The sequence below is a fragment of the Aegilops tauschii genome, chromosome 5 (assembly GCF_002575655.3).
Source record: "Aegilops tauschii subsp. strangulata cultivar AL8/78 chromosome 5, Aet v6.0, whole genome shotgun sequence".
Classification (NCBI taxonomy): Eukaryota; Viridiplantae; Streptophyta; class Magnoliopsida; order Poales; family Poaceae; genus Aegilops; species Aegilops tauschii.
This window is the reverse complement of record NC_053039.3, coordinates 18,832,387-18,904,475: the sequence shown is the minus strand read 5'-3', so window position 1 is coordinate 18,904,475 and position 72,089 is coordinate 18,832,387. Positions and strand designations below refer to the sequence as shown.

Genomic DNA, 72,089 nt, shown 5'->3' with positions numbered 1-72,089 from the left:
GCCCGGAGCGCTCCCGGATGGCCCTCGCGGCACACCACACCAAGCAACGGACAGCTCGGAGACTCTACTCACGTGTGGAGAGACAAGTGAGGCGGTTACTACACCATCCTTTATAGGAGTAATAGATTCACCAACGACATTGCGAGGATGGTTTGCATAAAATAAGATAATCTGCAATATTTAGGAACAATCGGAGTAGAAGATGGATTGCAATAAAGACATTGTATTTTCAAGTTCATAGGGTGATGTATGAGATACGAGCAAACTAACTGCTTGAATAGTCTGGTACATTTTGGTGGGAGTATAGGGTGATAAAACCATTAGCATAGATTATTGTGTTGCCAAGTGATAAACTTACAATGGACAACTTATCGTTCCGATTAGTAGCTCGATAGTAGACGTCCCTAGTGTTAGTTCGAATCTTGTTGCATGTTTAGTCAGTGGTTTGTTTAGCCATGTCATGCACATGGTTTTCCGTTTAGCATTGTAGTGAAGTTAGAGCAACTCTAGCAGACCCCACAAAACGCCCGGCCCGTAAAAATTCCGGCGAGTATGCGGGCTCGGGCCAATTTTACGGCCAGAACAGAGCACGCATACTCGCCCGGCCCGCAAAATTTTTTGCCGCAACCCGCAAACCGCACGCCCCGAGCATTATAAGCAAAGTACTAGTAGGCTAGCTACACATGGGGATGGACGTGTGCATGTTGGGTCATACTGCTCCAGTAGTCATGCATGTTTATCTCTAAGGTCTGTTCGCATTTAGCCTGGGACGTGTGAGTTCACGTCGAGGCATCTTTTCCCACTGGTTGTTTTGGTCACCCGCCAGACTCGGATCTTGGGATGGCATGATCAGATCAAGCTGCGCTAGGTGGGTTAGTCATGTGCATGTAACGGTGAGCTTGGCTCCCCAGAAGAATAAGAAGAGAAGAAATCAAGAAAACAGGTGGGCAGTTGTGCCGCGCAAAACTAGTGGTGCCACTATCTTGGTCTTCCTCTAGCTCGTTTGTCTTCACCGTGTTAGAATACAACTTGTAATAGGATTAGGACTCCTACTCGGTTTGTAATAGGGCTAGGTCAGGTGCAGCTTGACTCTTATATATACCTCTTGTACTGGCACAATATTGCATCAACAATTATTCAATACAGTTCTACATGGTATCAGACTTACAATCCTAGGTATGGCTAACCTGCCGGCCCCGCCGCCTAGGCCATGGCGACCTGGGCGGCGACGATGGCTACACCATATGGTGTCTCGCCTGCCTATACCGGTGGCTGGCAGCCCGGTGCTCACCCTCACACCGACGCGCCCATCCTCGCGCCCCGACAGCCGACGGCCGCGTACCACGTTGCTCCCTCCTACGCGCCACCGATCTACAACACCAGTCCTTATGCATCATATGGCGCTCCATCGTCCCCCTACATGCAGCAGTACAATTATGGTGTCTCTCTCTTTACGCCGATGCCAGCCCTACTACCGACGCCACCACACCCGCAAGCGCCCATGACTACACCGGCCTCTACTTCGACTCCGAGCTGGGACCAAGCTGTTTTTCTACAAGCCATGAACAACTTTGCTGCTCAAGGGAACTCAGGTACGGATTGGATTTTCGATTCTGGTGCTTCTCGTCATATGTCTGCATCGAGTAATTTGCTTCCTTCTTGCACACCTTCGTCTTTTCCCTCTATTACTCTCGGTGTCTCGGTGATGGATCTTCTATTCCTATTTACTGTGTTGGTCAGGCTCAAATCCAATCCCCAACTAAGCCTTTGCTTCTTCATGATGTTCTTGTAGCTCCTGCTCTTATTAAAAATCTGATTTCTGTTCGCCAAATCACCACTGATAATCTTGTTTCTGTTGAGTTTGACCCCTTTGGTTTGTCTGTGAAAGACTACCGGACCAAGGCCGAGATCGCTCGATTCAATAGCTCCGGTGATTTATATTCTCTCCATGGTGTTCCGGCCGCTGCTCCTCCAACATCTATGGCAGCCTCTGTTGATCTGTGGCACTAACGTCTCGGCCATCCCAATAAAAATGTGTAATCCACACTTGGTAGTGAATTTTCAATACCTCGTCATAGAGACACTCATAATTCTTCTATGTGTCAATCATGTCAATTGGGCAAACATGTTCGCCTTCCCTTTAGTTCCTCTCAATCCTCTAGTACTTTTCCTTTTGAATTACTCCATTGTGATCTGTGGACATCACCAATAGAAAGTGTATCTGGTTTTAAGTATTATCTTGTGATTCTTGATGATTTTACTCATTATGTTTGGACTTTCCTTTACGCAACAAATCCGACGTTCATAATATATTCCTTAACTTTCAGCACTATGTCTCGGTCCACTTTTTCCTACCTATAAGATTTATACAATGTGATAATGGTCGTGAATTTGACAACTTTAAAAATTGAAATTTCTTTCTACAACATGGAATTCTCTTGCGTTTCTCCTGTCCTTATACCTCCCCTCAAAACGGCAAAGCCGAGCGTTCTCTTCGTACTCTTAATGACATCATTCGCACTTTGCTTGTTCACTCTTCTCTGCCTTCGACGTTATGGGCCGAGGCCCTCCACATGGCCACATATTTGCTCAATATGTGTCCATCTAGGGTTTTCTGACGAGCACAAGGGTTATCGTTGTCTAGAACTTGTTAGTGATCGTGTTCATGTGTCTCGTCATGTAACATTTGCTGAAAATATTTTCCCTTTTCCGAGCGTCAACAATTAGATCCCAACTCACCCACACCGTCCACTAGTCCCTCTCGTCGCAATCATCTTCCCTTCTTTCACCCGCCGACATATCCAGCGAAACCAGCCGCAGTAGCGGATCCTGCCACCACCACTTCTGTCATCATCTCTGTCCCGGCAGAGGAAAACACATTACACTCTGACGCGGCAGACCTCGTGTCGCCGCAGTCTTCACCGCCATCTCCCGCGTCTGCTTCCTACGCTGCGCCAGACGCGTCCACCACATCTTCCCCCACTCCTCCTGCTCATGCTATTCTCGTTCAGCTCCTACTAACGATCATACCATGCACACACGTGCCAAGTCCGGGTTTCGTTTACCTGCAAAAGATCGTCTCAATCTTCATGCATCTATATCTCCTTCCTCTCTACCCAAATCTTACAAATCAGCTCTCCTAGATCCTAATTGGGCCGCAGCTATGAAAGATGAATATGATGCCCTTCTGCAGAATAATACGTGGCAGTTAGTTCTGAAGGAAATATGCCCTAGAGGCAATAATAAAGTTATTATTTATTTCCTTATTCTCATTATAAATGTTTATTATTCATGCTAGAATTGTATTAACCAGAAACATACTACATGTGTGAATACATAGACAAACATAGTGTCACTAGTATGCCTCTACTTGACTAGCTCGTTGATCAAAGATGGTTATGTTTCCTAGCCATTGACATGAGTTGTCATTTGATTAACGGGATCACATCATTAGGAGAATGATGTGATTGACTTGACCCATTCCGTTAGCTTAGCACACGATCGTTGAGTATTCTGCTATTGCTTTCTTCATGACTTGTACATGTTCCTATGACTATGAGATTATGCAACTCCCGTTTACGGAGGAACACTTTGTTTGCTACCAAACGTCACAACGTAACTGGGTGATTATAAAGGTGCTCTACAGGTGTCTCCAAAGGTACTTGTTGGGTTGGCGCATTTCGAGATTAGGATTTGTCACTCCGATTGTCGGAGAGGTATCTCTGGGCCCACTCGGTAATGCACATCACTTAAGCCTTGCAAGAATTGCAACTAATGAGTTAGCTGCGGGATGATGTATTACGGAACGAGTAAAGAGACTTGTCGGTAACGAGATTGAACTAGGTACTGAGATACCAACGATCGAATCTCGGGCAAGTAACATACTGATGACAAAGGGAACAACGTATGTTGTTATGCGGTTTGACCGATAAAGATCTTCGTAGAATATGTAGGAGCCAATATGAGCATCCAGGTTCCGCTATTGGTTATTGACCGGAGATGTGTCTCGGTCATGTCTACATAGTTCTCGAACCCGTAGGGTCCGCACGCTTAACGTTCGGTGACGATTTGTATTATGAGTTATGTGATTTGATGTACCGAAGGTAGTTCGGAGTCCCGGATGAGATCGGGGACATGACGAGGAGTCTCGAAATGGTCGAGACGTAAAGATCGATATATTGGACGACTATATTCGGACATCGGAAAGGTTCCGAGTGATTCGGGTATTTTTCAGAGTACCGGAGAGTTACGGGAATTCGTATTGGGCCTTAATGGGCCATACGGGAAAGGAGAGAAAGGCCTCAAAAGGTGGCCGCACCCCTCCCCATGGTCTGGTCCGAATTGGACTAGGGAAGGGGGGCGCCCCTTTCCTTCCTTCTCCTTTTCCCTTCCCTTTTTCCTATTCCATGTGGGAGGAGGAATCCTACTAGGACTAGGGAGTCCTAGTAGGACTCCACACTTCTGGCGCGCCCTAGGGGCTGGCCGGCCTCCCCTCCTCCATCCTTTATATACGGGGGCAGGGGGGCACCTCTAGACACACAAGTTGATCTGTTGATCTCTCCCAGCCGTGTGCGGTGCCCCCCTCCACCATAATCCACCTCGATCATATCGTAGTGGTGCTTAGGCGAAGCCCTGCGTCGGTAGCATCATCATCACTGTCATCACGCTGTCGTGCTGATGGAACTCTCCCTCGAAGCTCTGCTGGATCGGAGTTCGTGGGACATCATCGAGCTGAATGTGTGCTGAACTCGGAGGTGTCGTGCGTTCGGTACTTGGATCGGTCGGATCATGAAGACATACGACTACATCAACCGCGTTGTCATAACGCTTCCGCTTTCGGTCTACGAGGGTACGTGGACAACACTCTTCCCTCTCGTTGCTATGCATCACCATGATCCTGTGTGTGCGTAGGATTTTTTTTAAATTACTACGTTCCCCAACAGTGGTATCAGAGCCTAGTTTTATGCGTTGTTGTAATATGCACGAGTAGAACACAAGTGAGTTGTGTGCGATATAAGTCATACTGCTTACCAGCATGTCACACTTTGGTCCGGCGGTATTGTTAGATGAAGCAGCCCGGACCGACATTACGCGTACGACTTACGCGAGACTGGTTTTACCGCCGTGCTATGCACACGGGTGACTAGCGGGTGTCAGTTTCTCCAACTTTAGTTGAACCGAGTGTGGCTACGCCCGGTCCTTGAGAAGGTTAAAACAACACCAACTTGACAAACTATCGTTGTGGTTTTGATGCGTAGGTAAGAACGGTTCTTGCTCAGCCCGTAGCAGCCACGTAAAACTTGCAACAACAAAGTAGAGGACGTCTAACTTGTTTTTGCAGGGCATGTTGTGATGTGATATGGTCAAGGCATGATGCTATATTTTATTGTATGAGATGATCATGTTTTGTAACCGAGTTATCAGCAACTGGCAGGAGCCATATGGTTGTCGCTTTATTGTATGCAATGCAATCGCCCTGTAATGCTTTACTTTATCACTAAGCGGTAGCGATAGTCGTAGAAGCATAAGTTGGCGAGACGACAATGATGCTACGATGGAGATTAAGGTGTCGCGCCGGTGACGATGGTGATCATGACGGTGCTTCAGAGATGGAGATCACAAGTACAAAATGATGATGGCCATATCATATCACTTATATTGATTGCATGTGATGTTTATCTTTTATGCATCTTATTCTGCTTAGATCGACGGCAGCATTATAAGATGATCTCTCATTAAATTATCAAGGTATAAGTGTTCTCCCTGAGTATGCACCGTTGCGAAAGTTCTTCGTGCTGAGACACCACGTGATGATCGGGTGTGAAAGGCTCTACGTTCAAATACAACGGGTGCAAAACAGTTGCACACGTGGAATACTCGGGTTAAACTTGACAAGCCTAGCATATAACAGATATGGCCTCGGAACACTGAGACTACTCCATCTCATATGGTCGAGCGTGAATCATATAGTAGATATGATCAACATAGTGATGTTCACCATTGAAACTACTCCATCTCACGTGATGATCGGACATGGTTTAGTTGATTCGGATCACGTGATCACTTAGAGGATTAGAGGGATGTCTATCTAAGTGGGAGTTCTTAAGTAATATGATTAATTGAACTTAAATTTATCATGAACTTAGTCCTGGCAGTATTAGCATATCTATGTTGTAGATCAATAGCTCGCGTTTTGCTCCCCTGTTTTATTTTGATATGTTCCTAGAGAAAACCAAGTTGAAAGATGTTAGTAGCAATGATGCGGACTTGGTCCATGATCTGAGGATTAACCTCATTGCTGCACAGAAGTATTATGTCCTTGATGCACCGCTAGGTGACAGACCTATTGCAGGAGCAGATGCAGACGTTATGAACATTTGACAAAAGCTCGGTATGATGACTACTTGATAGTTTAGTGCACCATGCTTTACGGCTTAGAACCGGGACTTCAAAAATGTTTTGAACGCCACAGAGCATATAAGATGTTCTAAGAGTTGAAATTGGTATTTCATACTCATGCCCGTGTCGAGAGGTATGAGACCTCTGACAGTACTTTGCCTACAAGATGGAGGAGAATTGCTCAGCTAGTGAGCATGTGCTCAGAATGTCTGAGTACTACAATCACTTAAATCAAGTGGGAGTTAATCTTCCAGATAAGATAGTGATTGACAGAGTTCTCCAATCACTATCACCAAGTTACTACAACTTCGTGATGAACTATAATATGCATGGGATAACGGAAATGATTCCCGAGCTCTTCGTGATGCTGAAATCGACGAAGGTAGAAATCAAGAAAAACATCAAGTGTTGATAGTTGACAAGATAACTAGTTTCAAGAAAAGGGCAAAGGGAAGAAGGGGAATTTCAAGAAGAACGGCAAGCGAGTTGCTGCTCAAGTGAAGAAGCCCAAGTCTGGACCTAAGCCTGAGACTGAGTGCTTCTACTGCAAAGGAACTGATCACTGGAAGCGTAATTCCCGTAACTCTCCGGTACTCCGAAAAATACCCGAATCACTCGGAACCTTTCCGATGTCCGAATATAGTCGTCCAATATATCGATCTTTACGTCTCGACCATTTCGAGACTCCTCGTCATGTCCCCGATCTCATCCGGGACTCCGAACTACCTTCGGTACATCAAATCACATAACTCATAATACAAATCGTCACCGAACGTTAAGCGTGCGGACCCTACGGGTTCGAGAACTATATAGACATGACCGAGACACATTTCCGGTCAATAACCAATAGCAGAACCTGGATGCTCATATTGGCTCCTACATATTCTACGAAGATCTTTATCGGTCAAACCGCATAACAATATACGTTGTTCCCTTTGTCATCGGTATGTTACTTGCCCGAGATTCAATCATCGGTATCTCAATACCTAGTTCAATCTCGTTACCAACAAGTCTCTTTACTCGTTCCGTAATACATCATCCCGCAGCTAACACATTAGTTGCAATGCTTGCAAGGCTTAAGTGATGTGCATTACCGAGTGGGCCCAGAGATACCTCTCCAACAATCGGAGTGACAAATCCTAATCTCGAAATACGCCAACCCAACAAGTACCTTTGGAGACACCTGTAGAGCACCTTTATAATCACCCAGTTACGTTGTGACGTTTGGTAGCACACAAAGTGTTCCACCGGTAAAAGGGAGTTGCATTATCTCATAGTCATAGGAACATGTATAAGTCATGAAGAAAGCAATAGCAGAATACTCAACGATCGTGTGCTAAGCTAACGGAATGGGTCAAGTCAATCACATCATTCTCCTAATGATGTGATCCCGTTAATCAAATGACAACTCATGTCAATGGCTAGGAAACATAACCATCTTTGATCAACGAGCTAGTCAAGTAGAGGCATACTAGTGACACTATGTTTGTCTATGTATTCACACATGTATTATGTTTCCGGTTAATACAATTCTAGCATGAATAATAAACATTTATCATGAGAATAAGGAAATAAATAATAACTTTATTATTGCCTCTAGGGCATATTTCCTTCAGTCTCCCACTTGCACTAGAGTCAATAATCTAGTTCACATCGCCATGTGATTTAACACCAATAGTTCACATCACCATGTGATTAAGACCCATAGATCACATCGTCATGTGACCAACACCCAAAGGGTTTACTAGAGTCAATGATCTAGTTCACATCGCTATGTGATTAACACCCAAAGAGTACTAAGGTGTGATCATGTTTTGCTTGTGAGAGAAGTTTAGTCAACGGGTCTGCCACATTCAGATCCTTATGTATTTAGCAAATTTCTATGTCAACAATGCTCTGCATGGAGCTACTCTAGCTAATTGCTCCCACTTTCAATATGTATCCAGATTGAGACTTAGAGTCATCTGGATCAGTGTCAAAACTTGCATCGACGTAACCATTTACGACGAAGCTTTTTGTCACCTCCATAATCGAGAAGCATATACTTATTCCACTAAGGATAATTTTGACCGCTGTCCAGTGATCTACTTATTAGATCACTATTGTACTCCCTTGCCAAACTCAGTGTAGGGTATACAATAGATCTGGTACACAGCATGGCATACTTTATAGAACCTATGGCCAAGGCATAGGGAATGACTTTCATTCTCTTTCTATCTTCTGTCGTGGTTGGGCTTTGAGTCTTACTCAATTTCACACCTTGTAACACAGGCAAGAACTCTTTCTTTGACTGTTCCATTTTGAACTACTTCAAAATCTTGTCAAGGTATGTACTCATTTAAAAACTTATCAAGTGTCTTGATCTATCTCTGTAGATCTTAATGCTCAATATGTAAGCAGCTTCACCGAGGTCTTTCTTTGAAAAACTCCTTTCAATCACTCATTTATGCTTTGCAGAATAATTCTACATTATTTTTTATCAACAATATGTCATTCACATATACTTATCAGAAATGCTGTAGTGCTCCCACTCACTTTCTTGTAAATACAGGCTTCACCGCAAGTCTGTATAAAACTATATCCTTTGATCAACTTATCAAAGCGTATATTCCAACCCCGAGATGCTTGCACCAGTCCATAGATGGATCGCTGGAGCTTGCATATTTTGTTAGCACCTTTAGGATTGACAAAACCTTCTGGTTGCATCATATACAACTCTTCTTTAAAAAATCCATTAAGGAATGCAGTTTTGTTTATCCATTTGCCAGATTTCATAAAGTGCGGAAATTGCTAACATGATTCGGACAGACTTAAGCATAGATACGAGTGAGAAACTCTCATTGTAGTCAACACCTTGAACTTGTCGAAAACCTTTTGCGACAATTCTAGCTTTGTAGATAGTAACACTACTATAAGCGTCCGTCTTCCTCTTGAAGATCCATTTAATCTCAATGCTTGCCGATCATTGGGCAAGACAATCAAAGTCCATACTTTATTCTCATACATGGATCTCATCTCAGATTTCATGGCCTCAAGCCATTTCGCGGAATCTGGGCTCATCATTGCTTCCTCATAGTTCGTAGGTTCGTCATGGTCAAGTAACATGACCTCCAGAACAGGATTACCGTACCACTCTGGTGGGGATCTCACTCTGGTTGACCTACGAGGTTCAGTAGTAACTTGGTCTGAAGTTACATGATCATCATCATTAGCTTCCTCACTAATTGGTGTAGGAGTCACAGGAACAAATTTCTGTGATGAACTACTTTCCAATAAGGGAGCAGGTACAGTTACCCCATCAAGTTCTACTTTCCTCCCACTCACTTCTTTCGAGAGAAACTCCTTCTCTAGAAAGGATCCATTCTTAGCAACGAATATCTTGCCTTCGTATCTATGATAGAAGGTGTACCCAACAATAACTTTTGGGTATCCTACGAAGACGCACTTTTTCGATTTGGGTTTGAGCTTATCAGGATGAAACTTTTTCACATAAGCATCGCACCCCAAACTTTAAGAAACGACAGCTTAGGTTTCATGCCAAACCATAGTTCATACGGTGTCGTCTCAACGGATTAGACGGTGCCCTATTTAATGTGAATGCAGTTGTCTCTAATGCATAAGCCCAGAACGATAGTGGTAAATCGGTAAGAGACATCATAGATTGCACTATATCCAATAAAGTACGGTTTTGACGTTCGGACACACCATTATGCTGTGGTGTTCCAGGTGGCACGAATTTGTGAAACTATTGCACATTGTTTTAATTAACTCGTAACTCAAATATTTGTCTCCGCGATCAGATCGTAGAAATTTTATTTTCTTGTCACGATGGTTTTCCACTTCACTCTGAAATTCTTTGAACTTTTCAAATGTTTCAGACTTATGTTTCATCAAGTAGATATACCCATATCTGCTCAAATCATCTGTGAAGGTCAGAAAATAATGATACCCGCCGCGAGCCTCAACACTCATCGGATCGCATACATCAGTATGTATTATTTCCAATAAGCCAGTTGCTTGCTCCATTGTTCCGGAGAACGGAGTTTTAGTCATCTTTCCCATAAGGCATGGTTCGCAAGCATCAAGTGATTCATAATCAAGTGATTCCAAAATCCCATCAGCACGGAGTTTCTTCATGCGCTTTACACCAATATGACCTAAACGGCAGTGCCACAAATAAGTTGCACTATCATTATTAACTTTGCATCTTTTGGCTTCAATATTATGAATATGTGTATCACTACGATCGAGATCCAACAAACCATTTTCGTTGGTGTGTATGACCATAGAAGGTTTTTATTCATGTAAACAGAACAACAATTGTTCTCTAACTTAAATGAATAACTGTATTGCAATAAACATGATCAAATCATATTCATGCTCAACGCAAACACCAAATAACACTTATTTAGGTTCAATACTAATCCCGAGAGTATAGGGAGTCTGCGATGATGATCATATCAATCTTGGAACCCTCAAAAGGTGGCCGCACCCCTCCCCATGGTCTGGTCCGAATTGGACTAGGGAGGGGGGCGCCCCCTTCCTTCCTTCTCCTTTTCCCTTCCCTTTTTCCTATTCCATGTGGGAGGAGGAATCCTACTAGGACTAGGGAGTCCTAGTAGGACTTCACACTTCTGGCGCGCCCTAGGGGCTGGCCGGCCTCCCCTCCTCCATCCTTTATATACGGGGGCAGGGGGGCACCTCTAGACACACAAGTTGATCTGTTGATCTCTCCCAGCCGTGTGCGGTGCCCCCCTCCACCATAATCCACCTCGATCATATCGTAGCGGTGCTTAGGCGAAGCCCTGCGTCGGTAGCATCATCATCACCATCATCACACCGTCGTGCTGACGGAACTCTCCCTCGAAGCTCTGTTGGATCGGAGTTCGTGGGACGTCATCGAGCTGAACGTGTGCTGAACTCGGAGGTGCCGTGCGTTCGGTACTTGGATCGGTCGGATCGTGAAGACATACGACTACATCAACCGCGTTGTCATAACGCTTCCGCTTTCGGTCTACGAGGGTACGTGGACAACACTCTCCCCACTCGTTGCTATGCATCACCATGATCCTGTGTGTGCGTAGGAATTTTTTTGAAATTACTACGTTCCCCAACAAGTTCCTCATCCTTCCAATACAAATATCGTTTCGGGCAAATGGGTTTTTCGCCATAAATTTAATTCTGATGGGAGTCTTGCACGTTATAAGGATCGACGGGTATGTCGTGGTTACTCTCAGCAACATGGCATCGATTATGATGAGACTTTCTCTCCAGTTGTCAAGCCCAGCACTATTCGCACTGTCCTTAGCATCGCCATCTCTTTTTCCTGGCCAATTCATCAACTAGATGTCAAAAATGCTTTTCTTCATGGCTCTCTTCAAGAAACAATCTATTGACAACAACCTCTTGGCTTCGAACATTCCTCCTATCCTAATCATGTTTGTCTTCTTAACAAATCTCTTTATGGTCTTAAACAAGCACCACGTGCCTGGTTCCAACGCTTTTCTACTTACGCTCAAACCATCAGTTTTACCCCTTCCCGTTCTGACACTTCACTCTTCACCTTTCATCACAACACCAACACTGCTTACCTTCTTTATATGTTGATGATATTATCCTCACAGCTTCCTCACAACAATTTTTAGATCATATTATCTCTCTTCTTCGCCACGAATTCTCTATGACAGATTTAGGTCTTCTTCATCACTTCTTAGGTATTGCTGTTATCCGTGACTCCTCTGGTCTTTTCTTGTCTCAACGTCAGTACACTATGGATCTTCTTTCTCGTGCTGGTATGCTTGATTGTCAAACTTCCCGTACCCCTGTTGATACAAGTTCCAAACTCTCTGCCGACGGTGATCCTTTCTCTGATCCTTCTCTTTATCGTAGTCTTACCGGTGCACTTCAGTATCTCACTCTCACTCGTCCTGAAATTTCTTTTGCTGCCCAACAAGCTTGTTTATACATGCACGATCCTCGTATTCCACACTACAATCATGTCAAACGTATTCTTCGGTATCTCAAAGGCACACTAGACTTAGGTCTTCATATCAACAAATCCTCTCCCACCTCCTTGACACCTTACTCTGATGCAGACTGGGCTGGTTGTCCAGATACTCGTAGGTCCACATCCGGATTTTGTGTTTTTCGTGGTAACAATTTGGTTTCTTGGTCTTCAAAAAGGCAGGTTACGGTCTCCCGCTCGTGCGCTGAAGCTGAGTACCGCGCTGTGGCTCATGCGGTTGCTGAAACGGTTTGGTTGCGCCAGTTGCTGTCGGAGCTGCACCGTCCTATTGAGCAAGCTACCATTGTTTACTGTGATAATATTTCAGCTGTCTACATGTCAGGGAATCCGGTTCAACACCGTCACACCAAGCATATTGAGATCGACATTCATTTTGTTCAAGAGAAGGTGGCTCTCGGTCAAGTTCGCGTTCTCCACGTGCCCACTTCTGCTCAGTTCGCTGATATCTTTACTAAAGGCCTAGCGACTACTCCGTTTCAAGACATTTGTTTCAGTCTCAACGTCGTCGAGCCTACTGTGACACTGCGGGGGGATGTTAGAATACAACTTGTAATAGGATTAGGACTCCTACTCGGTTTGTAATAGGGCTAGGTCAGGTGCGGCTTGGCTCTTATATATACCTCTTGTACTGGCACAATATTACATCAATAATTATTCAATACAATTCTACACACCGTGTTCGCGTACGTAGCCTCACGTTTGTTCCAACACCTAGAAGCGCAAAGCAACATGCCATAGTATGCAAGTAGCTAGTTCTCCGCACCAATCTTGTGTTTACAAAAGGACTCTGCAGGTTGGGTGATACCAGTCAATGGACCGGCTACAAACACATAACTAACAAATCTATCCGATGTCTCATTTGAAACTAGCTTAGATGCAGTGCACTAGATGATGCACATGTTATAATGCCTATACTGGCTAACTTAGAAAATAAACTCATGATTGCATCGTCGTTGTGTTGTCAAGTTTGTGAACTACATATCCCGGGTCATTTACCATGCCACTAGCAATTTCCCGCTAAATCGCATCGCTAAGATTAAACAATATGTTGCTTTGGACGAAAATATGTATCATTGGTACATAAGTAGAATTCTGGTAGAAGTAAAATTTGGTGTGTTTTGTCTATGAGAACGTGTCTGAAGGGAAGGCACATGGGTCGATAACATCAATATCAAAGATTTGGAGGAGCGCTAACAAATACTCCTATATGTTAGTTGAATGTATGATTCATACTACTATCAATGATTATTAGGTGTATAGGTAGTAGATGCTTTATTTATAAGAGCCTATTTGTATCTAGTATCTTATTTGCAAACGAGTTTATATACGTCGATAATGATGCTCCTATTGTAATGCATTTTGTGGCTAGTCAAGAAAATGAACCCCGTGGGATATGATTCTCATTGCGCTGTATTGTATGTCAATTATGTATCTCTCTCCATTTACCGTGCTGCTTGCAATTTCCTAGTGCCTCGCATGCCCACGAGTAGATGATATTCCATTTTGCACAAGAATATGTATCATGTGTTATACATATGGAATCTATGTAAAAGCTTAGCTCCGTGTCTTTTGGCTTGGAGAGTGTGTTTGAGGAAAAGAAAAATGTGTCAAGAAAATCGATACCATATATGAGAAGGAGCACTGAAAAATATTTATATATTAGTGGCATGTATGGTTCGTACTGTGAACGACAATTTGGTGTACGAGGGGAGTAAAACCGCAGCAAGTGATACTAGCTCCACTGCTCAAGTGTATTCTCTTTTGTTAGCAGGCATCAAGGTAATTTATGTGACAGACACATGCATAGCACAAATAAAAGATAGTATAGATAGAAGTTCATTTTGATTGGGCCAGCACACTCTTCTTAAATATGATTTTTTTGGTACCATACTCTTATAACTTGGATACCCCTATTGGATAAAGGCACGTTATGATTTACTCCCTCCGTCCCATAATATAAGAGCGTTTTTGACACTACACTAGTGTCAAAAACGCTCTTATATTATGGGACGGAGGGAGTGTAGTGTCAAAAACGCTCTTATATTATGGGACGGAGGGAGTAGCATGCAACCTGCTAACCCATGCAATTACGAATAAACAAGTCTTCTTCAATATGTACAAGTCCTAGGGGGATATGAATCACAACCGGATAGAATGGATGATGAAGTTTCAGTCTCAAAGAAAGAAGGTCGCCCTTGTTTGCGGGAGCCTCATCTCATACTGCATGGCGTCCATGGCACTGCAGACAACGTTTCTTGTACAGAAATGATACTTGATCGCCATATCAGTCTCGTGTTCACGAGGTTTGATGGTGATGTATACTTCCCAATGCCTTCAATGTCTACAAGCAATGAAACAGCCCAAGGCGAATGGCAATATAGTATACAACGAAATGCTAAGGCTGACGACATAGACCAACAATGCCAGAGGAGGAACTCCGTATAAATATACAGGGAAGATCCAGATCCTCTGCTATCGTGATGCAATAAGTAAGGTAGATGGCAAGGACTCAGTCAGATGTATATATGAAGGCATAGAACAAACTCGTTCGAGTAACAGTACAAATGTTCAATACTTCACGGGTACAATAACAACAAAAAAACAACAACAAAGCAGCTAGTGCTTATTGTAACTTTCTGCCGCAAGCTCGGCATTATGTAAAGCCTCGTTTTGCTAGCTCGGGTTTAAATCAAGCCGCGTTTCGATCATCACGAAGTCGGTCGGTTACAAACTGATGGCAGGGAACTCACATCCAATGCCTAGTTTACAAAGGTACTAGGACCACCTCTTGCTAAGTAGTTTTGATACTGTTAGGTCCGTATCACCGAATCCATCCATGACGGCCTTCGCGGAGTGAAATTCTGCTCTAGCAGTTAGGCTGGGAAGGGCAGACAGAAGTAAGATAACAAGCAACATAATTCAGTACTGACTACTGAAGATGAAATCAGTCACCTGCTTCGGACAACTATGCACGGCATGCCAATGCGCTCAGCTGCGATGACGCTGGGTTGGCTACCCGCTACAAGGATGCAGTTTTGTACATCGCATCCCACATATTCGGCCCCAGCTCGCAGCGTGGCTATTATCTTCGCGGAACTGAGTCGTGATTGAACAGTGAATTCCAGATATATTACTCCAGTGCAAGAAAATAATGCTTAATCCGCGGATAGTATTAACCTTTTAGATGCTGTGTTAATGTCAACGCTGAGTTTTAGAAGTGATGCAACCTCTTCTGCTATCCTCTGTTTCTCTGCAGAAGCTGTCACAACCCAGCATATGGAAATAAGTTTGCATGGCACTAGCGCTGCTAACTAGAAACAAGAATGCAATTGCTCTAATTAGTAAATGCTCACCAGCCTTTTGTACTTCCTTGGTAAGTTGTTCATCCAAACTGGAGGCAACTCCTTCACCAAGAACAAGCTGCCCATAAAGGCTTCTTTCAACCTCCTCTTTTCCAACAATGTTTAGTTTTGACGTTCTCTCAGGGCCTAACTTTTCAACTATTGATCTGCAGTGCGAAAAGAAATCCACAAACAGTGTTTACTGGATATCATTACCATGAACACAGTGCCAAGCTTACTTTGAAACAAATGCAAGTGTTGACATGGAAAACAATTCTCCCCAAAAAAGAGATATAACAAAAGAGCAAGTAAACATTACACCAAACCTTGAAATCTTCTCTCCATTTCTGCCATACGTTGCCAATATGGCTACAGGCACACCCTCACTAAGTGCATCATCGATGAACCTTCAAATTATTTTCATACACAATATCAGACATCAGGTAACTTAACGTCAAGGAAAGAGTCATTCATAGAGCAAACACAAGGCACATAAAAGAGACAATAACTGCACAAATGAATACATAACATAGTAGTAGGGACAGAAATTATTTATTGACATTAAAGCATGCTGAATGGGTAAGAACATGCAGAAACTTTTGAGTATATGTGTTATGACTACGATCCCTTATTGCATATAACAGCAAACCCCTCACACACGATGCAATTTATTTATCCAATGACGGAATTTTGCAAGGCGGAAAAAGAGCTCATGGCTTCTTACAGTTAATTTGTGATATCCTGAAAGTGCTCATCAATCATAACTCAAACTCTCTTGGAACTCTTTCTCTAGAAGGGTTTGCAACAAATATAGATACACAGGAAACAGTAAACATACTTCTCAACTCCAGGACGCAGTGGTAAGTCATCAGAAGCAGAGAGCTTCTCCAAAGCTTTCAACTATGAGAAGAATAAACCGATTAGCCTTTTAGTCTGATGTGTAAAACTAAACTCATAAATTGGTTCAAAATCAAACTGTAAATTAGATCATGAAAGGACAGAAACCCTTTAGCCATTTCGGTCTCGGGTGTAAAATTAAACTCATATATATTCAAGAATCGTAAATTAGAAAGAAAACATAACACGGAGTGCATTGAACAGGAAATAAGTACTTTAACCCTGTTTTAAGGGTATTATATAAATCCAGTGCCTCCTGGAGTCCCAGTTGTAACATGTAAATATCTGTTTGCTACCCACCTTCCTTAGCAGAACTAAGGATAATATTCCCATGACAATGATGATATTGACTGAATACAGTTAGTTCTAAACATGAAACGAGGTGAATCACATTTGCAAATTTTAGTGCGAATCAAGATAGTAGCCTATGATCAAAATTTTAATACCAGGCTGGTGATATTTCTAGATGATAATGCATAGAGTAAAGCTGCTAAAGAATGGTTGGTAAAAGTATATATCTACCTTCTCACGAAGAACACTTTTTGTAAATGACCCTTTCTCACTAGTTGGCAGAGATGTAGGCCAGCCAATCTGCATCAAATTGGGAGAAAGGTGGAGATGAGTATGCATTTATTTCCAATGTTTCCATCCATCAGAAAATGTAATTAGTCAGGTCCACAATACTATGTTACAATATGAACAGTTATGTTGTACAGGAGAAATAAATAAATAAATAGTCCTATTTAACCAAGTAGGGAAGTTGGGAGAAGAAACAGAGGGTACCCTGTCAAAGAACAGCACCAGCATCCTTTCCTCGTCACCACTAGATTTCCTAGAAAACTATGAAGGTTTAGGAAAATAAATAAAAATATGGATAAAATGGGGACAAATTCACATGCAGCCTAGTCCAAACATGTTTATAAAGGAGTGGATAATAATCACTAGAAGCCACAGAATGGAACAAATAGAAGAGGGAAATATTAAAATTAGTGATGTCAATGGTCAACCTGTGATACTCAGGTTCTATGAGGCTGAAGAATTCAATACGCACCTCACTAAATCAGCATATATTGGCTCTGTCCAATTCGCACAATCCAAGCCAAGATTTTGAAATGCTGATGGAAAAAAATGTTGGATAGCGTTAAAACAAGATGGCCAGTAAGAACGACACAAACTTGCCCTTGCAAGATTTCTATTGTGTTAAACTCCTAGTCATACAGGTTTGATTCTACAGAGAACAGTTTTTGAGTAGGCAAATACTGCACGCTAATGCTGCCACATTGTCTACTCATTTCATGTTTTCCACTTAAATGTTGGCATGGCATAGGCTAGAGAAAATGAAGTATCAAACAAATTGAATAGTACTACTTGGTAAGGGCGTAAAGCAAAGATGTATATTTACATTGTCCGCACCTACATTGAAAGCTTGGCGGTAGCCGAAGCGGTAGACATCTGCAAGAACTCTGGAAGAAGATAGAAACACAGTATTCAATCAAAAAGCACAAAAGGGACATACAGATTACCAGTACACGTCAGGTAACAACAAACAAGTTATTACTACATGGCACGATAATAGCAAAAGTCAGTACTGGAATACAGCCAAAGTTAGTACCGGAATACCACAAACTGTTTAGCTGCCATGAATAGGTGAACCCTACAGGCAACACATTTCCTCAGCAGAATAAAGCTAATGCGAAATTGCTAGTATGTGCATAAAGAATGAAACATGGCGCATTTTAAATCGATGTAATACCGCAATCACAGTAACAAGATACGTCGTCGACTTCTAGCCTCAGGAGAACTTGTAACTCCTGCATTTCTCTACATTTACAGAGTAGCTCTACCCCATGATTCCTACTTTATCCCTGTAGCCAGATGACTAGATGGGTAACAGCAACCTCTGCAGCTACAGCAGTACCAGAAACTAGCCATGTGTCCAGAAACTAGTCTTCAATGGGGATAATTCCTGCATTTTTCTACATTTACAGAGCAGTTCTATCCCATAATTCCTGCTCTGTCCCTGTAGCCAGATGACTAGATGAGTAACAGCAATATCTGCAGCTACAGAAACTGAATCAATATGTAGCAAACTGTACTAATCTGTGATACAGAAGCAGAGCAGGTTACACTTTTTGGGGATCCAAGGAGTGTTAGAATCCAAGAGCCAATCAGCAAAAAGGCAGGATTTTGGGGGGTCCTGACCCTTCCACTTCGAGAAGCACGGCGAGCCCCGGCTCGGCGGAGCCTCCCGATGGCGGGGAGGAGCACCGGAGTGGCATCGGCCGGAGACGGCGGGCTGAGCTCGGGGAGGCGGCCGCGCGGAGAGGGAGCCGGGTGGCGCTGGAGGAGGCGTGGAAGGAGGAAGGGGTCTTCCCGGGGTCCGTCGGGGGCGACGCCCGGAGCATGAGGCATCGGGCGGCGGCGGCGGCGGCCATGGCGGCGGAGGTGCGAGGCGAGGCGAGCTACCTGACGTGGAGATATTTGTTCGGTCGGACACTGGACTCGTGGACCCAACGTCAAGTGGAAGATATGCTCCAACTGAATTCCATTTCCTTTTTTTCCTTCTTCTTAGAGATATATGGTCAAATAGTTTGAAATGTGCTCAAATTTCGAATACAAAAGCTAATTTTATTTGTGTTTCCAAATTTTCAGATAACAGGCTCTACATCACAGCTAACCGAAGACAATTAAACACTACAAGAGCGAGTAACCGCGATGTCCACGTTCCTTTTTACTGTGCCAGCGATAGAAAAAAAAACATGAGACGGGTACATAACAGATCGAAAGCACTTGGCAAGACCTAGCCCGGGCTCTCGGCGCGACCCCCATCTCTTGACGCCGCCGCCGCCGCCGCCTCCTCTCCTCGCCCTCGATTCTCCTCGCGCCGCCACCGTCGTTCTGCCTCCGCGTCTGCTCCGAGCCCCTCCTCTTCCCCGTGCCGCCGGCCTCCTCCTTTGCGTATCTCCTCGCCGGTCGTCGCTGCAAGTCTGCGCCTCCCCACGGCCCAGACAGCAAGGCGGGCGGGCGGCGCCGCGAGGTCTCGTCCCGAGGAAGCCGCAGTAGGACGAGCACAATCCGACGAGGTCGATGAGGTCGTCGGCGCCTCCTCCGCTCCGGGATCGAACGGGCTGGTGGACAGCTGCGCGGCTCTACGCCCTCCTCGACCGAGGGCCGCCGCCGTCAACATTGTGCAGGTAGCTCCTTTCCTTTCTCTTCCCTTGTATCTCTCTCCCTTTGTCTCTTCTTCTCTGGCCATGAACATCTCTGAACGTCTGCCTTGCCTTGGTTCTGGCTAGTGCTTAATTTGTTTTTCACGTATTCATGACTGAAGAAGCCTCCGTACTCATGTATCTGATTTTGTGTTCTGGACTCTGGTCCTTTCTCTGTCATTCATTTTGAACATGTATATGAAGTACTAGCTAGATGTATTAATAGATATATGTTGGACCTATGATTTTGTATTACCTGGATGGAAATTCTTCAGCATGTGTCACTCGTCAGATATTGCTAATGCAGCATGTGGATGGCAAACCTTTATCTGATCTTGCCAATCATCAAATATTTCAGAGTTCCCTGGCTAGTTGTTGCAGTCACAGAAAATGCTTTATGTTAGGGCTGAACTGAAGTTCATTCTTTGCTGCCATGTGTCACTGAAACTTAGCAGCAACCATGGAGCAAGCTGCTCAATTGAACTCATTATATGCATTTGCTAGGCCTCATCTTGTAGGACCTGCGTGAAGAAACAGTACCTGAAAGAAACATGCCAATTTGACTATGTATGTGTCCTCTTATTTATTTATTTAGTGTCTCAACTGTTCGTACATCCTTGAAGATGTATGTATTGTTCTTGACTATTGTATGTTCCCTTCCTTAGTTAAACTGAATATCAATGCAAAAAAAAAAAGTTAAAATGAATATATAGGCATGATTTTTGAAAATTCTGTCCTGACCGAACTCTATGCGTGTACAATATTACACAGGTGCGGTTGTAGTGGCCGGGCAAGACGAAGAGAAGCTGCAGCGGCCAGCTGCAGGGTGGCCTCGCCGGAAGAGAGCGCCGATGGCCATGGACGACACGGAGCCCTCTTCTTCGCCAGCACTAGCGGCGTCAGGGGCGGTGAAGGCCAGCAGCTGCGGACGCCGTACGACCATGGCCCGGCACAGGCAGCCATCTCCGGCCATGTCACGCCCAGCCCTGCAACATCACGTCGGCGGGGCATCGAGTTCAATGGCGATGGCAAGACGATCACAACCCTTCCTTCCTCCATTCCTTGCGTTTTAGTTTCTTTAGTTTATTAGTTTGCCTCGGTTTGGGGGAACTCCTATTCCTTTGGGCTCAGTTCACCTGTACTTCACATACGTACATAGATTGAACAGAGGGAGAAAGAGAGCAATTTTGCTAGAGACACACACATTGATATTTCAGCCAATCAATTATACGTGTATTATTGGTGGATTGCACCGTGAATAAAAACCTGATGGTCATGTTCAACATCAATCAAGAATTTAATTGAAGGCAGGGTACACACATTGATGGAAATGGATGCCTTTTTTCCTTTTCTTTCAGCTGTAACATATTCCCATCCGATGGATTTGGTTTTACTTCACTTGCATGCAAAGCCAGTAATTTGGTTTCAGAGAGATACCCAGTGAGTCAATTTTACCTGTGACTACACTAGGGCTCTGTTCTGTTCTACTACTCCCTTCGTACCAAAATATAAGACGTGAAATACAGTTTTAATTCAACTGCAAAAATGTCTTATATTTTGGTACAGAGGTAGTACTATGTTTCAGTTTTATGTTTCCAGTTATCTTATGTTGTTCACTATGAGAGAGGAGATTCAGGACCATGGTCCACCCGCTCTTTAATCCATTTCTTCCTGGATGGTGGAGATTGGGGCTTAATGCTTTGAATTTTTAAGTGCACATTTACACAAGTTACGAGGTGCCTGATGGTGTTGAAGTGTGCGCTAAGCTTTGTTCAGCTAATGAAAATCCAAATTATGGAGGATGTGATGATAGAGGTAGCGAAGAACACGACAAATAAAATAAATTCTTGCCGCCTTTGATACTCACATGATTACTTCCAAAATCCTATCCTAGCAAAGACCCGCCATATTTTACAGTCACCAATAAATGGCCATAGTGTTTCTCAATTCTTTTAGTGCCCGCCATCTGTTTGACGGTTTGCTCACCTCGCTTCCGTTTTGCTTACTGCAGATTGTCTCAAGGTTGAAGCTGGAGTCCAACTCTGAGATCCAGGGGAGCGACTAGCTCGTGGTCGTGGTGTCTAATTGCTGCAGGTATAGTCATCCTCCCCATCTCTCTTCTCATGCACATCTTCCTGATCATCATGTCTCTGAATCCCACATGTATGTTCTCTCTTCATTCACTATTCTTATAGGATTATTCGACAAGGAATCTCTTTTTCTCAAATATCCATAGTTCACAGGGACTGGTGATTGGTTAGCAAAACATTTGAACAATTTAACTGATCCTCATGATTGTAAACTGCATTATACAGAGCACCCTAACAAGTTTATATACGCCATCATTGAAGAGAATGTGATCAGCGAAGGAGTTTCCTTTAATTAAAATAAATTGGAATATAACTTTGATTTAGTAATAATATGCTCTTCATGATTTACTGTCATATGGCTTACAGCCTGAGGGCAGTGAGCACTTTAGGTTTCAAGGCCACTCTTAAGTTATTGCTGCCCTCGCCTAAAAAAATGCCCACATCCCAGATAGGTCAGTATTATTCAATTTCCACATGCTTCAACATGTACAGTGCACAGTTACTTAAAGAAGCAAACCCTTAGCTCAGTCTTACCTTTTGCTGTCAAATGTAGGAACTCCAAGCTAACTCATCTAACTTTCATGTAATTATTTTACGCGCATCTATTTGATTTCTTCTTTTTGTTTAGGGAAAGTTTTAAGGATCACTACTTCTGGATGCTTAATTGATGTTTTTTGTGTGGCAACCAAACGAGAGAGGATCCAATATCTATTACCTACATAGGAGACCAGATGGATCATATTTCACCATCTTCATGTATTTTGCTTCAAGCTCACTGTTATTTTGATTCAAGATATTTTCTCATTGTGATGGAAGATAGAAAAGGATGGTTGTAGAAAGACAATTATGTAACCTGGATAGTCTTTTTTGTCTTTGTTTGCATTGAAGCAATAATGTTCAATAGCAGATAGAGCTTGCAGTCAAGATACCACACAAATAGAATTCAGTTTTACTTAAAGGAGCTTGCCAACCTAATTTCGTTCTAGCCGTAGTTTCACACAGTGCAGATTTTGATTTGGTTTGCTTGAATGAGATTTGTAATTGTGATTTTTGTATTCACTATTCTATAGCATTGTCCTTTATCTTCGATCTAAGGAAAGCTCCATTTTCTGGTTTTTTTGGTTAACATAACTTCTCTGTTCTTATTTCTTCCATTTAGTGACCTGAATGTTTTTAATGAGATGATACATGTTCTTTTAGTCTTCTTGGTTAACTGAACTTCTCTTTTCTTTATGCTTGGCCACAATAATATTTGCCCATACTGACTTATTATTGCAAATGCTTTGTGCATGAACGAGCAGAAGCTGCATTGCATTCTATTGTGGGAGAACAAGAAGGAACTGGAGACAAAATTGGAAGACAACAGGTCTGTCCTCTGAATTTTTTTATTTGTACCAAATCTTAATAATTTGATATGTGTAAATGTTATGTCTTGGTCTAAACGCCAGTTGCATGTTGATATATAGCAGCGTTGTTTATTTTATACATTTGATTTCTCTTGTCATTTCAAATTTTCTATACTGAGTCCACCATCTTCCCAGCGTCAGTGAAAACCTACAGAGCTTTTATAATGTTCTGTGCCAATTTTATTTTAGAATTATACTTCCTTTCATGTTTGATGTTCGATGCTTAATTAGCATCTACTGCTCATGATTTGGACCTAATCGCTCTATTGTTTACCATCTCCTTCATATATGCGCGCATCGCTGTCCTCGCCTGTTTGTCCTTCCACCTCAGTCCAACCACTACTATGCTCTGCTTGTAGGCTACCATGGAGGTAATCCTCCCTCCATTAAGCCAAGGTGTTCTTTTCTTTTCTGGATGTGTTGCTGCCATGCTTACTGCTCGTGTATGTTGTATGTTAGCAAGTGGTTGTTATGTGAGTACCAAATTTCTGGTTGTTCATCGATTGCTGGTCTTGTTCATGTTTCTGTGCTCCGCCCATCATCGTGTGTTTGTGTGTTGTTCTTGGATTCCTACCTATATCGGTTCATTCACACTCATCAGGTGTTTTTATGTCTCCTTCATATGATGACCTGGATTTTTGTTTCTTTTCTCAGAAATTGCACCGGTCAGTTGATCATCGAGTTTGGTTCGCCGTTTCATCTGCTCAGTGTGTTGTCTCTGCAGTCCAGGTACGATTTTCAGCACCATTCTTGGCACTTCAGTTGGTTCTGCTTGCATTTCGTTTCTATGTTTCTGTTGTATGAAGTTTTGAGCAAGATTGTGGTGTGTTCTGGTATGAAGATTAATGTGAAATCAGATATGTTGTGTTGTGCACCATAAACTCAAGTGAACTTAATTGTGCTCCTTGCTGTCATTTGATATGCACTAATCCAGACAGGAACAACAAACACCATGCCAATTTTAGAACTGGTCCAGCAAATAGGCTGTTAGATGGATTGAACACCTACAGTGCTCAGATCAGATGTTCACGGTTATGATGTCGGTGTGAAGATAGGAAAGAGTAGCATAAAAAGGGTATGGATAAGGTTGTTTCTCACAACTAACGGTCTACTCTTCGCCCGAGGAAATCGCACTATTCTAATCCTGCACAAAGGCGATGATGGAAGAATAGTTTGCCACACTTAAACTAGCAGCTGTGTCAGTGCCATGCTTTTATAACAAAAATTTACAGTGTTGACAACTGCGTCAGACTCTGGTGAAAATAAAAATGATGCTTCTTTTGCTGAATGTCTGCAATTTTCTGAACTAAATCTAGGAATTTACCGAAAAAGGCTTTCGCCCCGCTTTATAGATAAATCAAACCACCATAGCCAGATGGTACAACAAGGTTCACCCACACACGCAAACAAAGTCACACAACACACAGTACAAAATGTTTTGCTGAGGGCACAGCTCAACAAGCCCTGGAAATAAACAAATAAGGCGGGTCAACCGCTAGGAATTTGACAATGTACCTTTTGTATTTTTCAGTGAGGAATTGAGTGTTGTCTTCATGACTAATGGTGAAGCAGTGACATTCAAAGTTTCACAGCCATCTGTGAAAGCATCAATGGCAACCACTGAGTGTTCAACTAAATCTGCAAGTTTCAACAGGCTTTACAGGGCATAACCTACAAACATGTGCACTCCCTTCTTCTTTGCCTGAATAATGTCGTACCAAGAGAGAGGCGTTTTGGGGCAGCAGTATTGAAGATTATATTTTTTTATGAACACAGGTGGATTAATTTTTTTATGTGTCATTTCCGTGCCTAAATTATCCGCTGCCACCAAATAGATTGCATAGCAATATATTCTATGTAGTCTTGGTACTGGGTTGTATATATGCTCTATATAGGCAATTATTAATCCAGATACACCCTTGGTCATCTGAAAGCTCACTCTGCCCCCTACGTCTGCTTGTGTTCATATTGTTGTACTTAGTTTTATGCAATAACACAACATAGTACAAACAGGGAAGTGAAAAGGGCGCATCCCACCTGACACTGCTTAGCTTCCTCTCAGGAGGCGCTACCGGGTGGCGCCCCAAGAACTAAAGAACTGGATGCTAAGGGTAAATGGCTTGCAGTAATCTGATTGGTAAAAATAAATAACTTTAATTTAGTAACTGGACCTTGTGCATACTGTATGTTTCATACAAAAAGTAAGTGAGAATTATGCAGTCCTAAGTATAAGAAAGCAAGGTTGGTCTACAAGTCGTATGGAGACAGAGGGTGTACCCTTAACAGTGAGAGAGAAAATAGTAACATTAGAAACAATACAGAGGAGCTAGGCCATACCATAGCCCTCTCCATGATGTATGCATACTCCCCTGAGCATCCAGGAAAAGTAGAACTCAGGTCCTTTTTCTCTGAATATATGAAACTGAAGTCTAAACATTTAGGCTTTCTCAATGTTGGCCTGGGGGTGTTGGGGGTTTGGCATCGTCCTCGAAGTGAAGGCGCAGCGACCTTGACTCCTTGAGTCGATCGCAACCTCAAGTGCTTTGCCATATACTCATCTTGATTAGTTGTTCCCCTACTTGTAATGACATCTTCTGTTCTCAACTAATGGTTCTGAGTCATTAACATATGATAATTTCATATGATTCAGTCAGCAAAATCGATTTTGCCTACTGAACTATGCTAATGATGGCATACATGACCCAGTGTACCAGACACATGCCAATGTGCATAATAACCAAGCTGAGATTAGGGACCCAACCAGTCACCTTAATGTGCATAGAAAAGATTGAAGGGCGCTGCCGTAGGAGGAAATCGACCCGAGGTCAGCCTCCCTCCCCTGTATGTTCTTGCCTGTGCATTTACATGTGACTTCCTTTGGTGGTGCGCAGCTGCTGGTGGGCCGAGCGCGATGTGCTGACTCTGCCCCGATGCTCAGGGACTGGACCAGTAGTGCTTGCATGGCATGGCTAGCATGGAAAATGAGGTGTCATTTTATGTCATCATCTTATTTTATTTTTCTGTCTTGCTCAGTAAAGCTTGCTTTTGTTAATTAGGCCAAAGCTTCCATCCCCTTTATAGAAGAAAACAAATAACTTGAGAATGAATGTGTGTGAACCCGTGTCAAAATGCATAAGACGCATCGAGGCGCTCCAGCAATACAAGTGCGCACACAGGTTCAAAACATGCCTGGAACCTTTATGATATCTTTACTTAACACATTAACTGGACTGTTATTTCACAGATAGCAAACTATTTGTTTTCTTTGTTATTCTTGTAAGATATTATTTTCTTTGCTATGCATTCCTCATGATTATTTTGTCTTCAATAAATCCAGCGCTAGGTTCTTCAAACTACAGCGTTCCTGAATAGTACAGTATGTGCATCACTTCCCTTAGAGTCCTTTGTTCTTAACAAATCTTACATATATTTTCTGATCTCATTTATGAGGAATTTTTAATATACGGACACATTTCTTACCGAGGATGTTCTAAAATCAAATTGTCACGGACGATCATTCTCATACTACTTTGAGGTTCACTACACAGAGAAGTACCTCCAGGAGTGCATTAACCTAGAACATGATGCATTGCCAATCAAGCTTGCAGACGGCAAGGTCTCCGTCATGTCTCGCCATCACAGGAAATGACAAGAGGACCACCATCACAACGAACTGGTCAGTTCCGTCATCACAAACATACATGAGGGTGACATCTGGGCCTTCTACTTCAGACGCAAGATAAGGCGTATCGTCAACGATCGCGCCTATCGCTTATAAATATAATCCATGTATATCGTGCTCTTGTATATTGAACCTTCTACCTCTGTCCCTTGCTTTACTTCTGATCATCTAGACATCAACATGGTACCTATGTGTTCGTATGTGTTCATCACCGTCATTAATATCCTCCCTTTCGCTCCTACAGCCGATACATTATAATTTGTTACTGATGGCCAATCATTACTGTCAAGCTTATGTGTGTAACAGGTACGATGGCCTATTTAGTAGCGCACCATGACACCTCAGGAGGCGCCAGCCGGTGGCGCCCCAGCCACTAGTTTCAATTATTGGGGCTACTTTTTGGCTCTAAACGCTGATACGATGCAAATTTGGCGAGGAAAAAAGGGGCACCGCAACTTCGTATTGGCAGAGAGAGAAACATTATCATCCATGAGAAACATATCCCAAATGCTAGCGCTCCAGCCGTCGATCTGACTGTGAAATCGTGCCAAATGGAGGGTGAGACGATGGTTTTTGTCCTCTTTCGTTTGTATCACATTTCTCCAGCTCGACTGCTTCTCCACAGCGCGCGATCAACCGCCGCCTCTATCAGAATCGGGTGACTTGCCGGCAACCGAGTGGGAGAGCAACAGCGTCGGTGCGACACCATGCAGGGGAGCGACAACGAGAAGGCCGAGCATGGAGGAGTCGAAAAGGTAAGGAGGGCAGGCTTACGCGCACTTGCACGAGGTGGCGGGGCAAGCTACTGGGGGAAGGAAGGGATGGAGACGGGAGGCTTCCGGCGTGCGGAAGGGAGGTGCGGGAGGCTACCGGCGGTCAGGGTAGGCCAAATTTTGTCCTCAATCCGCGCTCGCCTCGGTGCTAGCTCCCCACGATTATTTTCTAGGTTTCTCTAGAACCGGATCGTTGTAGAGGGAGGGAGAGGGGTGAATGTTGTGTGAGGAAGGGAGGTCGGTGTACGCGCAGGCCTGCACGAGGAAAGAGATAGCACGGGTCACCGAATCCCAACACTAGAGGAGAGTGAGGATGAAAGGGGGACGTGGTGCATGAGTACTACTTGTGAGTGCGTTAGGATTTTCTTAAAGAGGAGAGGATGATGCAGTACAGTACAAATAAGTATTTCTCTTAGTTAAGAACTAAGGTTATCAATCTAGTAGGAGAACCACGCGAAACCTCGTTAGCATAACCTACACACACAAAAATACTTGCACCCAACGAGATCAAGGGGTTGTCAATCCCCTCGGCGGTTATTTGCAAGGATCAAATCTCGTAGTGATAGATAGATAAAATAAAATAACAGTAAATAAATTGCAGCAAGGATTTTTTGAATTTTATATATGATAAAAGTAGACCCGGGGCCATGGTTTCACTAGAAGCTTCTCTCTTGAACAAAAAGCATACAGTGGATACACAAATTACTAATGTGCAATTGATAAAAAAGCGCATAGTTATGACCATATTCAAGGCAATAACCATGTGTATAGGAATCACGTCCGAAACAAAGTAGACCGACTCATGTCTGCATCTACTACAATTACTCCACCCATCAACCGATTTCCAGCATGCATCTAGAGTATTTAGTTAATAAAAACGGAGTAATACCTTAAGCAAGATGACATAATGTAGACAAAGTAAATCCAACCAATATAAATAAACTCCGTCGTTTTTCCCTTCATGGCAATATGTGTCTTGTCCCTTACTTTGTCACCGGGATATAGAGCACCGCAAGATTGAACCCATTACAAAGCACCTCTCCCATTGATGTTACCGCCTTATTTTCTTTCTCACGGTTGAGCGGCGTTCCTTTATATTTTTTGGTTGGTTGGACCTTAAGGGGCCGCTGACACATACTAGATGTTGTCTTGCACTCTGATTGCTTTGTTGCGCCTCTAATACATTCTTTTGTTCCTTCTTTCATAAGCCTTGTTTTCTTCTAGGTGATGATTTTCATTCATGTTTAGGTTCTTTTCCCGTGGAAACAAATTAAACAAAGGATTTCATGATCTCTCACATTCATTACTCATTAGTGATAATAGCAGAGTGATTTTCTCAAAAATCCCAAGATTATCTATTTTAAACAACGGTGTCATCACTTTTGCGTGCACCAACGTGGTCGCTCCGCCTAGGTTGCACCAACTTAGGATAAGTAGGCAGTCTCTCTCTCTCTGCGTTGAAGTCCCTAGCCGAATCGGTGCACTCTCACTTTAATAGCACAACCCCGACGCCATGGACCTCTCCCTCAAACGACACCCTCCCCCTACCGGTGTTATGGGGTGTGTTTGGTAGGGTGCATTAAGGGTGTATGAGCGTAAAAGTTCCCAATCTGACCTACTTTTAATTGTTTGGTAGGATGCATGGGCTCACATGAGCTATGCTCAACTGATGCTAAAAAGGGCCCTTAGCTATGTCCATCTCATGCACCCCAGAGAGGGTGCATGGAGGCAGCCATGCTGAAACCAACCCTCATCCCCACCCACCAGACCACGTCCAGATATACTTAATTTTTTAAAAACCGTTCATAATTTCAATTATTGTTTAAATTTTCAAAAAATATTCAGAATTTCAAATTTTTTTTAAATTTTTGAAAAAGTTCAGAATTTCAAATTTTGTTTGAATTTTCGGAAATGTTCAGAATTTAAAATTGTTTAAATTTTCAAAAACTGTTCAGCATTTCAATTTTTTTTTAATTTTCAAAAAATGTTTAGATTTTCAAATTTCATTTAAATTTTAAAAAATGTTCAAAATTTCATTTTTTAATTTAAAAAATGTTCAGAATTACAAATTTGGTTTATTTTTAAAAATTCAAAATTCAATTTATTAAAAAAATTCATAAAATTTCAGAATATGTTTTTCAAAAAAATTCAAATATGTTTAAATTTTCAAAAAATGTTTAGAATTTTAGATTTAATTTAAATTTTCAAATTTTGTTTATATTCTCAATAAAAGTTCAGAATTTCAAAATATGTTTAATTTTTTTCATATTTTTTAGTTTTGTTCACCATTTAAAATAATTATTCGGAATTCAAAATTGTTCAGCATGTCTAAACACATGCAGGCTGCCAAACAACGTCTCAGCTCAGCATGTCTCAGCGCATACACCGCTGCCAAACAACAACAAATGCATGGACTCAGCATGTATGAGAGGAGAACAACTAGGTTAGGTCCATACATGCTACCAAATGTCCCAGTTTATCATCGTAATCCTATCTTTGTGAGAGTGTAGTCATGTCATCCGGGATGTACGTAGAACCACTCTTCTTGTTGTAGCAAAGACCGAGGTGATTGAATGGTTCCCTTGATCGATTATACTCCCTCTGTTCCTGAATATAAGTCCCTTTAGAGATTTCACTATGGACTACATACGAAGCGAAATGAGTGAATCTACACTCTAAAATATTTCTATATACATCCGTATGTTGTTTGTAGTGGAATCTCTAAAAAGACTTATATTTAGGAACGGAGGGAGTACATTTCATTCCTAGTTGGCGGCAAATTGAATTGACCCACCTGAATAAATCTCTGAATCCCGTGAAGGAATTAACAAAGACCAATGATAAATCCGCTTCCAGTGAGATAGAAAGTTTTTACATAAGGGTCACAGTATATTTATTAGACAAAAAATGAACCAAATTACACTTTGACAACAACCGACAGACCAAAAATGAACGTTTCCATATATATACTTATATTTGATAACAATAATAATGGTAAAAATGGGGCCAGCATATCACTACAAACTCTAAATAGTAGAGTTTATGCAACAATGTCTATGTATGTATCCTACTACTTCTACTATACAGATATACACACAAACTATAGATTTGGACGTCTGCATTCCTAACGTTTCTGGAAGTTCAACACCTTGATGGAGTAGGCAAACACCAAGAAGAAGCCGATTACGTATGCGAAATGCGCGAGCACGACATACCCAAGGAAATCGTGCTTAATGCCCATACTGTCCTCCAAGAATTGCTTCACCACCACGGAGCTCCCACCGGTGATCGACACAGGGCTGGTGTTATCGCCAAATTGCGACCCGATGACGCCATATATGGTCCAGGACACCGGGTTTGCCCAGTAGTATCACCTCCACCAAATTGGTATTAATTGCATGCAACAACAACCAACATCACGACCTCACCTCGGTCAATGGATCCAGTTAGTTAATCGACACGTGACACAGGTGGCTCACTTACCGGTCTCGTAACGAGGAACCCAGAGAAAAGGTTCCAAAGGGGGAGTACAAAGGCTATGATTATGTTTGCGAGCATGGCAGATGAGCTCAACGCCACCAGCATCATGCCAAACAATGTGAAGTAGTTGAAGCAGGAAATTATGAAGAAGAGGAAATAGAAGAACTTTGCAGCTTTCCACTCATATCCAATCATCGAATAGATGATCAACGTGTATTCAATCCCCTGCACGATGTTGTACATCACCTCCACGCACGTCTGCACGAATCAAAAATTTGCACAATCTTGAGAATCATACCAACTTTGAAATTTGTGCCCTTTCATCTAGACAAGCTCAATGAATCTAAACAATGAATGAATTTTCAATGAAAATGGGTATGAAATTAAGATCGACAAATTACCTGAGCTAATGCATAGGATAATGGAGAGTACATCCCTGCCGCCTTTTCACGGTAGAAAACTGTTCGCTCAATTGCCACAACAGGCTGAACTGTGATACAGTTGGCAGACCCAAGGAAAAAGACCGCAGCATAAGTGGCTCCAAGTAGATTGGATAAATCTTGTTGCGAGTTTCTGCACACAAGAAAAAAAGCATTAGTGCCTCCACAGAAGCTAATACATAATCATTCAACAATCCCAACTATAGAAAAAGGATAGGGTCATACATTTTTGTCCCCTTCTGCCAAAAAACCGTGCCAAATACAAGGGCATAGATCAACGTCATAAGGAAGCGCATGGCGTTGTGGGCTGGATTCTTCCAATAAGATTTGTATTGCTTCCAGAAGTTTGCAACACATTGGTTGTAGAAATTCTGAGAATACTTTGTAGGAAATGAGAGATCCTCGTAGCCTGGCGGGGGAATGCTTAATTCCTTAATAAGTTCTTGGTTTTTCCTGCTCATATTTGAGAAATAGGAACTCAATGTTGACATAAGAAATGAAAACAACTGCAATTCTGGCACTCCATTTCAAGATAATGCGTACTTGTTTTAAAGGAATCAACAGCCAATGGATAAAATTAGTGAAAGGTTGCGCTCAAGATTCAACAAATGAGGCTACTTACCTATAAAGGTCAGAATCAGCATAAATGTCAGCAAAATTTATGTTCAGGCGAGCCTCGGCTGAAGGGGAGCTAACTTCCAGCATCCATGTTGCAGGATTATATCCTTCTGTGATCTTTTCAACACCTGGAATTGCCTGCAATGCAATGACAACCTTTTCAGTTAGGTTTTTCACTTTTCCAAGTTAAATCTTCAATGACTTCTTCTAAGCCTGTAAAATCTTGCTGCCACACGTCAACATGTAAACTAAGGAAACTAACCTCAAAATATTCAACTATTTTATGAGAGTAGTGACCAAGTTCACCAGCATAAATAACCCGTCCGCCTCTTTTCATAAGCAGAAGCTATAAAAGGAACCAACAGTGAGTTATTTGCATTTCTAAAAGTTGTAAAAATATAATGCATGTGTGTGTGTGTGTGTGTAGAGAGAGAGAGAGAGAGAGTAACTCATCAAAAGAGTCGAATATATCGATGCTGGGTTGATGAATTGTGCAAACCACAGTTCGGCCAGTGTTAACTGTATTTTTCACCGCCCACATTACAATCGCCGCGGCTCTAGCATCAAGACCAGAAGTTGGCTCATCCATGAATATGATTGAAGGATTTGCTACCAGCTCCACGGCAATTGTCAGTCTCTTTCTTTGTTCAGTGGATAACCCGTCCACTCCAGGAAGACCAACCATAGCATTACGCAACACATCAAGCTCTACAAGAGTCATGACTTCCTCCACAAATATCTGCAAGGGCGAAGATTAGTCTGAAACAGTTACTGTTTGAAGTTCAAACATAAAGAACACCGCATCTTTACTTGAATCTAAAACATGGCTGGACTATATATATATATATATATATATACCTTTCTCGTTTTTTCGTCAACATCTGAGGAAAGACGCAGCCAGGCAGAGTAGAGAATGGATTCATAGACAGTAACATTTGGTGAATGGATATCAGTCTGTTCACAATAGCCACTGATGCGGGCAAAAGTTTCTTGTTTTTTAGGGTAACCAGAGAGGGTGATACTTCCTTCAATAGACCCACTAGTTTTCCTTCCTGCCAGGACATCCATTAGAATGGTTTCCCCAGCTCCACTCACACCAACTAATGCTGTCAGAACACCTGGCCTAAAAGCACCACTGATATCGGAGAGCAACTGGAGACGACTTTCGGCAAATCCTTGCTCTCTCATTTCCTGAAACACAAGTTGAGAAATTTTTTGTTAGACCACATCTGCAGATAATGTTATCATACATGATGAGTTTATGCCCTCCTAAAACGATACGTGTGAGTAGAAAGATAGGTAGGCTTACTGCAGGCATGTCCACGTAATAGTTAACATGGTTGAAAGAAAGTGAAAGAGGCTGGAAAGGCAAGGTGATTTGTGACCGAGTTGGTCGATTTGTGGCTTCATCTGCACAAATTGTTAACTAATTAGCATTATTGCTAACAGCTTCAAGTGGCTTGATAAATAGTACAAAGACTTAAGAACTCACCTATAGGCATTGAAGTGTTTGTCTCATTCTCATTCTCCTCGTCTGAAACTGTATTTGAGCTGCTGCCAACTGGATGAGAACAAATCAGTAAGTACCTTGCTCACTAAGGCATCAATCAATAAGTAAACAAACCAGAAGAAAAGAAAAGAATGCTACTCACAGCTCAAATACGTAAGTGCCAGAAGGTACAATATGTTGAACAGAATAGCGAATCCTACAATGGCTCCGATGGAAACCCAAAATCCCGAGTCTCCAGTAAACAATCCTCTGGATTTAAGAATAGCCTCGCCTACTGTTCTTGCAGCGATAGATGTATCATTGTTTGGCTGTAGTAAAAATGAAAAGGTCCAGCATTAGTTGATATGTCGTCACCTTGACACCACTAGGATGTAATGATCCCTTGCCGTCCAGCTTAGAAGAAACTAAAAGAAAGACAGGGTTCTAAGAAAAACTTACGTTGGCCCACCTAAGTAAGCCCAGATCCACCATGGTCGGATATCACCTGTTCACGTTAAAAATCAGGATGGAGAAGGTTTACTTTCATCCATGCAAATGAGATTTATCATGCCAAGCTTTTCATGACAGGGTGCTTACCTCTAGGTATGACAAACCCTCCAAATATAAAAATAACAAGGATCACAAACATCCCCAAGGTATTGGCCACAACCATTGATTTCAAAACAGCACCAAGAAATCGGAATAAACCCATTGCCATTTGGTGAGTAAGGAAGAAAGCTAAAAGGTGACGAAAGAACCTGCAATGAGCACATAGATGAATAATGGACTAACGAAATCAAAGCTTAAATGCAAAAGTTAATATACGGATGTATACCTTCCTGCAGCAGGTGCAAAGCCCATCACGTAGTATGTGAGGATGACCCATACCGAGGACTCCACAAGAGAAACGGGAACTTTCGAGATGATGTTTACCAGTCCAAAGGTCCATGGAGGAAAGAACAAGAAATCTCTCTGTTTGTAGAACGTAGGAAGCATTTTAATAGTAAACTGTAGCTCAGCAAACCCATTGAACAAGACGGTGATTAAACTGAAAGTCAGAGCACCAAAGAATTTGGCGCTGTCAGAAATCTGCCCATATGGCATCTTTGTTCTGAGGAACACAGTCATGGCCACGAGCCCAAGGATGAGCAACTGGGTAACCTTGAAGATGTAGATGAAGGAGTTGCGCTTCATCAACAACAGCTCTCTCGACATCACTGTCTTGAATGACTCCCAGCTGGATTGCCCATACTTACTGGTGGTCAGCGCTGCAGGATGAGTTTTGGACTTGTCGAAAGGAATTTGCAGCTCCTTGAGCATCTGCTGGCCTACGTGGAATGACTTGAATCGTTCGGCAAACTCTGGGACAGACACGTGACGATACTGCTCCTGGTCAAGGTACCAGTACTGTTGCTGGTCTTTCTTGGAAGTGACCTCCTGAAGGAAGTCAGCAACTCCTTTCCTTTCAGGGCACCTAAAACCAGCAGCTTCAAAGAATTCCAAGATGTTGTCGCGTGGCCCATGGTACACTATCTACCCTTCTGATAGCAGAATAATGTCAACAAACAGGTTGTAGGTCTCTGGCGGTGGTTGCAGGAGGGAGATCATCACGGTCTCATTCATCACATGGACCAATTGCCCTATGTATTTCACAATCTGAAATGTGCTAGAGCTGTCCAAACCAGTGGAAATTGTTAGACTATGTAATTGTATTACGTATAGCTTCTGTATACCTAACCGTGTATGGTTAGGATTTGTACTTTGTACCTATGTAACACCAATATATATACAACTCACGCCACCCCTAAAGGGCTGTGCGATTCATCAAAAGAAGTCTACGTCTAATATGGTATCAGCTTAGTTACGATCGTTGCTTCCGCTGCCGCCACGATCGCATCTATGGCCTCGGTGCCGGCCGCCGCAGCTGCGATTCCTCCCGCATCAGCCGCCGCTCCGGCCGTCCCGGCCTCTCCGTTTTTGGCTTCTCCACCGCTGCTTTCCCTGGCTGGCGCCTCCATGGCTGCCACTGCCCAGGGCTCTGCCGTGCCACCGTCGCCAGTCGTCGGCGACTCCGCCGCTCAGCCGCCGGCGGGCTCCTATGGCGCCGCCGTCCCGTCTGCACCGTATGGTGCCGCTCCAGCCGCCAGTCACCAGGGCGCTGTCCTGCATCCGTATGGAGTCCCGCCAGCAGGCTCCTACGGCGCCGCTCCGTATACACATTACCAGGGCGCTGCCCCGTATCTTCATCAGCAATCCGGCTCGGGTGGCGTCCCGCCTCTGCACTCGGACGTGCATCACCAGGGCATCTCGTATGTGCCCTACGGAGCGGCACATCCACATCAGGGTGCTTCGTCCCTGCAACAGCCGCCGGTGGCCGGCTCCTACGGCGTCGCGCTGGCTAGTCAGTGGTCGGCTCCCTCTCCGCTGCAGCAGTCCTATGGCCACGCTGCCCCGTTGGCCTGCGCCTACCCGCCAACCTCGGTGCCTGCGTCTCCTTACGGTGCGCCCGCTTCATACGGAGCGCCCTACGGCGGTGCATCGACGGAGCTGGTGGCTTCGTCCGCCGTGCCGAGTGGTCCTTCACCCCCGGTTTTTTATGCGCCGCCGCCGCCTTCGGATTATGGTGTATCTCATGCACCGTTCTACTTTGCGCATCTCATCCCGGTGAAGTTGACGACGGATAACTATCTGTCATGGCGTGCTCAGGTCTTACCACTTCTCCGCAGTCGTTACTTGGAGGGGTTTGTTGATGGCACTCTGCCGTGCCCGCTGCCATACCATCCAGGGCATCATGCGTGGGTGGCTCAGGATCAGGCCATCCTCTCCGCCATCCAGTCCTCTCTTACGGAGGGGGTCTCGTCACTGGTCATCTTCGCCTCTACATCTCGGGACGCGTGGACGGCTCTTCACACCAGTTTTGCTTCGCAGTCTCAGGCGCGGGCTCATGCCATTCGCACTGCGCTTGGGGAGGTGAAGCTTCATGATCTCACCGTCACTGACTACTTCAACAAGGTGAGGGGTATGGCTGACACACTTGCCTCCATTGGCAAGGAGCTTGGTCCGGAGGAGTTCACTTCCTATGTACTCAACGGACTGAGCGACGACTATGATAATTTGGTGGAGAATATCAATGGTCGTGACACTCCCATCCAGCCACGAGAGTTGTACGCACGTCTCCTTGCTACCGAGCAGCGCATCCAGGCTCGCGCCGGTCTACGTCGAGTTTTCCTTCCGCCAACGCTGCAACACGTGGGAAGGGCAAGCCCTCCAAGCCACCAACGGGTGGTAAGCCTCCGCCGACCGCGACTAATTCGCGGAACACCACTACCTCGACAGGAGGTCGAGTCCGTGCCTGTTGCCCTTCATGTGGTGCTCAGATTCCCTGCCAGCTATGTGGGCTTGATGGTCACCTTGCTTCTCGTTGCCATCGTCGCTTCAAGCAGGATTTCTTGGGGCTTGGGAACAATGGCAAGGGCAATGAGAAGCAGGCTGCCCTCGCGACTCATGAGCAGGGGCATACTCCTTCTTACCCAGTTGATGCATCTTGGTACATGGATACGGGGGCTACCAATCACCTGACGAGTGAGATGGGCAAGCTCTCTACACAGGAGCCGTACCGTGGACACGATCAGGTTCGCACCGCTAATGGGGAAGGTATGCACATCTCACATATTGGTCAGGCATCACTTCTTACACATCGATCCAAACAATTACGTCTTCTTAATGTCCTTCGTGTTCCCTCTGTTTCACGTAGTTTGCTTTCAGTTCCTAAACTTACTCGTGATAATAATGTTCTTGCTGAATTTCATCCTTTTCATTTTTTTGTTAAGGATCGGGACACGAGGGACGTACTTCTTAGAGGTCGACTACGCAATAATGGTCTTTATGCGCTTGATGTGCCACCAGCTCCCAGTGCCTTCAGTGGTGTTCGTGTGTCTCCATCACATTGGCATGCACGCCTTGGTCATCCTGCCACTCCCATCGTTCGCCATGTACTTCATCGTCATGAGCTTCCAGTTGTGTCCATTAAACATGTTGATGCAGTTTGTGATGCCTGTCAGCAAGGCAAGAGTCATCAGCTTCCGTTTTCTGAGTCGAGTCGTGTAGTCCATAAACCGCTTGAACTTGTGTTTTCAGATGTATGGGGCCATGCTCAAACCTCTGTTAGTGGCCATAATTACTATGTTAGTTTTATTGATGCTTACAGTCGGTTCACTTGGCTTTATCTTCTTAAACGCAAATCTGATGTGTTTAATGTTTTCTTGCAATTCCAAGCGCATGTTGAGCGTCTGCTCAATCACAAAATCATTCACGTGCAATCAGATTGGGGGGGGGGGGTGAGTATCACAACCTCAACGCATTCTTTAATAAGCTTGGAATCACACATCGTGTGTCTTGTCCTTATATACATCAGCAAAATGGTGTAGCCGAGCGTAAGCATTGCCATATAGTTGAGACTGGTCTTGCTTTGCTTGCCCATGCCTCCGTTCCTTTCCGGTTTTGGAGTGATGCGTTTTCCACTGCATGCTTTCTTATTAATAGACTTCCTACACGACTCCGTCAGATGAAAACACCACTTGAACTCTTGCTGAATGAAACTCCTGATTATACTTTTCTCAAGGTCTTTGGGTGTGCGTGTTGGCCTCATCTTCGTCCATATAACCAACGCAAGTTGGAGTTTCGGTCTAAACAGTGCGTGTTTCTTGGTTATAGTTCTCTTCATAAAGGGTACAAGTGTCTTCATGTTCCCTCTAACCGCGTCTACATCTCTCGTGATGTGGTGTTTGATGAGAATGTTTTTCCTTTTTCTGCACTTTCGGACACCTCCACCACTCCCACTACACCTAAGAACTCTACTTTACCTTTGCCTGTTCAATTTGTAGATGCTGCATATACTCCCTCGTTGCTACCTAACCATGGTGCAGGTATTGGGCGAGGAGCGCGACTTGAGCTCCTGGATGATTCGTCGCATGTTGTCGCTCGGGAACTCGATGGTGCGTGTTTAGGGGATGTTTCTCCTGTGCATGGCACATGCATCAGCACCCCTTCGCCTCCCTTTGGCCCCTCGTCCGCTGGCTCGCTGGCGCAGGCCCAGCCAGCTGCCGCTGCTTCGTTCGGGCCGCGACCTGGGCTGGCACCCGAGCAGGCTGAGCCAGCTGTCGATGCTTCGTGCGGGCCGCGCCCTGGCCTGGCACCCGAGCCGGCTGAGTTGGCTGCTGCTTTGGCTCCGCGCGGGGCGCGTCCTAGTCCGCTCGAGCTGGCTGAGCCGGCTGCTGCTGCTTCGACCCCAGGCAGGTCAGCCCCGCCAGACCGCATGCCTGGCCAGGTGTTGCCTCGCTCGCCTGGTTCGGCCGCCTCTCCATCGACCCCTGCGTGGTCCTCTGCTCCACATGACGCGCCTGAGACTGGTGATTCGTCTGTGTCGTTGTCACCATCTTCTTCGACTGCATCTCCGACACCACCTCCGCCACCACCTTTGCCACCTACCGCTACTCGACGTGCTCATACACGCAGTCAGAGTGGTATTTTTCGCACAAAAGAGCGCAGAGATGGCACGGTTGCGTGGATTGCGGCGTGTGTGGCGCAGACGGAGGCTGACCCCAGTGCTGAGCCTCGACATTTTCAGGCGGCTCTTCGGATTCCTCACTGGCGTACTGCCATGGAACAGGAGTTTCAGGCTCTTCAGCGGAATGATACTTGGCGCCTTGTTCCTCCCATGTCTGGTGTCAACATTATTGACTCCAAGTGGGTGTTCAAGGTCAAGAAGCATGCGGATGGGTCTATCGAGCGCTACAAGGCGCGACTTGTGGCGAAAGGCTTTAAGCAAAGGTACGGTCTTGATTATGAGGATACGTTCAGTCCAGTTGTCAAACCTACCACTATCCGTCTGCTTCTGTCCTTGGCTGTTACCAAAGGGTGGTCTCTGCGTCAGCTTGATGTTCAGAACGCTTTTCTTCATGGGGTCTTGGAGGAAGAGGTGTATATGCGGCAACCTCCGGGTTTTGTTGATCCTGCTCGTCCACATCATCTGTGCCGTCTCGTTAAGGCACTCTATGGACTTAAATAGGCTCCACGTGCATGGCATGCACGACTTGGCTCAGTGCTTCGATGTCTTGGCTTTGTTCCATCCACTACTGACACGTCTCTGTTTCTGCTACATCGTCCCGAGGTTACTATGTATCTGCTGGTCTATGTTGATGACATTATTCTTATCAGCTCCTCAGAGGCCGCCGCTGATCGTCTGTTGTCTGCTCTGGGTGGTCATTTTGCTGTCAAGGATCTGGGTGCCCTCCATTACTTTCTTGGTCTGGAGGTTTCACGGTCTCCTGCTGGTTTGACTCTCACTCAGCATAAGTACTCCTTGGACCTACTGCGACGTGCTGGTATGTTGCATTGCAAGCATGCTAATACCCCTATGTCTGCGACAGATCGGTTATCAACCTTGGATGGTGCCTTGCTTTCTTCAGATGATGCTACAGAGTACCGCAGTGTGGTTGGTGGTCTGCAGTACTTGACTATCACACGCCCGGATATCTCCTATGCGGTTAACCGTGTGTGCCAGTATCTTCATGCTCCTCGGACATCACACTGGTCAGCTGTGAAGCGTATACTGCGTTATCTCTCTCATACTGTCACCTATGGCTTGCATCTTCGGTCTACCTCCTCGAGTGCTCTCTCTGCGTTCTCTGATGCAGATTGGGCTGGGAGCCTGGATGACCGTCGATCAACGGGGGGCTATGCTGTCTTCTTTGGTCGCAACTTGATCGCCTGGAGTGCGCGCAAGCAGGCCACAGTATCTCGGAGTAGCACTGAAGCAGAGTACAAGGCGGTTGCCAATGCCACGGCTGAGCTCATTTGGGTACAGTCTCTGTTGAGAGAGTTGGGAGTCTCTCAAGGGCAGCCACCAATTCTTTGGTGTGATAATATTGGTGCGACGTACCTTTCATCTAACCCTGTATTTCATGCTCGTACCAAGCACATCGAAGTTGACTATCATTTTGTGAGGGAACGTGTTGCACAGAAGCTTCTTCATATCAAGTTCATCTCCTCCAAAGATCAACTTGCTGACATCTTCACGAAGCCACTTCCACAACCTCAGTTTGAAAGTTGTAGGCGCAATCTTAACTTGCTTTGTACTTCAGGCTACAGTTAAGATTGAGGGAGGGTGTTAGACTATGTAATTGTATTACGTATAGCTTCTGTATACCTAACCGTGTATGGTTAGGATTTGTACTTTGTACCTATGTAACACCAATATATATACAACTCACGCCACCCCTAAAGGGCTGTGCGATTCATCAAAAGAAGTCTACGTCTAATAGAAATTTCATCCATGAACAAAGCTCTTGCAGGTCCTGTGTAACATCCCGGATGTAACTTTTCATATTTGTAACTCTAACTCTTGCCATTTTCGGCTATGGGTTATGATATTCCCTCCGTGGTCGGGTTTTGTCTTTCGTTTTGCATTTTGTTTTTGTCATGCATCTCATATCATGTCATCGTGTGCATTGCATTTGCATACGTTGTTCGTTTCATGCATCCGAGCATTTTCCCCGTTGTCCGTTTTGCAATCCGACACTCCCACCTCCTCCGGCGCACTCCTCTTGTTTTCTTTTCGTGAGCGGGTGTTAAACGTTCTCGGAATGGACCGAATCTTGCCAAGTGGCCTTGGTATACCACCAGTAGACTACCTGTCAAGTTTCGTGCCATTTGGAGGTCGTTTGGTACTCTAACGGTTAACCGGGTAACCGCAAAGTCCGTTTGTGTGTTGCAGCAAAACCCCCCTCCAAACAGCCCAAAACCCCCTGTAAGTCACTTCCATGCTCTAGGTCGTTCGATCACGATCGTGTGGGCGAAAACCGCACTCCATTTGGAGTCTCCTAACTCCCTCTAGCTATATATATGTGAGTCCTCCCGAAATCTTCGCAGATCAAACCTTAACCCTCTCCCTCCGCGCGCCGGACGAAACGCGCCGCCGCCCCCGTCCAACCGGCGCCTGCCACGTCACCCGACCCACCGCCCGTACCCCGCGCCGCCCGCGGCCCGCCGGGCCCGTACGCCGCCCCCGCGGGCCCGTGCCTCCTCCGTCCGCGGCCCGAGCCGCGCGGCTCCGCCCCGCCCGCGCGCGTCGCCGCCGTCTGCGCTCCGCCGCCCTCCGCCGCCATCGCCAGCCCCGCGCACCGCCGCAGTCGCCGGCCGTGCGCCCCGCCGCCGCCGCCGTTCCCGAGGACCCCCGCGCCGTCGCCTCCCTCCGCCGAGCGGCGCCCAAGCCCGCGCCGCCGCCTCCTTCCTCGACGCCGGCGCCTCCTTCCTCTCCGCCCGAGCCCCGACCGGCCCCGTCCCTCCTCCGGTCTCCTCCACCCTCGAGCTCCGGCGACGAGCCCGCTGCCCCGGCGAACCGTGCCTCGATCCGATCTGGAACAGAAGGCTGACCCGAAATCCCTTCGAATATTCTCCGAGTCCCGAAGTTTTCACAGTATATGCTCCTGTTCATCGCATCATAACTCTCTGCATATAGCTTCGTTTCGTGCGTGTAATATATCGAAATGTTCGTCTCTAGATGATCTTCATTTTGTTCCATTGCACCATGTTCATTTGAGTCCATCCTGATGCCCAAATCTCTGGTGCAAGAGTGCTAATTGCTGTTATCTGCTGTTACTTATCAGATCTTGGTGATTTGTTATTTTTGTTGCATTTAATCTGTGCATCTGATGGGCATGAGCTCTACATGTGTTTGGATGTATGCCATGCCATCTTTACATAGGTGTATGCCATGTATTTTTGTGATCTCTGTGGTGACTAGCACAAGCATGCAAACTAGGCTTCGTGATGTTTCTGATTTCAGGGACTTAGTAATTTCTCTAAGTCTGTGACTGCTGTTATTTTGTTGCTATGTATCCATGTGTCTACATAGAGATCCATGCTTAGTTTGGAGATGTTAAGTAAGGATGTTTTGTAGATATGTTGTAGTTGATCCATTCATGCCCTTGTTTGCAATTATGGAGTGCCATAGCATGACTCACTCTTGCTCTACTTTTGCTATAAAATATTTCTGGCAGATTGTTAACATGATATTCAATGTTGCCAAGCTTGTTGTAGTTGTTTCATACATGCTATGTACTTTCTCTTGCCATGGATTGCTTCATAAACATTCCATCTTGCTGTAGGTATGCTTGTTTTGTCATGCATAGCTTTGTGGTAAGTGCATCAAGCTCACCAAGATGCCCTCATAATGTCTGTTTCTGCCATGCTCTGTTTTCTGCTAAGTATGAAACCTGTTAACGAAACTTGCTATGTTTACATGGTTGCCATCATATCTTCTGGCTTTTTTGGCGTATGGTCAGTAAGGGAATTTTGTCATATGCATTTAGTAGATTACTGTCATGCCTTGTTTTGCTATGTTAAGTTCCTGTAGCATGTTGATTTCGTGCTCTGAACATTGCTACCTGATACTGTTTCAGTCATGTCCAGTAATTTCTCCAAGTCTGTGAACCTGTTATCTTTTGCATTTTTTCCATGCCTGTTTGAACCTTCTGTGGTGTGAACTAGCCGTAGCTCAGTGTTCATCTTTTGTCAAGTATCTCCTGTAGACTACTGTCATATGCTTTGTTGCTATGTTGGAGTGCTGTAGCATTGTTACTTGTTGCATTCTAAGTGCTATCATGCTGTTAATCGCAGATTCGTGTCATTCTTGTTTTGCTTGCCATTTACAAACCGTGCATCCGTTTCCAGTGATCTTTATATCGATTTCAACCGAAATCATCTCATCTTTCCAGTGGCATGCTTGGTTTGCCAAGTTACTGCCATGTTCATCATTTTTCGTCCGGAGCACGCATATGCATCGCATACCATATCTCGCATATGATACATGTTTTGCATCATGTTGCTTGTGCATTTCTTGTGATTGATTGTGGTTCCGTTGCTTGTGTTCTTGTTTTGGGTAGAGCCGAGAGACGAGTACGCTTACGAGGATCAAACTTTCGACAACTCTGAGAACCTTGCAGGCAAGATGACCATACCCTCGAAATCACTTCTATCTTTGCTTTGCTAGTTGTTCGTTTTATTGCCATGCCGCGCTACCTACCACTTGCTATATCATGCCTCCCATATTGCCATGTCAAGCCTCTAACCATCCTTTTCTAGCAAACCGTTGTTTGGCTAAGTTACCGCTTTTGCTCAGCCCTTCTTATAGCGTTGCTAGTTGCAGGTGAAGTTGAAGTTTGTTCCATGTTGAAACATGGATATTTTGGAATATCACAATATCTCTTATTTAATTAATGCATCTATATATTTGGTAAAGGGTGGAAGGCTCGGCCTTATGCCTGGTGTTTTGTTCCATTCTTGCCGCCCTAGTTTTCGTCATACCGGTTTTATGTTCCTTGAGTTTGCGTTCCTTACGCGGTTGGGTGATTTATGGGACCCCCTTGACAGTTCGCCTTGAATAAAACTCCTCCAGCAAGGCCCAACCTTGGTTTTACCATTTGCCACCTAAGCATTTTCCCCCGGGTTTTCGCGAGCCCGAGGGTCATCTTTATTTAAACCCCCGGGCCAGTGTTCCTCTGAGTGCTGGTCCAAACTAGAGCCACTTGCAGCGCCACCTTGGGGAAACTCGAGGATTGGTTTTAGTTGTACGTAGTGTTCATCCGGTGTGCCCTAAGAACGAGATATGTGCAGCTCCTATCGGGATTTGTCGGCACATTCGGGCGGCTTTGCTGGTCTTGTTTTACCATTGTCGAAATGTCTTGTAGACTGGGATTCCGAGACTGATCGGGTCTTTCCGGGAGAAGGTTTATCCTTCGTTGACCGTGAGAGCTTATAATGGGCTAAGTTGGGACACCCCTGCAGGGTATTATCTTTCGAAAGCCGTGCCCGCGGTTATGAGGCAGATGGGAATTTGTTAATGCCCGGTTGTAGAGAACTTGTCACTTGACTTAATTAAAATACATCAACCGTGTGTGTAGCCGTGATGGTCTCTTCTCGGCGGAGTCCGGGAAGTGAACACGGTTTCTGGGTTATGTTTGACGTAAGTAGGAGTTCAGGATCACTTCTTGGTCATTACTAGTTGACGACCGTTCCGTTGCTTCTCTTCTCGCTCTCTTTTGCGTATGCTAGCCACCATATATGCTTAGTGTCTGCTGCAGCTCCACCTCATTACATCATCCTTTACTATAAGCTTAAATAGTCTTGATCTCGCGGGTGTGAGATTGCTGAGTCCTCGTGACTCACAGATTCTACCAAAACAGTTGCAGGTGCCGACGATGGCAGTGCAGATGACGCAACCGAGCTCAAGTGGGAGTTCAACGAGGAACGTGGTCGTTACTATGTGTCTTTTCCTGATGATCAGTAGTGGAGCCCAGTTGGAACAATCGGGGATCTAGCATTTGGGGTTATCTTATTTTCATTTGGATTTGACCGTAGTCGGTCTATGTGTGTATTCTGGATGATGTATGATTTATATTTATGTATTGTTTGAAGTGGCGATTGTAAGCCAACTCTCGTTATCCCATTCTTGTTCATTACATGGGATTGTGTGAAGATGACCCTTCTTGCGACAAAACCACAATGCGGTTATGCCTCTAAGTCATGCCTCGACACGTGGGAGATATAGCCGCATCGTGGGCGTTACATCCTGTTAACATCTCCCCTGCAATCGATACAAGTAACAAATCACACAAGCGTAATACGAATTAAGTAAGAAGAACAATGAATGGAAGGGTTGAATCTAGGTATGCAAGCATACCAGCTGTTACTCACTTCTTTTGGCCGCCAGAAATTCCTCTGATCATGTCATCACTAATGGGCATATCGGCACAAATGTCAAGCCCCAGGACCTGAGAGTGCGGTTTTTGTGAGACTTAAATGGGGGAAATTTTGCTACAGAATTGCATGTAATTGACAGAATAGGATAGTCACCTTGAGAGTAAGATCGGTAACAATATTACTCTCCTGTCCTTGCACGGCAGTAGCTTTCATATAAGCATCGATCTCGGGATCTGGCTTTATGCCAGCTTCACGCTCCCTGGCAGCGAGCTCAGAGAGCATGTCATATCTGGCACCGACGCCTAAGCATCGCCTGGAGAAATCAAGCGTCTCTCTTACGGTCATCTCTGCATTGTGGAGATCGTACTGACTAACATACACACTGGTCCTCTCAGGGTAGAACTCCTCAAATGTATGACCACAGTAAGTGATGTTGCCAGATACCTGGGTGTGTTGCAATATCCATATGATGGTGGTTATTTATTTTTGTATGAGGACACAATGCATAAGCAGAATAAATAAATAAAACAAGATGAGTTGAAACCTTGAGGCTTTTGTCAAGCTTGCCAGTGAGGGCACGCATAAGTGTGCTCTTTCCCGAGGATGGAGGTCCGAGAAGAAGGGTCATCCTGAAAAGCAACAAGAATGATGAGCGGATTTTGTTGCTGATTCGGACTAGATACTGCAAAGTGATTTTGAGTATAGTGCTTTTGTGATAGAGAAACAGAGTAGGAGTGCATAGGAAGAGTAATGGCGTGAGGATTAATTATAGTATAATACCTTGATGGTTTGATGATGCCATTGACGTTTTGGAGTATGTGGATGGTCTTCTTGTTGGAGGAAGCAAGGCGGCCGACGAGACCCTGCAGGCATCAATCATATATATCGTGTTTCTGTAAGCACTAAGTAAATGCAAATCACCATTCTACTAGTAGTAGTAATTAAATCCATATCCATCCATGCATGCATGTATGATGCTTATTATAGTAGAGAAGTAGGAGTAGATGAATGAGAACAATTGTGAATGATCGATGATACTGCAAGGCAAGCCATGCTAGATAGGAGTATTAAGGAAGAAACCGCCAACTCCGGTCGCAAGCTCACAGACATTTGGTCGAACACCTCAAGGACGCCATTGGCTTGGCCGCGAGCTCACGGACATTTTGTCGAACACTTTGGGGACACCATTGGAGAAGGCAGCAATTGGAGTCTTGTTGAGACGAGACGAGACTCGGCGCTGTCCTCTGGAGTAGAGCAGAAGCGATTGATGGATGCCAAGGCCATGATTGATCTGTGGCTAGCCAGGCTGAATTTTCGCCTCCCCTGCCGCCGCCGCCGCCGCGCTGGGAGGGCCAGAGTTGGACGCCCCTTGTCACCAGGACAGGACGCCGTCGAGGAGTGGGAGATGATGCTGCCGTACCCACGAGGGAGTTCTCCATGGTCTCTCTCTCTCTCCATGGCCTTCTCTTCTTGGGTAGAGGGGAGGGGAAGAGAGAGAGGGGTAGGAAGAAGAAAACTGACGTGGCAGGTTGAAGCGTGCGAATCTGGGTGACGTGGCAGGATCACTGGCCACGCCAACAAACGTTTCTCTCTCTATTGGCACAAATCCGGTGACGTGGGATGCTATTATGATCACATCCATCCATCGGTGGGTCAAGATCCTCTGTTGTAGTAGCGCATCGTGTAGTACGGTCACTGTCGTGTGGATCCACCCCATTCGTCATCGGCACAACAACACAGTACAATACTTCAAAGGATCGTAACCATCCACGGGTGTCTCGGAGGGGAGGTGAAAACCAAGTGTTTTATTTATTTATTTATTTTTTGATGAAAAGTTTCAAGTTTTTTTTGAGGGCGAAAAAGTTTCAAGTTCAACTCATATGCATGCATGCATTTAAACAAACTTATTGAAAAGAACAAAATAGAAATTCGAAACTATGAAATCAATCAAATTAACATATACATACAATAAAATACTTATATTCTGAATCTCAATAGTTTTTTAGCAGTGGGGGTGGGGTGACAGAAAAAAAAGGAATTCGAAGTTGAAACCTGGAGGAAGTTTGTGGCCGAGTTCCAGAGCGTGGGCAGCGCCCAGCTGCCGACGAAGGCGTCCACCTGGATGGAGAGGCCCTGGTACCGGACCTCGATCGCCGGCAGGTCGATGCCCACCCGGTCCACACGGTCACTCCTGGAGTCTCCTAAGGAAGCGCTCGCTGTCGTCCTGGAAGGCGCGCTCGAGCAGCGCCCTGCCGGCCTCGCCGCTGGCGAGGCGGTTGATGTCCACCAGGCCCTCCGTCTCCGTTTTCTCGTGGCCGCCGACGGCGGCATCACCATGGATGACGGCGCGGCGCATGCGGTCATATGTGGGTAGCTTCTCGAGCGCGGCCCAGCGCAGGTTCTCCTCGTCATCGTCGTGGCCCTGCTGCGAGGCGGCGCGGCCGAAGGGGTCCGCCGGCTGGCTATGCATGGAGCGGCGGGAGCCCCAGGAGGCCGCGCTGGCACTGCGGCGGCTGCCCCTGCCCGAGGCCAGCTCCATGACAACGATGGAGGCCTCGCGCGCTAGCTAGCTAGCTGCTAGATGTGGGCAAACAAAAGGAAGGATATGCTACTGGTAGCAACTCCAGTTTGTTCCTCCTGCCCGCATGCATGCATGCATGCAGATGGGCTATCTGTGTGTCTGTCTGTGACCTTTAATTTTCTAGCAGTAGGAAGCAAAGCAAAGCATATATAGGGAAGGGAAGGGAGGTCATGCGTGCATGTAATGTTGGGCATAAGCCACCGCAGGACGCGTCGGGTGCGAGCCAGGGCGCGCCGGGTCCGTGGCCGTGCGTGTGTGTAGCGTCTGTTGGCGAGAACAGGGGGGGAGCGTTGGAGTCGATCCCAGGCGGGCGCGCATGACCAGGACATGTACGTGCATGTCGCTGGCGTGAACAGCGCGGGCCGGATCGGGCGCTCGGCGTGGTGGACTGGGACGTGGGTTCGTGCCCGGCAAGTCCCAGGGTATAAATAGCCCCCCCATGCGTTGTAACAGATCGCTGCGACGAGTTCGTGCTCGTGCAATATCAGGCCGTTCCCGCGGCGGCAGCGTTCGTGCGCTGGAAATCTGGCTGTGCTCTTCCTTCTTTTTCTTCTGCCGATCGAGTCCAGAAAGAGAGGTGCAGCAGAGAGAGGTAGAGCTACGGGCTCGGCAAGGCCACGGTTCCAACATTTGGTATCAGAGCCACTGGTTCGGGGGGCGGCCGTGGCGCGCGGCGGACATGAAGGTCTCGGCAATGCGCGGCGAGTCCACGGCGGTGTGGCGTGATGCCGGGCGCGCGGCGAGCGCGTGGCGTCGGCAACGCGCGGCGAGTCCACGGCGGTGTGGCGTGATGCCGTGCGCGCGGCGAGCAGCGGCGGTCGCGGAGACGAGGAGGTCGCGGAGGACCTGCGTGGTGTCGCAGAGGCCGCGGCGGCTCGGCGCGACGATCGTGGAGGCGCTGCGCTGCGGTTGACGGCGCAGCGGTGCAGGGCAATAAGCGCGGCGGCGAGCCGGGCGCGACCGATGCGTGTTATGGGTGCGCACCGGACGCGTCGGGACCGCGGGAGTGGACCACGTCGAGGCGCTGGACCTGGTTGCGCAAATCGCGTACGTGTGCGGCGGGAGCGCGGGCCGGGAGCGCGGGGACGTGGGGAGTGCACGCGAAGGGCACAGCAGTACGGTGGCAGGCGTGGCAGCGACGTCAGGGCGGCGGCGGCTACAACGACGTCGACGGCATGGCGGAGGCCGTAGCGGTGCGGTGCGACGGTCATGATGACATCGACGACGATGAACTCACCTGCTGTAGTTCGTGGCTTAGGGGGGGTGAGTGTTGGGCATAAGCCACCATAGGACGCGTCGGGTGCGAGCCAGGGCGCGCCGGGTCCGTGGCCGTGCATGTGTGTAGCGTCTGTTGGCGAGAACAGGGGGGAGCGTTGGAGTCGATCCCAAGCGGGCGTGCATGACCAGGACATGTACGTGCATGTCGCTGGCGTGAACGGCGCGGGCCGGATCGGGCGCTCGGCGTGGTGGACTAGGACGTGGGTTCGTGCCCGGCAAGTCCCAGGGTATAAATAGCCCCCCATGTGTTGTAACAGATCGCTGCGACGAGTTCGTGCTCGTGCAATATCAGGCCGTTCGCGCGGCGGCAGCGTTCGTGCGCTGGAAATCTGGCTGTGCTCTTCCTTCTTTTTCTTCTGCCGATCGAGTCCAGAAAGAGAGGTGCAGCAGAGAGAGGTAGAGGTACGGGTTCGGCAAGGCCACGGTTCCAACATGTAAGGCTGCATCTAGATGTTGCCCGCATCATCAAGCACTGCTTGCTGGTTTCGTTTCGTTCCGTTTCGTTTCCACATGAAATGAGATGAGATGAAATGAAAGAAACTTCTGACGACGACGATGACTAGTCAGAGTGCCAGGTCCACCAAGCACGAGCCACCGAGATCCATCGTGCCTCCATGACCTTAAGGCCACAGAAGACGAGGCAGATCGACGGCTGTGCCGGCGAGAGGCGGGGAAACCCTAAAACGCCTCAAGCTTTTCTTTCTTTTGAGCAAGAGTTTTTCTCTTCTTCCAAAGAAAAGGTATTTCTTTTCTTTCGACACCATCCTAGGTATGTACCCACCAAACTTAGAGCAGCTCACAGAGTCGTCGTATTGACAACCTTCATAACGCACACGCACACTCCATATGCATTTGAAGGCTATAGAGGCAAAAGCGTAAACCCAGATTTAGGAAAAAGAAGCCTCCTTATTTTTGCTGCATGTATGTCTCACTTGTCATTGACTATAACAGTTCTTCTCCAAAAATTAAAAATACAAAACACATTTGATTCAATTAAATTTCATTTCTAATATTTTGGGTGAAAATTTGATCACAATGCAACTTACATCGATCAAACAACTAATAATACTTAGTTAAACTACAAATTAATTATCTGATAGCGGTAGCTAGATTTTTCGGGAGGGCCTAGTCGTGGCCACAACCACCATGGCCGGCGGGGGTGGGTTCAAGGTGGAATGCAGCATTGCGGCCTCAAAGACATGGAAATGTGACCCTCGGCGACCGCATTCTAGCCTAGCCCTACAACGGCAGCGACAACAAGGGCGGGGCTAGGCACGTGGTACACTACAAGAAATACGTCAACTTGTGACCTTCTGTCAGTGACCCTGGAAGAAATGATCGTAAATCTATGACCATTTGAGACCAATTGGTCGTAAGCTGTTCGGAGGGCTCCAAACCCTCAACCATAACGACCATTTTGGTCAGAAAGGTCGTAATTTCCTTACATGAAATGGTCGTAAAGCAGACAACACTGGTCTGCTGCCTTATTTCTAGCTGATCACGACCAATATAGATGGTCATAACCTTGTAAATTGTGGTGGGTTGCGATGACTAGGCGCCACCTCATCAGTTTTGCCTCTGTGTCATGTCCATGTGTCAATTTTTGCCCTATCTTCGTCAAATATGTCATAAACCTTCCTTGCCTAGTTCAAAAATAATTCAACAATATTCATTTTCCTATTTTGTTCAGAACATCACTTTGTGAAGGAAGTGCTATTTATGTATTCTTGATTGCCCTTAAAATTTTTGGGCATTGTTTCCTATCCAAATCATTGCCGCATGAGAAAATTCAGATCCATTTGCCCAGTAAATCTTCCTCGGCAAGTTTCCAAAGTTTTCATTCAGCTAGAAGCTTTGTGAAGGAAGTACTAGCTATGCATATCCTAATGAGTTGAATTTTCGCCACATCCTCTATATGCCCATATCATAGCTCTCCACAAAATTTTAGCTCATTTAATTTAACCATTTTCCCTCAATGTTTTTCCCAATTTTCTGTTCAATGGAGAGCATTGTGAAGGAAGTACCATTTTTTATATATCCAAATGGTATGAAATTTATAAAGTGACTTCATATGCCCAAATTATAACCCTCCTCCAAATTGCAGATCAATCAAATCATCTATGTGAGCCCAGGTTCAATTTATATTTTATGGCCAGATTGGCACATTGCAAAATAAGTGTTATCTAGACCCCTCCTATTACCCTCAAACTTTTTGGGAACTCTTCCATACCCAAATAATTGCCACATGATAATATTCAGGTCCATTTTCTTAGTAAATCTTCCTCGGCAAATTTCCAAAGTTTCTATCCAGAGAGAAGCTTTGTGAAGTAAGTACTAGCTAAGCTTACCCAAATGATTTTATATTTTTCCAAATCTTCCATATGCTCAAATAATCACTCTCCACAAAATTTAAGCTCTATTAAACAAACTATGTGATCTCATCATATAATCTTTTATTCTTGTCATATTTTCAGTTTGTGAAGCAACTATATTATATATTGCTTATTATTTCCGAAAATTTACCAGGGCATGACCATACCTATGTAGCTTACCTACACCAAATTTGAGCTCATTTCATTTATCCAATTTCTCTCACTAATTTTCCCAAGTTTCTGCCCAGAGAAGAGCATTGTGAAGGAAGTACCACTTTGGCATGTCCAAATGGTATCAATTTTCTACAGTGCTTTCCTATGCCCAAATAATCATCATCCACCAAATTTCATCTCAATCCATTCATTATTTTGAGCCCAGCTTCAACATTCATATTTCTGTCCAGTGTGGTACTTTGCAAAGCAAGTACCACCTAGGCTCCTCCTTTTGAACTAAAAATTTGTGAAGACAGTCTTCTTAGTAGATGATCATCCTCAGCCAAAACTCAAGCCCATTGGACATGTGCATTTCCCGTACCGCTAATCAAACACTTGGTTGCTAATTCATATTTGAGCATAGTTCGGTCTCCTCGTGAGAAGCTTATGTTGCAATTTTCTTCCTAGAACCTATCTGGGGAGTACCCAACCCACTAGACATGCCTAGGCAGCCCAGAATGCGTGGCAATGCCACGGTCATGCGGTGACCACGCGGCGGGCATGCGAGTTTACGCGCTCTGGAGTTGGGGCCCCCGTGCATCGTTCGAACCTCGACGTATCGCAACCAAACCATGTATATATGATTAAATAGATACTTATGTACCTAGAAATGATTTTTGGAAAAAATAAAGACCAAACTATAAGGCAGGTGCAGTTCACATTTGACCCGCTTCCTACTAAATCGGCGAAAATTTGTCTTTTTCACAAGAGGTAGATCAAAGCTTTTGACACCCAACCATTTTGCCAATTGTGAATTAAATATGTCCTAGTATTTTAGAAAATTGATTTGGTACAATTTTGCAACAAATATATGGTAGGTCATTCACAAAAAAAACTCATTTTGGGCACTCGAAAAATGAAAAATGAAATTTCCGTTCAAAGAAATTAAAACTTTCTTAGGCAACATTGTTTATCATTCCAACATGCACCCTTATGCACAATATTAGATCAATTGAAAAAACTATGCCATGAATGTGGCCATAAGATTGATCATCTGGCTTGAAAGCCATGAATCTTCACACATAATAGCTCATTTCTGAGAACATTTTTTTAAAATAATTTCCATATTACAAGTTTATTATTTTTCCTGGTAACTTGGTCACATATAATGACAAAATGCGAAGGTTTTCCAATTTTTTGATATTTTTAATTTTTTATGCCCGTTTCAAAATGCAGTCAAAACAGCGGGAATGGCCGCTCCTAGCTAGTGGTTGAATCTTGGAAAACTTTTGATGTTTCTCTGATTAAATAGATACTTATGTACTTAAAAATAATTTAAAAAAAATAAATGGCAAACTATGAGATAGCTGCAGGTCAAATCTGACCCGCTTCCTACTGAATCAACGAAAATTTGTCTTTTTCACGAGAGATGGATAAAAGTTTTTGACACCCAACCGTTTGATCAATTGTACATTAAATATGGCCTAATATTTAAGAGAAATGATTTGGTCCCATTTTGCAACAAATATATGGTAGGTCCTTCACAAAAAAACTCATTTCAGGCACTCAAAAAATGTAAAATGAATCTTTTGTTCAAAGAAAATGAAAACTTCCTTATGTCTTCCATGCTTCTTACTTTTAGTGCAAACTAGATCACATTTGGTGACAGAATGAAAAGGTCTTCCATTTTTTTAATTTCTCAGGTCATAAAATAGCTGACATGATTTAACACAATATTTTCAGTCAACAACGACTAATCTAGATGGTCATAACGTCGTACACATGTACTGCATTCTGATTGGTCCATGGGCATGTCACGCGGATCGTGCATCGGCACCGTAGGATGCTTGCGGATCCAACGGCCCAAACCCACCTGAGCCGAAACCCTAGGTCTGTCCTCATGGACATTTTCCATCCACCCCCCGCCTCCTTTCTTTCTCTCATTCCTCCCTCCATCCTGGCTCTCTTCCTCCACCAGCGAGCCCCTCTGCTCAGATCTGGAGAACTCACTACTGCAGGTTGCTGCTAACGCGACACTACGATCAGAGACCCTTCAATGAAACTGTGTGCGATGCCATAATCGCAAACAGTGGTGTAAAAAAAACCGTAAAAAAGGTGCAAAACGTTTGCGATGGAGGATGCATCAAACACGGTTCAGATTTTAGCTGCGTGTGTGATTCAGGGCATACAATTCAGTTCAATTAACCGTTTTCGATGAGGAGGAACAAAAGAAACGGGCAGCCAGATGAAGGTGTGTGCGATGTACAGCATATGGTTCACTCGGATGAACTATTTGTGATTAGGCAACACAAAAGAAACGATCAGCCAGATGAAGGTGTGTGCGATATACGGCATGCGGTTCACTCGGATGAACTGTTTGCGTTGAGACAAGAGAACATAAACGGTTCAACTTAACAAGACGTGTGTGTTGTGCGATGGGATTGCATATAGAACAACAACATATATATATATGTATATATATACACACACTTATAAGGACATGCTTGCATAACCAAATTGAACATCCACTTACATAGGTGGATACTACAACCATGGCATTTGCACACACCAAAGTAAACTATTACATGCATAATTACATAGGTGGCTACTACACACATGCCATTTCCTCACACCAATAAAGTAAAGATTAACTAGCATAAACGATCATCTGATCATCATCTACTTCTTGTGACGCTTGCTCAGCTTGTGGCTCGATCCGGGCTCGTCGATTTGGGTAAGGAGGCACTTCCTCATGTCAACGATCCACCTGTGCATCTCGTAGCATGTGTACACGCTCTTGGCCGCGAACCTGAGGTGAGGTTCATCCTGTTGCCGCATCCGGGCCCTGTGCCAGGATAAGGGGCTTGTTCTCTAGGCATCCTGCTTCATCTTTTTGTAGTAGGGGTCGATGATGGCCGAGGCGAGTTCGACGAGGGATTCCTTCTTCATGCTGCCCCAGACCCTGTAGTGGTCACAGATTTTTACAAGGTTCTTGCAGGCCAAGCCCGTAACACTGAGCGCTTTTACATCGTCGGTGGTTTCCACCGTGGCGAACTTGTAGTCGGTGCTGTTGACAAACCTGTTGAAACGGTCGCAAGGCTCTGTGGCCATGCAGTAGTGGTAGATGAGGACATGATGGCGCACACACAACTGGGCGACGGCAACCTTCTGATCTATGCCGGGACGACTGGCGGTGTACTAGAGGTCGATGCCGACCACCTTGTACTTGTTTCCAGCAAGCAACTGCTCAACGCTGTTGATGTAGTCGTCCACCACGGCTGGGTCGATGGTGTACACCACCGAGAGATCCGTCTCCCTCGCGTGGGTCTCCACTCTATGCTCGCCGAACTCCATTGGAGCGCTGTTGGACATCCCCTCTCTATGTGTCGTCATGGGTGTGCTTGTTGTGTTGTGGGGCGCGATCGAAAGGTTGAAGAGACTAAGGTTATAATGGCCGCGGGAATTAAAGAGGAAGCTGGACGGCCAGGAATATTGGCAGGCCATGATGGCAGTTCTAATTTGCAGCGCGTAACTCCATCGTGCCGCACGTAACTGCATCGCCTGGCAACGCGCGCGGCGCAACCGCATGCATACGGGGCCCCCGACGTGATTGTGCGCACGCCCAACCGTTGGCAGAGCACGCGTGAAGGGACGCGAGCAGAGCGCTCCGCGGTCGCCTCAACGGCGAGCAACCATATATATATATATGCATATAGTAGTTGAACACGCAAGGAAAAGCTGTCCACAAGCCGAGCGCGCCGACGGGCGCGAGCAGAGCGCGCCAACGGACACGAGCAGAGTGCGCCGCGGTGCCTAACGGCGAGCACAACACGCTGCGGCGCCTAACGGAAGGATAGACCTTCATTCAAGCAAATCAAAATAAGACTGGAACGGACATGTCTGTATTGAGCAAAGGGATCGCACATGTCTTTATTGACTGGAACGAGAATGCAATAGCAAAATAAGAATTAAGGCCACGATGATGCGATCGTAGTGGTGGTTACAGGAGGCAAGAAGAAAGATGCATCCATGAACGCACGACCTCCTCCTCCTCAACTCAGTGCGCCGGCCGGGCCACCGACCGGCGGCTAAGGAGCGGCGGCTTTTGTGGCGAGTCAAGGTGCTTCTCAGCAAAGGCATCCAAGGCTTCCAGCCGGCTAAAGAAGGCCAACGTCGTAGCGTCCTCACTGGCCTTGTAGATACCTATGTACACGATTCGCTCATACACATGGATGTGTAGGTCGACGGTTTCTTGCAGGGCGAGGCGCCTCGTGGCGAGTGCGACCTCCAGGTGGACATTCTTCGTGGCGTCGGCGGGCAGTCGCAGGGCCACCAGTGCTTGAAAGAGGTTCCGACCATGGAGGCCGATTAGGGTGGCAGGCAATGAGGAGCCCGGGCGCGCGGGCTGGAGGAGTACGGCGATGTCGTCCGTGAGCTTCTTGACGACGGTGAACCTATTGGTGGTGTGAACGACCATCTGGTCCAGCTGAGAGTCGCAGCTGGCGTCGACGGCGGCCATCCACCAACCGGTCGCCAACACCGTATGGAGACGATCCACGGTGCCATGCCGCAGGCCGGCGTCGTGGACCATCTGGCACAGCCGCTGGCTGCTCGCGCGCATCACCGCCATGGGTCTGGAGTGGGCACTTTTGCGCTTATTAGTGTAGGTGCTTAGGCAAATGCTTAGGTGCGTACGATGTGGTAGATGCATTGGAATGGAGGGGTGCCTTTATATGAGTGCAAACTGCGTTGCATTCACATCGTGCTGCCTCTTTTCCCGATCCTCCCATTACTTCCCTCATGCATTCACACGATGCTAATTGAAGGAGGATGCATCATTGGCCGTTCAACATTTCGGGAACCGCTGCCCTCTCCCTCGTCTGCATTAAAGCTGTATCGGGAACTGCGGCGCCCGCTGTCAAATCGAATAGTACTGCGCCGCCCGCTGCACGCCTGGCTGAACACACCTCCTCGCCTCCATCTATGCTTAATTACTGAATTTTAGTTGCAAAAATTAGATACTACTAGTGATTTTTAGCTTCATATTTTGACAAATCGCAGTGTTACAAGGTTGGCAAATGGCAATGTTACTAGATCAACAAATGTAAATCTTTCTAGTTTGACAAATGGCAACATTCCCAATATGACAGATGCAAATCGCAGCAAATTATTTGTCAGTGCTTCAAATGGGTCATCCAAAAGAACCGTTTGTGTTCAAGAGATGCACAAATCCTGCTCTCACTTTGCATACGGGTGTTCCATCTAAAACCATCATGCTTGTCCTGAGAAGCTCTCGTTTGTGAGAAGCATACACCCAAACCTGCCCCAAATGGGACAAAAAATTTACCACGGCATGGTGATGTTGCTCCATGATACCATGCCAAGTTTCATGAATTTCAGACGAGTTTTGGATTTGCTAGAACTTAAAAACCAGGTATCTCAATGCTTGCGGCCGAGTGACGGTGGCAGGGTGTTTGACATTCATTCCCATTTCTTGCATGGGACCTAAGCATGCACCCAAGGACAAAGAATTGATTTTTCAACCAATTTATATGCACTGGAGCATGTGCATGTAGTTCAAATTTGAATTATGCACATAAATGCATTGAAAACTCACTTAATGCATAAAAATATCCAAATGAACCCCGAAAAATCACAAAAAATAACACAACACTCCTGAGAAAAATTTTGAAAGCAATAAGAGGCAATGGATATCGTTTCTTCCCCAAAGTTGGGGTGTTCCCTACCAAAACCATCATGCTTGTTGTGAGAAGCTCTGGTTTGTGAGAAGCATATACCCAAACCTGCCCCAAATGGGACAAAAAATTTACCACGCCATGTTGATGCCGCTCCATGATAGCATGCCAAGTTTCATGAATTTCAGACGAGTTTTGGATTTACTAGAATTTAAAAACTAGGTATCTCAATGTTTGCGGCCGAGTGACGGTGGCAGGGTGTTTGACATTCATTCCCATTTCTTGCGTGGGACCTAAGCATGCACCCAAGGACAAAAGATTTGATTTTTCAACCAATTTATATGCACCGGAGCATGTGCATATAGTTCAAATTTGAATTATGCACATAAATGCATTGAAAACTCACTTAATGCATAAAAATGTGCAAACGAACCCCAAAAATCACAAAAAATAGACAACACTCCTGTTGTTCTATGTTGACACGAGAATTTTTTTTGACAGCAATAAGAGGCAATGAATATCGTTTCGTCCCAAAGTTGGGGCATTCCCTACCGAAACCATCATGCTTGTTGTGAGAAGCTCTGGTTTGTGAGAAGCATATACCCAAACCTGCCCCTAATGGGACAAAAAATTTACCACGCCATGTTGATGCCGCTCCATGATAGCATGCGAAGTTTCATGAATTTCAGACGAGTTTTGGATTTACTAGAATTTAAAAACCAGGTATCTCAATGTTTGCGGCCGAGTGACGGTGGCAGGGTGTTTGACATTCATTCCCATTTCTTTTATGGGACCTAAGCATGCACCCAAGGATAAAAGATTTGATTTTTCAACCAATTTATATGCACCGAAGCATGTGCACATAGTTAAAATTTGAATTATGCACATAAATGCATTGAAAACTCACTTAATGCATAAAAATGTCCAGACGAACCCCGAAAAATCATAAAAAAACATAACACTCATGTTATTCTATGTTGACACAGGAAAAAATTTGAAAGCAATAATAGGTAATGGATATCGTTTCGTCATCAAAGTTGGGGCGTTCCCTACCGAAACCATCATGCTTGTTGTGAGAAGCTCTGGTTTGTGAGAAGCATATACCCAAACCTGCCACAAATGGGACAAAACATTTACCACGCCATGTTGATGCCGCTCCATGATAGCATGCACAGTTTCATGAATTTCCGATGAGTTTTCGATTTACTAGAATTTAAAAACTAGGTATCTCAATGTTTGCGGCCGAGTGACGGTGGCTGGGTGTTTGACATTCATTCCAATTGTTGCATGGGACCTAAGCATGCACTCAAGGACAAAAGATTTGATTTTTGAACCAATTTATATGCACCGGAGCATGTGCATGAAGTTCAAATTTGAATTATGCACATAAATGCATTGAAAACTCACTTAATGCATAAAAATGTTTAAACGAACCCCGAAAAATCACAAAAAATAACACAACACTCCTGTTGTTCTATGTTGACATGAGAAAAAAATTTGAAAGCAATTAGAGGCAATGGATATCGTTTCGTCCCCAAAGTTGGGGCGTTCCCTACTGAAACCATCATGCTTGTTGTGAGAGGCTCTGGTTTGTGAGAAGCATATACCCAAAACTGCCCCAAATGGGACAAAAAATTTACCACGCCATGTTGATGCCGCTCCATGATAGCATGCCCAGTTTCATGTATTTCAGACGAGTTTTGGATTTATTAGAAGTTAAAAACCAGGTATCTCAATGTTTGCGGCCGAGTGACGGTGGCAGGGTGTTTGACATTCATTCCCATTTCTTTTATGGGACCTAAGCATGCACCCAAGGACAAAAGATTTGTTTTTTCAACCAATTTATATGCACCGAAGCGTGTGCACATAGTTAAAATTTGAATTATGCACATAAATGCATTGAAAACTCACTTAATGCATAAAAATATCCAAATGAAGCCCGAAAAATCACAAAAATATAAGATAACACTCATGTTGTTCTATGTTGACACAAGAAGAAATTTGAAAGCAATAAGAGGTAATGGATATCGTTTCGTCCCCAAAGTTGGCGCGTTCCCTACCGCAACCATCATGCTTGTAGTGAGAAGCTCTGGTTTGTGAAAAGCATATACCCAAACCTGCCACAAATGGGACAAAAAATTTACCACGCCATGTTGATGCCGCTCCATGATAGCATGCACAGTTTCATGAATTTCAGACGAGTTTTCGATTTACTAGAATTTAAAAACTAGGTATCTCAATGTTTGCGGCCGAGTGACGGTGGCAGGGTGTTTGACATTCATTCCAATTGTTGCATGGGACCTAAGCATGCACTCAAGGACAAAAGATTTGATTTTTGAACCAATTTATATGCACCGGAGCATGTGCATGCAGTTCAAATTTGAATTATGCACATAAATGCATTGAAAACTCACTTAATGCATAAAAATGTTTAAACGAACCCCGAAAAATCACAAAAAATAACACAACACTCCTGTTGTTCTATGTTGACATGAGAAAAAATTTTGAAAGCAATTAGAGGCAATGGATATCGTTTCGTCCCCAAAGTTGGGGCGTTCCCTACTGAAACCATCATGCTTGTTGTGAGAGGCTCTGGTTTGTGAGAAGCATATACCCAAAACTGCCCCAAATGGGACAAAAAATTTACCACGCCATGTTGATGCCGCTCCATGATAGCATGCCCAGTTTCATGTATTTCAGACGAGTTTTGGATTTACTAGAAGTTAAAAACCAGGTATCTCAATGTTTGCGGCCGAGTGACGGTGGCAGGGTGTTTGACATTCATTCCCATTTCTTTTATGGGACCTAAGCATGCACCCAAGGACAAAAGATTTGTTTTTTCAACCAATTTATATGCACCGAAGCGTGTGCTTAGTTAAAATTTGAATTATGCACATAAATGCATTGAAAACTCACTTAATGCATAAAAATGTCCAAACGAACACCGAAAAATCACAAAAAATAACACAACACTCCTGTTATTCTATGTTGACACAAGAAAAAATTTGAAAGCAATAAGAGGCAATGGATATCGTTTCGTCCCCAAAGTTAGGGCGTTCCCTACCGAAACCATCATGCTTGTTGTGAGAAGCTCCGGTTTGTGAGAAGCATATACCCAACCTGCCCCAAATGGGAAAAAATATACCACGGCATGTTGATGCCGCTCCATGATAGCATGCCAAGTTTCATGAATTTCAGACGAGTTTGGATTTACTAGAATTTAAAAACCAGGTATCTCAATGTTTGCGGCCGAGTGACGGTGGCAGGGTGTTTGACATTCAATTCCATTTCTTGCATGTGACCTAAGCATGCACCCTAGGACAAAAGATTTGATTTTTCAACCAATTTATATGCACCGGAGCATGTGCATGTATTTCAAATTTGAATTATGCACATAAATGCATTGAAAACTCACTTAATGCATAAAAATGTCCAAACGAACCCCGAAAAATCACAAAAAATAACACAACACTCCTGTTGTTCTATGTTGACACGAGAAAAAATTTGAAAGAAATTAGTGGCAATGGATTTTGTTTCGTCCCCAAAGTTGGGGCGTTTCCTACCGAAACCATCATGCTTGCTGTGAGAAGCTCTGGTTTGTGAGAAGCATATACCCAAACCTGCCCCAAATGGGACAAAAAATTTACCACGGCATGTTGATGCCGCTCCATGATAGCATGCCAAGTTTCATGAATTTCAGACGAGTTTTGGATTTACTAGAATTTTAAAACCAGGTATCTCAATGTTTGCGGCCGAGTGACGGTGGCAGGGTGTTTGACATTCATTCCCATTTCTTCCATGGGACCTAAGCATGCACCCAAGGACAAAAGATTTGATTTTTCAACCAATTTATATGCACCGGAGCATGTGCATGTAGTTCAAATTTGAATTATGCACATAAATGCATTGAAAACTCACTTAATGCATAAAAATGTCCAAACGAACCCCGAAAAATCACAAAAAATAACACAACACTCCTGTTGCTCTATGTTGACCTGAGAAAAAATTTGAAAGCAATAAGAGGCAATGGATATCGTTTCGTCCCCAAAGTTGGGGCGTTCCCTACCGAAACCATCATGCTTGTTGTGAGAAGCATATACCCAAACCTGCCACAAATGGGAAATTTTTTACCACGCCATGTTGATGCCGCTCCATGATAGCATGCACAGTTTCATGAATTTGAGACGCGTTTTGGATTTACTAGAATTTAAAAACCAGGTATCTCAATGTTTGTGGCCGAGTGACCGTGGTAGGGTGTTTGACATTCATTTCCATTTCTTGCATGGGACCTAAGCATGCACCCAGGGACAAAACATTTTGATTTTTCAACCAATTTATATGCACCGAAGCATGTGCATGTATTTCAAATTTGATTTATGCACATAAATGCATTGAAAACTCACTTAATGCATAAAAATGTCCAAGCGAACCCTGAAAAATCACAAAAATAACACAACACTCCTGTTGTTCTATGGACACGAGAAAAAATTTGAAAGCAATTAGTGGCAATGGATATCGTTTCGTCCCCAAAGTTGGGGCGTTCCCTACCGAAACCATCATGCTTGTTGTGAGAAGCTCTGGTTTGCGAGAAGCATATACCCAAACCTGCCCCAAATGGGACAGAAAATTTACCACGGCATGTTGATGCCGTTCCATGATAGCATGCCAAGTTTCATGAATTTTGGACGAGTTTTGGATTTACTAGAATTTAAAAACCCGGTATCTCAATGTTTGCGGCCGAGTGACGGTGGCAGGGTGTTTGACATTCATTCCCATTTCTTGCATGTGACCTAAGCATGCACCCAAGAACAAAAGATTTGATTTTTGAACCAATTTATATGCACCGGAGCTTGTGCATGTAGTTGAAATTTGAATTATGCACATAAATGCATTGAAAACTCACTTAATGCATAAAATGTGCAAACGAACCCCGAAAAATAAAAAAAAATAACACAACACTCCTATTGTTCTATGTTGAGACGAGAACAAATTTGAAAGCAATTAGAGGCAATGGATATCGTTTCATCACCAAAGTTGGGGCGTTCCCTACTGAAACCATCATGCTTGTTGTTAGAAGTTCTGGTTTGTGAGAAGCATATACCCAAACCTGCCCCAAATGGGACAAAAAATTTACCACGACATGTTGATGCCACTCCATGATAGCATGCCAAGTTTCATCAATTTTAGACTAGTTTTGGATTTACTAGAAGTTAAAAACCAGGTATCTCAATGTTTGCGGCCGAGTGACGGTGGCAGGGTGTTTGACATTCATTTCCATTTCTTGCATGGGACCTAAGCATGCACCTAAGGACAAAAATTTGATTTTTCAACCAATTTATATGCACTGGAGCATGTGCATGTAGTTAAAATTTGAATTATGCACATAAATGTATTGAAAACTCACTTAATGCATAAAAAATGTCCAAACGAACCCCAAAAATCAGAAAAAATAACACAAGACTCCTGTTGTTCTATGTTGACATGAGAAAAAATTTGAAAGCAATAAGAGGCAATGGATATCGTTTCGTCACCAAAGTTGGGGCATTCCCTACCGAAACCATCATGCTTGTTGTGAGAAGCTCCGGTTTGTGAGAAGCATATACCCAAACCTGCCCCAAATGGGAAAAACATTTACCACGCCATGTTGATGCCGCTGTTGGGGAACGTAGCAGAAATTTAAAATTTTCTACGTATCACCAAGATCAATCTATGGAGTCATATAGCAACGAGAGAGAGGGGAGTGCATCTACATACCCTTGTAGATCGCGCGCGGAAGCGTTCAAGAGAACGGGGTTGATGGAGTCGTACTCGTCGTGATCCAAATCACCGATGATCCTAGCGCCGAACGGACGGCACCTCCGCGTTCAACACACGTACGGAGCGGGGACGTCTCCTCCTTCTTGATCCAGCAAGGGGGGAGGAGAAGTTGATCGAGATCCAGCTGCACGACAACATAGTGGTGGAAGTAGCGGGATCCCGGCAGGGCTTCGCCAAGCGCAAGCGGGGAGGAAGAGGTGTCACGGGAGGGAGGGAGGCGCCAGGGCTTGGGGTGCTGCTCCCATGCGCCTCCCCACTATATATAGGGGTGGAGGGGGCTGGTTTCTTGCCCTCGAAGTCCATTGGGGCGTTGGCAAAGGTGGGGGAAGAAATCCCATCATTTCCCTTCCCCACCGATTGTTATCCCCCCTTTTTAGGGATCTTGATCTTATCCCTTCGGGATATGATCTTATTCCTTCTAAGGTGGGATCTTGGTGCGCCTTGACCAGGGGTGTGGGGCCTTGCCCCCACTACCCACGTTCATGTGGGCCCCCCGTTCAGGTGGGCCCCACTTCGGAACCTTCTAGAACCTTCCCGGTACAATACCGAAAAATCCCGAACATTTTCCGGTGGCCAAAATAGGACTTCCCATATATAAATCTTTACCTCCGGACCATTTCGGAACTCCTCGTGACATCCGGGATCTCATCCGGGACTCCGAACAATTTTCGGTTAACCGCATACTAATATCTCTACAACTCTAGCGTCACCGAACCTTAAGTGTGTAGACCCTAAGGGTTCGGGAGACATGCAGACATGACCGAGACGACTCTCCGGTCAATAACCAACAGCGGGATCTGGATACCCATGTTGGCTCCCACATGTTCCACGATGATCTCATCGGATGAACCACGATGTCGAGGATTCAATCAATCCCGTATACAATTCCCTTTGTCAATCGGTACGTTACTTGCCCGAGATTCGATCGTTGGTATCCCAATACCTTGTTCAATCTCGTTACTGGCAAGTCACTTTACTCGTACCGTAACGCATGATCCCGTGGCTAACTCCTTAGTCACATTGAGCTCATTATGATGATGCATTACCGAGTGGACCCAAAGATACCTCTCCGTCATACGGAGTGACAAATCCCAGTCTCGATTCGTGCCAACACAACAGACACTTTCGGAGATACCTGTAGTGCACCTTTATAGCCACCCAATTACGTTGTGACGTTTGGTACACCCAAAGCATTCCTACGGTATCCGGGAGTTGCGCAATCGCATGGTCTAAGGAAATGATACTTGACATTAGAAAAGCTCTAGGAAACGAACTACACCATCTTGTGCTATGCTTAGGATTGGGTCTTGTCCATCACATCATTCTCCTAATGATGTGATCCCGTTATCAATGAAATCCAATGTCCATGGTCAGGAAACCATAACCATCTATTGATCAACGAGCTAGTCAACTAGAGGCTTACTAGGGACATGTTGTGGTCTATGTATTCACACATGTATTACGGTTTCCAGTTAAGACAATTATAGCATGAACAACACACAATTATCATGAACAAGGAAATACAATAATAACCATTTTATTATGGCCTCAAGGGCATATTTCCAACAGTCTCCCACTTGCACTAGAGTCAATACTCTAGTTCACATCACCATGTGATTAACACTCAAAGTTCACATCGCCATGTGACTAATACCCAAGAGTTTACTAGAGTCAATAATCTAGTTCACATCACCATGTGATTAACACTCAATGAGTTCTAGGGTTTGATCATGTTATGCTTACGAGAGAGGTTTTAGTCAACGGGTCTGCAACATTCAGATCCGTGTGTGCTTTACAAATCTCTATGTCATCTTGTAGATGCAGCTACCACGCGCTACTTGGAGCTATTCCAAATAACTGCTCTACTATACGAATCCGATTCACTACCTAGAGTCATCCGGATTAGTGTCAAAGTTTGCATCGACGTAACCCTTTACGACGAACCCCCTTTCCACCTCCATAATCGAGAAAATTCCTTAGTCCACTAGATACTAAGGATAAGTTCGACCGCTGTCATGTGATCCCTTCCTCGATCACTATTGTACCCCTTGACTAACTCATGGCAAGGCACACTTCAGGTGCAGTACACATCATAGCATATTGTAGAGCCTACGTCTAAAGCATAGGGGACGACCTTCGTCCTTTCTCTTTCTTCTGCCGTGGTCAGGTCTTGAGTCTTACTCAATACTCACACCTTGTAACACAGCCAAGAACTCCTTCTTTGCTGATCTATTTTGAACTCCTTCAAAATCTTGTCACGGTATGTATTCATTTGAAAGTACTATTAAGCATTTTTTGATCTATCCTTATAGATCTTGATGCTCAATGTTCAAGTAGCTTAATCCAGGTTTTCCATTAAAAACACTTTTCAAATAACCCTGGATGCTTTCCGGAAATTCTACATCATTTCTGATCAACAATATGTTAACAACATATACTCATCAAAAATTCTATAGTGCTCCCACTCACTTCTTTGGAAATACAAGTTTCTCATGAACTTTGTATAAACCCAAAATCTTTGATCATCTCATCAAAGCGTTCATTCCAACTCCGAGATGCTTACTCCAATCCTTAGAAGGATTGCTGGAGCTTTGCATACTTGTTAGCATCTTTCAGGATTGACAAAACCTTCTGGTTGTATCACATACAACCTTTCCTCAAGAAAATCGTCGAGGAAACAATGTTTTGACATCCTATCTACAAGATTTCATAAATAATGCAGTAACTGCTAATATAATTCTAACAGACTCTTAGCATCGCTACGAGTGAGAAAGTCTCATCACAGTCAACTCCTTGAACTTGCCGGAAAACATCTTAACGACAAGTCGAGCTTTCTTAATGGTGACACTTACCATCATTGTCTGTCTTCCCTTTAAAATCCATCTGTACCCAACAGCCTTACGACCATCAAGTAGTTCTTTCAAAGTCTATACTTTGTTTTCATACATGGATCCTCTCGGATTTTATGGCCTCGAGCCATTCGTCGGAATCCGGGCCCACCATCGCTTCTCCATAGCTCGTAGGTTCATTGTTGTCTAGCAACATGACTTCCAAGACAGGATTACGTACCACTCTGAAGTAGTACGCATCCTTGTCGTCCTATGAGGTTTGGTAGTGACTTGATCTGAAGTTTCATGATCACTATCATAAGCTTCCACTTCAATTGGTGTAGGTGCCACAGGAACAACTTCCTGTGCCCTGCTACACATTAGTTGAAGTGATGGTTCAATGACCTCATCAAGTCTCCACCATCCTCCCACTCAATTCTTTCGAGAGAAACTTTTCCTCGAGAAAGGACCCGTTTCTAGAAACAATCACTTTTGCTTCCAGATCTGAAATAGGAGGTATACCCAACTGTTTTGGGTATTCTATGAAGATGCATTTATCCGCTTTGGGTTCGAGCTTATCAGCCTGAAAATTTTTCACATAAGCGTCGTAGCCTCAAACTTCTAAGAAATGACAGCTTAGTTTTCTCTAAACCATAGTTCATACGGTGTCGTCTCAACGGAATTGCGTGGTGCCCTATTTAAAGTGAATGCGGTTGTCTCTAATGCCTAACACATAAACGATAGTTGTAATTCGATAAGAGACATCATGGTATGCACCATATCCAATAGGGTGCAGTTATGATGTTCGGACACATCATCACAATATGGTGTTCCAGGCGGTATTAGTCGTGAAACAATTTCCACAATTTCTTAATTGTGTGCCAAACTCGTAACTCAGATATTCATCTCTATGATCATATCACAGACATTTTATCCTCTTGTCACGACGATCTTCAACTTCACTCTGAAATTACTTGAACCTTTCAATAATTCAGACTTGTGTTTCATCAAGTAAATATTCTCAGCATCTACTCAAATCATCTGTGAAGTAAGAACATAACGATATCCACTGCGTGCCTCATCACTCATTGGACTGCACACATCAAATGTATTACTTCCAACAAGTTGCTCTCTTGTTCCATCTTACTGAAAACGAGGCCTTTCAGTCATCTTGCCCATGTGGTATGATTTGCATGTCTCAAGTGATTCAAAATCAAGTGAGTCCAAATGATCCATCTATATGGACTTTCTTCATGCATATATACTAATAGACATGGTTCGCATGTCTCAATCTTTTCAAAAACGAGTGAGTCCAAAGATCCATCAACATGGAGCTTCTTCATGCGTTTTATACCAATATGACTCAAGTGGCAGTGCCACAAGTATGTGGTACTATCATTACTATCTTATATCTTTTGGCATGAACATGTGTATCACTACGATCGAGATTCAATAAACCATTCATTTTAGGTGCAAGACCATTGAAGGTATTATTCAAATAGACAGAGTAACAATTATTCTCCTTTAATGAATAACCGTATTGCGATAAACATAATCCAATCATGTCTATGCTCAACGCAAACAACAAATAGTAATTATTCAGGTTTAACCCCAATCTCGATGGTAGAGGGAGCATGTGATGCTTGATCACATCAACCTTGGAAACACTTCCAACACATATCGTCATCTCACCTTTAGCTAGTCTCCGTTTATTCCGCAGCTTTTATTTCGAGTTACTAACACTTAGCAACCGAACCGGTATCTAATACCCTGGTGCTACTAGGAGTACTAGTAAAGTACACATTAATATAATGTATATCCAATATACTTCTGTCGACCTTGCCAGCCTTCTCATCTACGAAGTATCTAGAGTAGTTCTGCTTCAGTGACCGTTCCCCTCATTTCAGAAGCACTTAGTCTCGGGTTTGGGTTCAACCTTGGGTTTCTTCACTAGAGCAGCAACTGATTTGCCGTTTCATGAAGTATCCCTTCTTGCCCTTGCCCTTCTAGAAACTAGTGGTTTTACTAATCATCAACAATTGATGCTCCTTCTTGATTTCTACTTTCGCGGTGTCAAACATCGCGAGTTGCTCAAGGATCATCATGTCTATCCCTGATATGTTATAGTTCATCACGAAGCTCTAATAGCTTGGTGGCAGTGACTATGGAGAATCATCACTATCTCATCTGGAAGATTAACTCCTACTCGATTCAAGTGATTGTAGTACTCAGACAATCTGAGCACATGCTCAACGATTGAGATTTTCTCCCTTAGTTTGCAGGCTTAAGAAACTTGTCAGAGGTCTCATACCTCTTGACGTGGGCATTAGTCTGAAATCCCAATTTCAGTCTTTGGAACATCTCATATGTTCTGCGACGTTTCAAAACCGTCTTTGGTGCCACAATTTTAAACCGTTAGCATCACACACTGAACTATCACGTAGTCATCAAAACGTGTATGTCAGATGTTTCGTAACATCTACAGACAACGCTCGAGGTTCAGCACACCGAGCGGTGCATTAAGGACATAAGCCTTCTGTGCAGCAATGAGGACAATCCTCAGTTTACGGACCCAGTCCGCATAATTGCTACTATCAACTTTCAACTAAATTTTCTCTAGGAACATATCTTAGTAGAACTAAAGCGTAAGCTACGACATTATTTGCAAAGACCTTTTGACTATGTTCATGATAATTAAGTTCATCTGATTATTTAATGAACTCCCACTTAGATAGACATCCCTCTAGTCATCTAAGTGATACATGATCCGAATCGACTAGGCCGTGTCCGATCATCACGTGAGACGGACTAGTCATCATCGGTGAACATCTCCATGTTGATCGTATCTACTATACGACTCATGTTCGACCTTTCGTTCTCTTGTGTTCCGAGGCGATGTCTGTACATGCTAGGCTCGTCAAGTCAACCTAAGTGTTTTGCTTGTGTTCCGAGGCCATGTCTGTACATGCTAGGCTCGTCAACACCCGTTGTATGCGAACGTTAGAATCTATCACACCCGATCATCACGTGGTGCTTCGAAACAACGAACCTTCGCAACGGTGCACAGTTAGGGGGAACACATCTCTTGAAATTTTAGTGAGGGATCATCTTATTTATGCTACCGTCGTTCTAAGCAAATAAGATGTAAACATGACAAACATCACATGCAAATCATAAAGTGACATGATATGGCCAATATCATCTTGCGTATTTTGATCTCCATCTTCGAGGCGCGGCATGATCACCTTCGTCACCGGCATGACACCATGATCTCCATCATTATGATCTCCATCATCGTGTCTTCATGAAGTTGTCTCGCCAACTATTACTTCTACTACTATGGCTAACGGTTAGCAATAAAGTAAAGTAATTACATGACGTTTTTCATTGACACGCAGGTCATACAATAAATTAAGACAACTCCTATGGATCCTGCCGGTTGTCATACTCATCGACATGCAAGTCGTGATTCCTATTACAAGAACATGATCAATCTCATACATCACATATATCATTCATCACATCCTTTTGGCCATATCACATCACATAGCATACCCTGCAAAAACAAGTTAGACGTCCTCTAATTGTTGTTGCATGTTTTACGTGGCTGCTATGGGTTTCTAGCAAGAACGTTTCTTACCTACGCAAAAGCCACAACGGTGATATGCCAATTGCTATTTACCCTCATAAGGACCCTTTTCATCGAATCCGATCTGACTAAAGTGGGAGAGACAGACACCCGCTAGCCACCTTATGCATCAAGTGCATGTCAGTCGGTGGAACCTGTCTCACGTAAGAGTACGTGTAAGGTCGGTCCGGGCCACTTCATCCCACAATGCCGCCGAATCAAGATAAGACTAGTAACGGTAAGCAAATTGAACAAATCATCGCCCACAACTACTTTGTGTTCTACTCGTGCATAGAATCTACGCATAGACCTAGCTCAGGATGCCACTGTTGGGGAACGTAGCAATAATTCAAAATTTTCCTACGTGTCACCAAGATCAATCTATGGAGTCATCTAGCAACGAGAGAGAGGAGTGCATCTACATACCCTTGTAGATCGCGAGCGGAAGCGTTCAAGAGAACGGGGTTGATGGAGTCGTACTCGTCGTGATCCAAATCACCGATGATCCTAGCGCCGAACGGACGGCACCTCCGCGTTCACACGTACGGAGCGGGGACGTCTCCTCCTTCTTGATCCAGCAAGGGGGAGGAGAATTTGATGGAGATCCAGCAGCACGACGGCGTGGTGGTGGAAGTAGCGGGATCCCGGCTGGGCTTCGCCAAGCGCAAGCGGGGAGGAAGAGGTGTCACGAGAGGGAGGGAGGCGCCAGGGCTTGGGGTGCTGCTCCCATGCGCCTCCCCACTATATATAGGGGTGGAGGGGGCTGGTTTCTTGCCCTCCAAGTCCATTGGGGCGTTGGCAAATGTGGGGGAAAGAAATCCCATCATTTCCCTTCCCCACCGATTGTTATCCCCCCTTTTTAGGGATCTTGATCTTATCCCTTCGGGATATGATCTTATTCCTTCTAAGGTGGGATCTTGGTGCGCCTTGACCAGGGGTGTGGGGCCTTGCCCCCACTACCCACGTTCATGTGGGCCCCCCCATGCAGGTGGGCCCCACTTCGGAACCTTCTAGAACCTTCCCGGTACAATACCGAAAAATCCCGAACATTTTCCGGTGGCCAAAATAGGACTTCCCATATATAAATCTTTACCTCCGGACCATTCCAGAACTCCTCGTGACGTCCGGGATCTCATGCGGGACTCCGAACAACTTTCGGTTAACCGCATACTAATATCTCTACAACTCTAGCGTCACCGAACCTTAAGTGTGTAGACCCTACGGGTTCGGGAGACATGCAGACATGACCGAGACGACTCTCCGGTCAATAACCAACAGCGGGATCTGGATACCCATGTTGGCTCCCATATGTTCCACGATGATCTCATCGGATGAACCACGATGTCGAGGATTCAATCAATCCCGTATACAATTCCCTTTGTCAATCGGTACGTTACTTGCCCGAGATTCGATCGTCGGTATCCCAATACCTTGTTCAATCTCGTTACCGGCAAGTCACTTTACTCGTACCGTAACGCATGATTCCGTGGCTAACTCCTTAGTCACATTCAGCTCATTATGATGATGCATTACCGAGTGGGCCCAAATATACCTCTCCGTCATACGGAGTGACAAATCTCAGTCTCGATTCGTGCCAACCCAACAGACACTTTCGGAGATACCTGTAGTGCACCTTTAGCCGCTCCATGATAGCATGCATAGTTTCATGAAGTTCAGACGAGTTTTGAATTTACTAGAATTTAAAACAAGGTATCTCAATGATTTGCGGTCGAGTGACGGTGGCAGGGTGTTTGACATTCATTTCCATTTCTTGCATGGGACCTAAGCATGCACCCAAGGACAACAGATTTGATTTTTCAACAAATTTATATGCACCGGAGCATGTGCATGTATTTCAAATTTGAATTATGCACATAAATGCATTGAAAACTCACTTAATGCATAAAAATGTCCAAACGAACCCCAAAAATAACGAAAAATAACACAACACTCCTGTTGTTCTATGTTGACACGAGAGAAAAATTTGAATGCAATTAGTGGCAATGGATATCGTTTCGTCCCCAAAGTTGGGGCGTTCCCTACCGAAACCATCATGCATGTTGTGAGAAGCATATACCCAAACCTGCCCCAAATGGGAAAAGTTTTTTACACGGCATGTTGATGCCG

General features: G+C 44.7%; 2 protein-coding genes and 1 pseudogene across 17 annotated transcripts; 1 reads left to right on the top strand and 2 right to left on the bottom strand.

Annotated features, from left to right (window-relative positions):
* Positions 1-14,919: 14,919 nt before the first annotated feature.
* On the bottom strand, positions 14,920-19,204 carry LOC109771515 (CBBY-like protein). Of its 3 annotated transcripts, none has more exons than XM_020330209.4 (11): positions 18,865-19,204; positions 18,076-18,125; positions 17,714-17,777; positions 17,446-17,494; positions 17,185-17,253; positions 16,604-16,665; positions 16,092-16,172; positions 15,778-15,932; positions 15,602-15,683; positions 15,377-15,520; positions 14,920-15,302 (listed from the first exon to the last, which is right to left on the bottom strand). In XM_020330209.4, exons 1-11 carry the CDS (start codon positions 19,095-19,097, stop codon positions 15,200-15,202), a joined length of 1,092 nt encoding a protein of 363 aa, XP_020185798.1. In that variant the 5' UTR covers positions 19,098-19,204; the 3' UTR covers positions 14,920-15,199. The 3 variants fall into 3 exon arrangements, with proteins under 3 accessions (XP_020185798.1, XP_020185799.1, XP_020185800.1); XM_020330210.4 differs by having other exon boundaries at positions 18,065-18,125; positions 18,865-19,179; XM_020330211.4 differs by having other exon boundaries at positions 18,080-18,125; positions 18,865-19,179.
* A 241-nt stretch (positions 19,205-19,445) lies between these two features.
* Positions 19,446-27,290, top strand: LOC109771516 (uncharacterized). Of its 14 annotated transcripts, XR_012183930.1 has the most exons (9): positions 19,468-19,856; positions 20,643-20,899; positions 21,883-21,965; positions 22,590-22,717; positions 23,263-23,327; positions 23,699-23,738; positions 24,022-24,096; positions 26,074-26,191; positions 26,259-27,290. XR_012183930.1 is itself a non-coding variant. In XM_073499641.1 (8 exons), exons 5-8 carry the CDS (start codon positions 23,733-23,735, stop codon positions 26,285-26,287), a joined length of 228 nt encoding a protein of 75 aa, XP_073355742.1. In that variant the 5' UTR covers positions 19,465-19,856; positions 20,643-20,899; positions 21,883-21,965; positions 23,263-23,327; positions 23,699-23,732; the 3' UTR covers positions 26,288-27,290. The 14 variants fall into 14 exon arrangements, 1 of the variants encoding a protein (XP_073355742.1); XR_012183931.1 differs by lacking the exon at positions 26,074-26,191 and having other exon boundaries at positions 19,446-19,856; XM_073499641.1 differs by lacking the exon at positions 22,590-22,717 and having other exon boundaries at positions 19,465-19,856.
* Positions 27,291-30,612: 3,322 nt separating this feature from the next.
* LOC109771521 (ABC transporter G family member 48-like) lies at positions 30,613-48,148 on the bottom strand (annotated as a pseudogene).
* Positions 48,149-72,089: the final 23,941 nt, after the last annotated feature.

What these genes read in the sequence shown, in the direction of transcription:
- LOC109771515 (XM_020330209.4), bottom strand. Translation starts at nt 19,097, where the DNA reads ATGGCCGCCGCCGCCGCCGCCCGATGCCTCATGCTCCGGGCGTCGCCC. An exon ending in AATGGAGAGAAGATTTCAAG is followed by an intron (nt 15,933 to 16,091) that starts GTTTGGTGTAAT and finishes TTCGCACTGCAG; the next exon opens with ATCAATAGTTGAAAAGTTAG. An exon ending in ATTAACACAGCATCTAAAAG is followed by an intron (nt 15,521 to 15,601) that starts GTTAATACTATC and finishes ATCACGACTCAG; the next exon opens with TTCCGCGAAGATAATAGCCA.
- LOC109771516 (XM_073499641.1), top strand. An exon ending in GTGTTGTCTCTGCAGTCCAG is followed by an intron (nt 24,097 to 26,073) that starts GTACGATTTTCA and finishes TACATGACCCAG; the next exon opens with TGTACCAGACACATGCCAAT. An exon ending in TAGGAGGAAATCGACCCGAG is followed by an intron (nt 26,192 to 26,258) that starts GTCAGCCTCCCT and finishes GGTGGTGCGCAG; the next exon opens with CTGCTGGTGGGCCGAGCGCG.